At 37.0% G+C, this 67,500-nt stretch overlaps 3 protein-coding genes and 1 long non-coding RNA gene across 4 annotated transcripts in view; all 4 read left to right on the top strand.

Moving 5' to 3' along the window:
- Window positions 1-16,589: 16,589 nt before the first annotated feature.
- Window positions 16,590-19,725, top strand: LOC113681735 (uncharacterized). The gene is made up of 3 exons (XM_089214370.1): window positions 16,590-17,064; window positions 17,961-18,351; window positions 19,232-19,725. The coding sequence occupies exons 1-3, from the start codon at window positions 16,774-16,776 to the stop codon at window positions 19,594-19,596; spliced, it is 1,047 nt and encodes a 348-aa protein (XP_089070496.1). The 5' UTR covers window positions 16,590-16,773; the 3' UTR covers window positions 19,597-19,725.
- A 3,785-nt stretch (window positions 19,726-23,510) lies between these two features.
- LOC149041100 (uncharacterized) lies at window positions 23,511-47,832 on the top strand. The gene is made up of 20 exons (XM_089214355.1): window positions 23,511-23,643; window positions 30,908-31,185; window positions 31,874-32,000; window positions 32,945-33,010; window positions 33,644-33,701; window positions 34,928-35,019; window positions 36,496-36,589; window positions 37,882-37,935; window positions 38,375-38,428; window positions 39,146-39,199; window positions 40,534-40,587; window positions 40,962-40,999; window positions 41,171-41,303; window positions 41,657-41,878; window positions 42,423-42,540; window positions 42,822-42,913; window positions 43,201-43,362; window positions 44,075-44,233; window positions 44,776-45,429; window positions 45,986-47,832. Exons 2-20 carry the CDS (start codon window positions 30,911-30,913, stop codon window positions 46,258-46,260), a joined length of 2,781 nt encoding a protein of 926 aa, XP_089070481.1. The 5' UTR covers window positions 23,511-23,643; window positions 30,908-30,910; the 3' UTR covers window positions 46,261-47,832.
- A 12,187-nt stretch (window positions 47,833-60,019) lies between these two features.
- LOC149041099 (uncharacterized) lies at window positions 60,020-62,030 on the top strand. Its single transcript, XR_016189122.1, has 3 exons — window positions 60,020-60,081; window positions 61,235-61,297; window positions 61,968-62,030. It is a non-coding gene; the product is annotated as an uncharacterized LOC149041099 (long non-coding RNA).
- Window positions 62,031-63,415: 1,385 nt separating this feature from the next.
- The window catches only part of LOC149041098 (uncharacterized), a 5,022-nt gene continuing 937 nt past the window's right edge, over window positions 63,416-67,500 (top strand). The window contains exons 1-5 of the mRNA XM_089214363.1: window positions 63,416-63,570; window positions 64,460-64,498; window positions 65,242-65,784; window positions 66,113-66,506; window positions 67,274-67,500. The exon at window positions 67,274-67,500 is cut by the window's right edge and continues 937 nt beyond it. Coding sequence (XP_089070489.1) covers window positions 63,538-63,570; window positions 64,460-64,498; window positions 65,242-65,784; window positions 66,113-66,506; window positions 67,274-67,404 — 1,140 coding nt within the window. The 5' untranslated portion in view covers window positions 63,416-63,537 and the 3' untranslated portion in view covers window positions 67,405-67,500. The remainder of the gene's footprint in view (window positions 63,571-64,459; window positions 64,499-65,241; window positions 65,785-66,112; window positions 66,507-67,273) is intronic.

Here is a 67,500-nt window from a genome sequence, read left to right as displayed (position 1 = left end):
AAACAAAGTTTCTTTCCAACAGAAAGCCTGAGTGAACGCAGATATGCGTCTAGTTAATTAAAATGTGCAAGTGCGTAAATTGGACTAGGGTTTAGCTCAATAGGTAGGGAAGCTGAACCAGCGGAGTACACAAGGAGCATGAGGTAAAGAGTCTGCTTTGTGAACAAATGGCTTAAAAGATAATTTTTACGTCGTAGAATGATGCGTGCAAGCGAAAATCAAACAGCGGCACCAAAAACTATTAAGTGATTTTATTAAATTCTACAACATTCGTTGATCACAAAAATAACCGTTCAATAAAGACTTGTATTTGACGCAATTTTTGCGTTCATACGTGTGACGATTCTTTTAAATGTTCATAAAAAATTCATCCGTCTGCATCTTAGAGGTGAAACTGGGTATTTCCACGTAAAATACATAAGGCCTATTGAGATGTGAGAACAAGAGGAACTTATGACACTTGGGATTATCTTTTTTAATGGGGTCAGTGTTGTCAAGTGAACACCCTCGGGCTGATAGCTTTATCAATTCTCTTTAACCTTCTGCTGGACATTGTATTGGTTCTGTAGGGAGAAGTTACGCTCGTCATCACTGGAGTGAAAGCATTAATAATTCCTCTCTTACTTCCAGATTTAATCAGCGATGTCTGTAAAGTGGTTTGTTCTCACTTTCATGCTAGTGCTCTTTTGCTCGAAAACCAATCACGCCGGAGCAAAGAGCGGTCGAAAGCTGATGAAATTTGCTCGAAAAAAATCCCTTGAAACTCTCCAACATGCCTCCAATCTAAAGACAAGCTGGTGCATGGCTACAGATATCGAACAATCTATTCAAGAGGAGGGCTGCAAAACTAAAGTCATTCAGAACAAAGCATGTGTCGGCCAGTGTTTTTCATACTACTCACCTGGAACTTTCCCTATGAGGTCTGCAAGAAGAAGGACAAAGTACTGCTATTTCTGCAAACCTTTTTTAAAAAGCTGGACCAAAGTGATTCTGAAATGTCCTGGAAAGGAACACAATCAAGTGGACAAGCTGGTGGAAGTGATATACGCGTGCTCGTGCAGGAAATGCTCGAAAGGCCCAAAAAGCTCAGAAAACTCATCAAGATGAGATTTAGCAAGATTTTGATTAATCTGATAAGTATGAGTGAGAAATTTGATAGTTTTTTTTTATTTTTTTTATTTTTACCAGCATACCTTGTATTATAACACTTGTATTATAATTTGTAGTGATTAAAGGAATTAAATTACTATGAGTCCTAAAAATGATAAAGTGCAAAATGTGTCTATGGTTTCTCTTTTTTTTTTTTTTTTTTTTTTAATTGCAACACGAAGAACACTACTTTACAAAACAAGACGAACACTACTTACAATACCACCTACAAGACGTTACTTATTCTACTTACTATATAATACTTCCTTAGACTGCAATTCTTACCCTACTTTTTACAGTTTTTTTTTTATCGCTTACACACCTATGTATCTATTAATTATAATTCAAAATGGGTTTCCATTTAGCCTCTAGCATCTTCCTATCATTAAACTTAGCCGCAATGTGACATTCAGTTTCATATTTTCTTTTAACTAGTTCCTTATACGAAGGGAAAAAAGGAAGACTATTATTCCTACGGCAATTCCATAAATGTAGCTTACCTAAAACGATTAAGTAATTAAATAAAGAACAATTAGTATCTGTGACACCAATTAAAATAGTCTTTAACTCAAGTTTCCTTTGTTCTTTGGCTATAGCGATCCAATAAGATTCAAATTCTTCCCAAAATGCATGTGAGTAAACACAGTAAAAGAATAAGTGATCAGTTGTTTCCGCACTAGTATTGCAAAAAGTGCAAAGATCGCTTTGTATTAAACCTATCTTAGCTAAGCGGGAATTTGTGAATAAAATGTCATTTAGTATTTTAAATTGAAAGCATTGCACATATGTCTCGCAGATACAGGACCTTATTAATGAGAAGGCCTTTTTTGTTTCCACATCATCAATAGAAAATTTAGATTTCAACTTTGTGAAGCCTCTGGACTCTGTCGCCTTACTGGATATAAGCAAACCGTAGAAATCCCTAGACTTGCTAAGTGCTGGATCAAAGATTTTATCACCGATTTTAAATTGCAGTGATCTGACATGATCTTTCTTAATTTCATGGCATCGAATTCTTAGATGACTTGGTACTGCGCAACGAACACCAGTCCAGGTCAGAAAGTTGGAATCTTTTAAACCATTACGTTTTGCAAGGTTAAAGGACTCTGTGTTACTCAAATCAAATTTTAAGTCGCTTAGAAGAATAATATTTGCGCTATTATAATTATAATAGAATAAAGGTTTGCCGTTTACTCTAATGTTATGATTGTTCCAGATGATTGTTTCACGTAGACTTACAAGATCAAATCTAGAACGAAAATCTGACCACCAGTGTAACATCTCCTTATAAAATATTGGGGAAATGTTATAGTCATTAATATTATAATCACAATGAAGAAAAAATTCTCCACCAAAAGGTTTTAGTAAATGTAATAGATACGCTTTCCAGGGATAAAAGTTATCGCTTAGAAATCTTCCAATCCATGAAAGTCGGAGTGACATAATTGACGTTGTAAAATCAGTTACCTTTAGGCCACCAAATTCAACATCATTTATTACTGCTGTTCTGGCGATTTTATCAGGACCCTTCCAAAGAAAATTATATATAATTGATTGAAGGGCCTTTATGAACTCCAAAGGAGAAGGAAGAATTGACGAGATGTATAAAACTTTAGGAAGTAGTAAACTCTTAATAATTGTAACTTTACCAAATAGAGAGAGGCCTCTCCAACTCCACAAGCGTATCTGAGATTTAATTCCTTTGAGCTTATCGTAGAAATTCTTTTGCACTGATTCTTCGTTATTGTAACTAAAGTGAACCCCTAAAGCTTTTACAGTTTTACGCCATTTCAATGCTAGAGGTGTTTCGATGTTATTACGGGAAGAGCCAATCCACATTGCTTCGGTTTTTGTATAATTCACCTTTAGGCCAGAACATTTTTGGAATTGATCAAGTAACTTAAAAAGGTATTGAGCAGATCTGATATCCGACACAAAAGCTGTTAAATCATCTGCATACTGTACCATTTTGAATTCTTTTTCATCTATTTTGATTCCATCTATTTCTGAACATGAGCGAATAGCGACTGCTAGTAGTTCCATAGCAATGATAAACAAGTAAGGAGAAAGGGGGTCTCCCTGCCTTACACCTCGATTTATTTCAAAGCTAGCTGAGAGCGTTCCATTGTTGATAATACAACTTGTTATGTTACTGTAAAAGGTTTCTATCCATCTTGTAAGACTGGATCCAAATCCAAAGACTTCTAAGCATTTGAACATAAAATTCCACTTCAGACTATCAAAAGCTTTCTCAAAATCTATAAAAAGTAGCAATCCAGGGATTTCATAAGTTTTCGTGTATCCCATTATATCTAGAATTGATCTTGCGGCTTCCCCTATGTAGCGACCTGAAACGTACCCAGTTTGATTGCTATGAATGATTTCGGGTAAAACTTTGACAATACGGGTCGCTATAACTTTGGACGCAATTTTGGCGTCGACGTTAGTCAAGGATATTGGCCTCCAATTTTCTAAGTAAGTCCTATCCTTGTCCTGTTTCTCAATAAGAGTAATCACTGCCTGTCTCTGAGATGGGGACATTTCCTTCTTCATAAAAGCTTCATTAAATGAATTAATCAAAGTATCACTAAGTAATGGCCAAAAGGTGTTATAAAAGTCAATGGGTAACCCGTCGTTGCCTGGCGTTTTTGCAGTTGGAAAAGTTTTGAGAACGTTCTGGCATTCTTCCGCAGTTATTCTACCCTCACATATTATTCTTGAATCATGTGAAATACTGGGTAAATTTGGACTATCGAAAAAAATCCATGATTCTGCATTATCTAGATTAATATTTCTACTACGATATAAGTTCTTATAAAATTTGCGTTGTGAATCCATAATCATAAAGGGGTCAGTAGAAATTACACCGCTAATGTGCAGCTTTCTTACATGCTTTTTAACATGGTTGCGTTTCTCGAGATTTAAAAAAAAAAAAAAAAAATGCAATGTTGAATTCACGAGGATGTCATTTTCGTGAGTTTGGATTATCATTTTTAGTTTGCCTCAAAAGAGATATGGAAAAGCCTCATTAAGAACGTCATTGTGTTATGCCATTCATAGGGCTAACTATGATTGTTTTGCAAAGTATAGAACTCGCTGTAGGTTTTATTATCTTTACTGTGAATGCTATTTCACATCTGCTAAGCATATGGTGGTTGGATGCTACACCCTAAGTGGCTTGAATTGTGGATAATGTTGAATTCTGGATGAGGGTCACAGTGTTGTTTCATGTGCGCCGCCTCTACTCACCCAGTAGTATTTATACACGCAGTTTACTAGTTGGTGGACTGTTGTATAAGATGATATTCCTCACTTTTCTTCGTGAATGGAGTTTTGTCAAGGTTTCAATTGATGAACTGAATGGAGTTTTATTAACTGGTTTCGATTCGATTAACTGAAGAGAAGCCTTGCCTGAGGGTCCTCGCTCGTGTTGTTTCGTAAGGAGTACCTCTTTCCACTCAACAGCGTAAATGCAGACTAGCTGATGGACTTTTTTAAAATACAACTCTTAGAAATGTTTAGCTACAACCTTATAGAATAGAGTTGGCTGCAGCCGAGGTAGATTTCACATAGACTGTAGCCCTTAGAGAAAAATTGGTTGACCTTTAACTATCTCTGTCTCGTTCTGTTGTTATTTTGAGAATCATTACTTTCTAGCTGAAGTAGTAGCTGCTCAAATCCTCTCCCTCTCTGTTCAGAAACTGCCATTGCAAAACTACGTCAATTTTAGCTTCTTGAGTAAGACTGCTCAGTGAACTCATGAGTGTTTTTTAATTATTTTCCAGGCCATTGAAATCGAGCTGCTTGTAGAGATCCTGCGTGGAGAGTTCGAAGCTGATGCCAGGGTATGTTTGGTTGCTCTCCAGAAGAAGCTTAATTTTGTAGTAGAAATTCCGCATTGGTTAATTGACCATATTTACCCTCAATATTTGACATAAACAGTACGTCAAATGGTATATGTCAGGAGACGAGCTCCATGTTATGTGCATTTTGTAAATACTCCTGTATTAGCACGAACTTATTTAGCTGAACTTCGTTGATCTTCGTTGCATCTCAGATGTGATCAAGAGAATGTTTCCTCGCTTGCAGTCTCTTGGCTGAATTTAAAACGCTTCATGAATTTAAAAGTATTCATTATTGTGAAGCATGTCAAGTGGTGCATTCCTACCCGTGCTGTGTTCCAAATGATTTACTTTAGCAGGCTGAAAAGGGTGATATCCACAATTTGCATTTTTTATCATTTTTTCTTTAAGCATCTCAGCGGTCCGGAATCGTAAATCCTCGAACCTGATTGGCTAATTCCGCGCCCTCCAGCGGTCCTTATTTTTCCATCGAGACCCAGGCGCATTTTACACCTTTCAATCGATTTACGAGAGAGGCTTAATGATGTAAATGTTGTAACAAGTGATTCACATTTATGGATTCAGACAGCGAAGGCTATCAAGCGACAGCGAATTTTATCATCCCGAAAAGAAAAACCTACTTCAAGACAAAGAAAACTATCATGAAATACAAACTGCCGCAGAAATGTCAAACATATTTCGGGTTCCTTTGGCAAACATTTCGTCAAGTTTCAGGAAAAAAAACTGTTTTTCACCAGCCTAGGTCGGTCATTATTGGGAAAAGCTGTGCCGTCTGTCTTGAGTTCCACCCTCGAGCACAGTTTTTTTTTCCAATACGGTCCCTCCAGTTGATGAATAACGTTTATTTGTTTATCTGATGTGTCTTAAACATTTTTTGTCAGTGTTTATTTGCAGCTCTAAGCTTAGTCATAGTTCTGAGAGTGTAAAGCAACAACTTACATTCTAATAATAACAATGTGTAGCTTTTAGTGCATTGACTGATTGTTGTATCATTTGACCTACTTTCAGGATACTAAACTATCACTTGAAAGAGAGTTAGATGTACAGATATGTTTGGAAGTTCTAAAGGTATATTTCTAAAAAAAAATTTTTATTAATAATCTCAAAAATCAGTCGTATGAGCGGAGTGATGCGTCAGCCCTCACTCTGAATTCATCTACAGTTACACTTCTTGTAGGATGTGTGGTGATTGATTAAGTTAATGTCTGGCAGCTTGTACTTGTCAGAAAAAAGAAGACGAAGAAGAACAAAACAGAAAAACACTTTGAACTAGAAAACACTCAGCAAATACGTATTGTAAGGGTGACAAGTAATTGATAATAGAGTGGTCCATAACTTTTGAGCCTTGTAGTGAAAGAGGGAGAGTAGTTTTTTCGTCGTGAACGCGGAACATAGAAAAATAAACGAAAAATTCAGAAGTTCGATTCCCCGTGGGAACTTTTTTTCTACGCACGTGACAAAACGATAAACATCTCTCTCCAATTAAGGGTTAATGCTGAAGTTTCCTATGTTTTGTCATTTGCGTTTTTCACCTTTCCTATCTCTTATCTTTTTACATTACCCTACTTCCACCTCTTTTCCTTTCACCAAGGGCTACTGAGTGTTATCAACACAACTATGGCTAAGAAATGATAACATACTTTTACACTTCGCTTCCTGTTACATTGTGAACTTTTTTCTCTCCTCGTAGCTGAGAGGGAAGAAGACAGCAAGTTTGCCCAAAGGCCAGGAAAGAGGTTGAAAACCCAAACAGAGATGCCCAGTCTGAGAGACATCGTTGAAGAAGGCAAATATGGAAAAGACTCCATGACAGGTGTTGAGCTTGGCTTAAACTGTTTACGTATCAGCCCGAGATGTGAACAGTTTAAGCCTTGCATTATGGAAGAATCGCCCGGTGATTCTTCCATAATGCATGATGATTTTAAGCCTATCAACAAACATATGGACAGAGTGACATTAACAGATGTAGGCAATGCTAAACAAGGTCACTGCGGTGTTGTTGAAAAAGCAAAAACACACCCTAGAGGTGATACTATCATTATTTATGAAAGGAGGATCAATGAAGAAGGATCCGGCGTGGGTGAAGCTTTTCGACTGGCGACTAAGGATCTCAAAGGTACTTGGGAAGATGAGGAAGTGATGGCTGAAAATGTTCAAGTTGGTTCAGTTGTTAAATACGTTCAAGTAGGGGATGAATTCCTCTTTCAAGGAAACACGAAACGTCCACGATGGGTGAGCAGGCTTTTTTATTATTTTTTTACTTCGATTTGGAATAACTTGCTGTCTAGAAAAAAGTAATCCCTAGATAGTGCTTTTGAAACGTTCGAACTGTTCACACAATTAAGTACTTATAATTTCATCGTGTAGAATTAATCATAGAGTCATTTTTTTAAAATAACCGCATCATTTTCTGGGTGACAGGATTTAAACGATCCTGACCATGATCATATCTTTGGAGTACCTTTTGATTTGTTTGTTTGCTTAGTTTTTGTTGATGATACTGTTCTTATTGTTGTTGTTGTTACTGTTGCTGGTTTTTTTAATTATAATCTTATCTGGACTCTTAAAAGGTTTGTGCACTTCAAAGGTGGCAAGGTATTTATTAAACAATGCTTTTGGTTGCAGGATATGGATAAGATTTTCTTGGACCTCAGCTGTGCTGAAGGCGCTCACCGAGGCATAGGAGATTCTCTTCTTAACTCCAAAATTTTAACCGAAGATAGTTACCAAGACTGTACACCTAAGGCACCTAAGGAGACATCATACTTCTTTAGCTGGGCACCAAAACTGAGTCATGTGGGAGATAACAAAGATGTTGTGGATGGCGCTGTTGTGGAGATGGAAGAACCACTTCTGACTTCAGGAGTTGACGGTTTAAGTAAGCCGTCTTACCCAGTTCTCGGCGAGGGCCTCAACCTAAGTAACTACATTGAACTTCTTATATTGTGTAATGTTCAAACTAAATAATCACCCTACCTTTTACACCCTTCTGCAGAAGAATGTTTAAATCATAACAGTAATAGTTTTTAATTTTTCCCCCACGCACTTTCGTCACCAATCGATCTGAATAATTATTATGATCAGGTCGTTAATTCCAACGATATGTGTCGCCTAGGGAGGTTAACCTCCCAGAAGGGCGCAAGGCTTGGCAACCACCCACCCGCCAGAGTTTTGTTGCCTGTCAGAAAAAACCAGAACTGCGTCACTGAAACATTTTATTTTCTTTCCTTGATTAAATGTGAAGATTTTATCAAAGGTAACCAAGGGAAGGGAGTCGGGTTCATCTCAGATACTCAAGATCACAATTACAAAACAGTAGATAAAGAAAGACGAAAAAAAATTGTAAGCCCTAACCATAAAAATAAAACCATGAGCCTTGACTATAAGGCTTATGGGACCCTTATGAGGAAATTTTGGCTGTCAGGGGGGGCATGGAAGCAAAAAGTTTTGATTCGTTTGTATTGTGTAATATGTCTTCTTTAAACAATTTAAAAATATTGGATGGATAAGCAAGTGTTCCTGGTGGAATAGCAGTATTCCTTGAGGTTTCTCGCCAAGAAACCTGATATTAGCTTTTAGAGTTTTAAGACCAGCTTACGCCTGTAATGATATTGTAGATGCTCAACTTTTTTTATTTCTTTCTACTCAGGAGACGAGCTTAAAGAAACATCAGTCGAAGCGGAGAATCCTGAAGCTGATCCTGAGGAAAAAGACGATGAAGATGGGAATGCCTTTTGAGTCCAAGGAAATATCAAGTTTAATTATTTGACCGGATACATGAACTGCCATGTCCAAGAAATAGGAGAAAATGTCCACCTGAAATCGAGTTGTGGAAGTTAAAACTGACGCCAAAAGGCGATATTTGTTAATGGGGATTGAGAACACAGTTTTAAGATTAATGAAATAATCAGTGCTGTTTTTCAAGATGTATTATGTAGATATTTATACATTCTTAAAACATAATGTTATATTTCAGTCATTGCTGAAGTTCCTGAATTGAGCACAACGTTTCAGAAGCCTTCGTTGGCTTACATGTCTATTGTTTGCCTTTAGTCCTTTAGGTACGTTTTTGTTTTACTTCAGTGCTTTAGTTGAATATCAAAACTTGCTCTCCTAACGAAGCACAAAGTTAAAGTGAAGCCAGTCTCACCCTAGTCACATGTTTGTGACTTGAGGTTTCATTGGCTCTATGTGATATTTACCATTGTTCTGGTTTTTACAGAACTTAATGGCAAAGGACTCAACCACACCATAGTTAGTGGGTTTAACCAAACTATTGGGAATTTGTAAAAAAAAGATTTGTAAAGAGTCTCTATCATAAGGCAGTAGATGGTCCTCAGTTTTAAAGAATTCCATACTGATTTGGTTAAGTGCGGGAAAGAAGTACACTTTACGCCTGTTCTTGCAGTGAAGGGAAAGCTGCATAAAGCGCTAACTTAGTTTTACAGGGCCTGTAAGTTTCTGTTTTAAAATTTTAAAGGACATCAGCTCACAGATTTTTAATCTGTATTTTGACGTCATTAATATGAAAGTCCTAAAAAGGGAGTTTTCCCTTAGTCCAATACTAAGGTCAATATTGAAATGACCCAGAAGATACATAAGTAGTTCACAAGTTATATTTTGCCTTTTGTAAATAAAGCATTCGTTCGTTTGAAATTTCCCCCCAAAAATATTAAGCATGAAATGGAGAAGGAACGCTAGTAACTTCAAAGTTTGCAAAAATGCAAATGTTTGTAGTATGAGGTCAATTTTATTTCTAATAAGCGTTAGAAAAGTTTTCATTTATGATACCATGCCTAATTAAAGAATTGATTTTGGGTGATTAGGTAAAAAAGGGATAAGCATATTATCCAAAAATTAATCAATATGTAATGTTATGTATAGTAATAGAAGCGTATAGCTCTTATTAGATCAGGTTCAGGTTATGTGCATTTATAATTTAAATAGTTATTATCCGTATTATTACGCCTAGTTTCAGTATATATCTTCGTTTGCGACAATAAAGAGACATTAATTGAACTTATGGGCTTGTACGGAATGACTAAGAATCAATTGTTTTAGATAGCGTTTTTCTGTTGTTGCGGAAGAAGGGAAATTTTTTTGTTCACAAAGTCAAACCAGAGAACAGCGAAAAAATGAACATCCTACGCAGTAAACGCTGAGCTGTTTATATACATTTTTTCCCAAACGTTGTAAAAATATATGAAGGATGATAAACACAGTAGCCCACATTTGGCATGATAACATGCACTGCTCCATGCACTGCTTGAGAATGCGTTCGCGCACTATGCAAAACCTGTACTTTCATTGATAAGGTAGAGAAAATGTCGGGACCCAAGAGATCTATTAAGATCACTGTTCACTTTACATACACCTCCGCTAATGTCATATTTGCATAACCTGAACTTATTGGTGAAGCAGGAGAACGACTAGGTGACCGATTGCGATCGAGACTACTTACACGACGTCGAAAGAAATGACAAATGCAAACCCCTTGACTGCATCTCGGGTTTGAATAACTTTACTAGCCCCGAGTGCTAGATGAGGCTAAGCAAACATAAGGAAAACCCTATGTTTCATCCTTCCTCACCACTTTCGTCCGAATGAAAAATATTTTCCTTCTAATTCGACAGAAAACTAGATAAACAGAGACAATAAAAGAACAACAATAAATACAGGTTGGGTAGCTTGTTTCAGGTTGACAAAGCCTTGGAAATGACAAAGAAAGGGCTAACGAACGCGTTACTGTAAAAAAGCTGACGGTTGTCAGTAACATCAGCAAAAAAAGTCGTACCATCCCCCTGAGGTTTCTAATTGGAGCTTGGCATCTGCTTTCCCTTTCTGTAAGCTCGATCCTGAGCTCCCTTGATTCTCTTATGATTCCGCATAAGACTGGGGAGAGAACGCCGTTGTGGCGGGAATTTCTAAACAGTTAAGCAGTCATTACAAAACGCCGCTCATGATGTCTCTGAAAGAAGTTCGAAATCAACTTTCGATTAGCCACGATGATGGTGTGATAAACGATGAGGAATTTCTACCCTTGTACGATTTAAACATGTCCAATAACGTTGATCTTCCGTACAATTCTTATCCTGGTTTTGACTTCGATGATTTGGCAGACGACGAGTGCCTTTCAGAGTTTGCCTCTACAAGAACTACTTACCATCTCTGGCTAAAGTATTGGGGATTCCTGAGGTAGTGGAGTGTTATCAAAGAAGTATCTGTAATGGATTGGAGCCTCTTTGCATTTTTCTCAAGAGACATAGTTATCCTTGTCGATATGCAGGCATGATAGCTCGCTTTGGGAAGCCTGTTCCAGTGTTATGCGTGATAAACAACTACATGATCGACTACATCTACCAGGCACACAGTCACAGAATTTTGCAGTGGAATGATAGCATCCTACAAAACAAATTGAAAGAAAATATTATAGTTAGATGTTTGTCGACTGGTGCGACAAAATTCTTCAAAATTGTGCTGGCAGATAAAAAACCGAAACGACTACATGAGTTGTAGTGCTGTCTGCCCTTTTAAATCTGGAAAAAATATCTTCTTTGTCAAACTGTTTGACTTTTGAGTGATTCTCAGCGGCGAATGTTCGATTGGTATCAGTGTGAGCCAAGCCTATTTAGATTACATTTCTTACTGACACGTTCATCAAATGGTGTCGGTCTCGGTCAGCGTCTCGACGTTTCTGTTTAAAAACAAACCATCAAATTAAAGAATAATCTCACTTTATGAAAGAAAAAAGGGATGAAAGTTATTTTAAATTGTCTCCCGGGAATATCTAACATTTAGATAGTAGAGAAGGCGAAAAAGAATACTCACGTTTTCAGCCAGCGTCGTAGTGACTCGTTTCACGTCGGGGCCGAACGCAGAATGTCAAACTTTTTCCCCGCTAGTCATGCGCAGATGATTATTTGGATTTTCCCTGAGAGCCTACGGTCCCCGTCGCCGTCTCCGTTCTCGTTGCTTAAAGTCCCTATTTACCAACGTACGTGACACGGTTCGTTATGGCTATGGGCCATGGCTAATACGTACAAAAATGTAGAACTAAGCATTGCTACGTTAAAACAAAAGCTCAAACAATTTAGAACCATTTTTATCCAAGAAATATCGCCATAAGTATTTATTCTTAGAAAAATTTTCAGGTCTTTTAAAGGGTGCCATACTGTCTTCAATATGTCGCTGAGCTAAAACCTGGCGATTCTCTAACTGCGCTTAATACTGAAGAACTTGTGTATTGCAGGGGTTCATTATTACGTAAGGGTTATGATGTTATACAGGACTGTGTAATTATTCATAAAGGTATATAGTGCTATTTAGGGTTGCATAGTCCAATAAGGCGGATTTCTAGTCTAATACTTCATAGTTTATAGGTTCAGAAAGTTGCTAAGTGTATTTGGGTGCATAGTTCTATAAGAGAACGGTGTATGTTGCTACATAGAATATGTACTTCCTTATGGGGTATAAGTAAGGCGTATAGCGCAATATAGCAATGCATATATAGAACCCTATAAAGTGTAGAGCGCTATTGGTGGTTTCACTGTCACGCAATCGAAATATAGAATCAAAACTAATGAGTGCCTGACGCCAAGAGAATGAGTGATTGTAGAATATTGATAAATAAACAATTTTCCAAACTTTTAGGTCTGTGTGGCTTTCCGCCGATGAGTTACTCGCCAAAATGTCTGACATAAAGTTATGGAGCTTTGTATGGGGACGCCATTTTAGTGTCCATCCAAAGGGCACCAACATGACGGTGAATAGTTACTCACTGCGAAATTGAGAGCATTTATCTTCACATGTCTTCTAATGTAACTAATGCTTCGGGAACAAGATGTAACTATTTCAATGTAAAGCGACGAAAAATTGCGAAATTAGAAATGGCTCTATTTTGAAAACAAAGATTTTAGAACGTCAAATATCTTTTGGAGGTAGAACTGTAATTGCCCGTGTTGTTTTGGATTTTGAACTTGTCTGACATCACGTGATAACCAATTTGCAGAATTTGCAGAGTGCATCAACAACAAAGAAATCAAGTTCCTGTTCTTGTTGACTGTTTCTTTTGATGGCCGCCTGATCGTATGCGACTTAGGTGACAATTCCGTCAAGGTCCTCTCTCCTGACGGAACAGAATTGTTGCAGTCCTTTAGAGTACCAGACTGCGATACTCACGACTCAACGTAGTCATGTTTTCGAATACTCCTATTCTTTTTGCCTTTTTTTGCCTTTTTTTGCCTTTTTTTTGCCTTTTTTTGCCTTATCCCGCTCTCTCATTACACCAGAGGTGACTCAGGAATAAGATATCATTCCAACAACTAAAAAACACTGATTTCTGCGGAAATATGCGAGGCTTTGGATGGTGCTGTGGCCAGAAACGTCGCTCATCAACCCGAACTTTCTCATTCCAACATGGCGGCGGACATTAACTCAAGTGGTGATCAAGGTGATAAGAGCTTGTGCCCCGACGCTTTTGTACTGCAATTCGGTCTGCACATTTTATCCTGTCCTTCTGCTTATCCACGACCTTGAACTGAACCCTGGGCCTCCTAGTTCTTTGGGGAAAAAACCAAAGAGCAGAAAGGTCAACGTTACTATCGCTCATCTTAATGTCCGCTCCATATTCACGCGAAAAGTTCTACCGGGTCGAGCAAACGATTGTTCATGATAATTATGATATATCTGTCATCTCTGAATCCTGGCTAGACCCCCCCCACGGCGAATAACGACATCCAAATTCCTGGCTATGTCATTTTCAGGCAAGATAGAGGCTCGCATAAATCTGGGGGCGAGATCGTTGTTTACATCAGAAACTCGTTTAAAGCATCGGTCATTGATAACTTGTCAACAACTACGGATGCTAATTCCCAACAACTTTGGCTTAAAATCCAGTGCAGGAAATCAAAATGTCTTCGACTATGTGCTGCGTACAGGCCAGACTCAGTGTCTATGTCTAGATTCTTGGACGATTTTACTGCCTCTTTTATGGACTCGCTTCTTCTAGGAATGGAAGTTATGGTTACTGGCGACCTAAATGCAGACGGTTTGCTGGGTTCTCCTTGCCCTAAGGGCCGATCGAGCTTTGATGCATCTCTGTGATTCACTTAATCTTTCAGCTTGTTACACAATCAACAAGGACCACTGATACATCTGTGACGCTAATCGACGTGGCGCTAACAACAAACAAGAACTTTATTTATAGCTGCGTTGTAAATACTTCGGCCGTTGCATTGATGGTGGCGGTCACACTGAGCCTCAAAGCTCCAAAGCCTCGGCCTACTTATATTTTCACCAGAAGCTACAAAAACTACAACTCTGAGTTATTCCTAAGCGATTTGATGTATGTCCCTTTTCACATTGTTAATATTTTTGACGACTTCGACGATCAAGTTGATGTATTCAATAAGTTATTTCTCGAAACGCTGAGTGAACAAGCACCAATTAAACACATCAAGATCAGGTCACGCCCGAATCCGTTTATCACACCTGAGATCAAACAATTGATGAAAATCCGCGACAGCTGGCAGAAGAAGGCGCGTAAAACAAACGACAAACTCCACTGGAACGCTTTCCGATTTTTTAAGGCAAGAAGTTAAACGAGAGATAAGAATCGCTGAAAAGGAATATGTTCGCTCCGAACTACTGAAGTGCAACGGAAACACAAACACTGGAAAGTTATAAATCACTGCCTTCCCAACAGAGATCCACCACTGACTACTGTCGAAGATCCAGTGGTCCAAGCGAACAGATTTAATGATTTCTACGTTTCAGTAGGGGTGGCTGCAGCCACTAAAACCAAGACCCTATGCGATCACAGTGGCCTCTCGGATGAGTCAGTCGAGCTCGTGGTACAAAATGCGAATAAATTTGAGTTTCATGCTGTGACGGAACAGGACATTGAAAAGATTGTCAAACATATCCCATCAAACAAAACGCCCGGTCTAGATAGAGTGTCCGCTAGAGTACTTAAAGACAGTTTACCGGCCACCCTTCCCGTCATTACCAATCTGACTAATACTTCATTCGCATCGAATTGCTTTGCGCAGGCATGGAAGTCCGCAGTAGTCATCCCAAACCTTAAATCCGGCGATTCTGACGACCCTGAAAACATCCGTCCTGTATCCCTCCTACCGATAATATCAAAGGTATGTGAGAGGGCCGCTCACACGCAGTTTATGGACTTCTTGGACAAAAATAGCAAGATATCCGGCCTACAGAGTGGAAACAGAAAGTTCCACTCCACTGAAACCGCACTACTACACTACACGGACCAGCTCCTTAAGAATATGGATGAAAAACGAATATCTGTTGTTGTACTACTCGACATTTCTAAAGCTTTCGACAGCATCCAACACGACAGCTTACTATCGAAGCTGCACCTACTGGATGTGTCTGACCCCTCTTTAGCCTGGTTTAAAGAGTTAACTATCATCACGCAAGCAAGTTGTCAGGATCGGTAGTGCCCTATCTGACCCCCTCCCTCTGACAGTAGGTGTGGCTCAAGGGTTCATTCTCGGTCCAGCTTTGTTCACGTTGTACGTCAACGACCTCCTCTCTGTTCCGAAGAAGTGCGAAGCCATGGGCTATGTAGACGACACCAAGCTGCTTTTGGCTCTTCTCCCGTCAGACGTCAGTGTTGCCATTCCTGACCTCAATAGTGATCCCTGCGAGATCGCAAAGTGGTGCTCACTAAACTCTCTGTTAATCAACCCAAACAAAACTAAGCTCCTTGTAGTTGGCGTACCACAACTAACGCGAAACTTATCTCTACCTCATGTAGTTCTATTGGGGAAGAATATTAAGCTCTCTCCTGTTGTAAAAGACTTTGGGGTCTGGATCGACTCTGCCGTAACCTTTGATGACCACGTATCTAAACTGTCCTCAAGCTGCCTCTATAATTTACGTGGTATCAATAGAATCAAACATCTTTTGGACAACAAAAATCTTACTTTAATTATTAATCCTCTTGTTTTCAGCAAGCTTTTCTATTGTTCTACTGTTTGGGGTAATACCTCCGGCAAAATATTTCTAAGCTCCAACTCATTCAGAACTTCGCTTGCAGAATAATCCTAGGTATAAAAAAATTTGATCATGTCTCTGCTGCGCGCAAATTCCCGGCTTGGTTGGTTAAGCGTCCGCCAAAAACTTCAATTAAATACCGTTACCATGGTCCATAAGTGTAGAACAAAGCAAGCACCACCTTATCTTTGTAGTTTATTTCATGACAGATTTAAAGTGTCGGGACGCAACACTAGAAATATGTCACAGTTAAACCTACCTAAAAGCAGATTATCAACTGGTCAACGCTCTTTCGCCTTTCGCGGGGCAAAAGAATACAACCTCCTTCCAGGAAACATTCGAAGCACAAACGATATTTTAAGATTTAAAAGGAAGGTGGCCCACTTTATCATCATCATTATTATTATTATTATTTATTTTTTGTCTTTTTTCTTCGCAACAGATGTAAATATTCTTTTACCCATTGTAATTTATTATATAAATATTTTTGTATTTGGACAGAATAGCCTCATATAGGGGAGCCTTAATATTGTGCAGTGGGGTATGACGTATCTTTACCAGTCGAGTAACTATTTGTGTCTGCGTACACGAGTTAACTGCCACACCAGATAGTAACCACGTGATCCATTTTTACCAATCTACAAGATTTTATGCAGTGAGCGGTATTTTCAACTTTTTTTTTTCGGAAAGGAAAAGCGGCTATAGAGGCGTATGTAAAGTAAGTTTTCTTGTTTCAAAAATGATGGTTAGGGCGGCTACCGTTTCTTTAGAAAACACTGAAGAAGGTTTGTGCGTCGTTATATGTATTGCCAAGGCCCAAAGTAGAGGTAACACATCCATTTTTGCCAGAGAGATCGATGAAGATGGCTGCGGCGTGGGTGAACCTTTTCGTTTAGCCAAGAGCGCTTTTAAATACCTCTGGAAGAACGAAGAAGTCGAAGAAGAAAAAATTAGTTTCGGTTCAATGGTCAGATATATGCAAGTCGGAGATTTTTATCTCTTTCGAAAGAACACAAAGCGTCGACGACAGGTAAAGAGTTGGCTGAGCAGACTGGCGTTGTGGTATTCAGAGCGGTACTCATAATTACAATTTGGAGGGGGTTTCTCGTATACACTCTGTGATTAATAGCTCAAACGTGGAAGTTTTATCCAAGATTATAGGGATATTGGGAAAATTTCAGCGTGATTAGTTCTGAAATCAGCAGAAGATAATCATTATAAGCACACTGTAAGGCTAGAAAGACTCAAATGAACATTTTGGATGCTTTCCCAATGAGTAAAAATTGCAACAATAAAATGGATAAAAATTGCAACAATAAAATGGAGACGCTGAACCTTGATTTTACTCAATTGATTGTACACCTTGTTTACACAAAAACATCTTACATGAGAAAACCAATACTCACTCACAGTCTAACTATTTGAAAGAAATTCAATGGGAATATGGAAAAGAAAGCGTCTAACCCCATGCTAAGCTTAAACAAAGCCTTAGTCCTAAAGGTAATTTTATCAAAAAAATTTATTCATAATGGAGTGCAGGGTTTCATGGAAATCTTGCTGGTATTTATAGCCACTAAAGAAAAAAGTAAAAAACAAACTCCAATTTCTTTTCCTAAGCAAACCTGTGTGAAATATGAATAATTAGTTTGAATTCCAATAGTAAGATTGAAGCAGTAATTCCATCAAAATTAGAGATTCATTCTTACAATCTATATTCTAACTCATGTCCAAATATTACCATTATTTTTATCTTTATCATTTTTCCCATAAGTAATTAGGTAGTTTAAGTGATTTGTGGAAAAAACTACATGTAGGATGAGTCTGTGCATAACTTAAGATCTGATTTTTGTACTCATACAATTTTTGTGAATATGTATGCTTATGGACAACTAAGGCATTCATTGAGCTATTTTGTTTTCTTTACAGGATACAGATAAGATCCTCATGGACCTAAGCTTTGATGATGGTGCTCATAGAGGCATAAAAGATGCATTTTCTGAGGCAAATATAGCACCTAAGGGTTCAAAAGGGATCTACCAAAATTGCAAACCTAGGCAATCCTTGTGCCTCATCAGCTTGAAATATGGTACCATTGCAAATGAGAGAATAATATTTAGAACAAAACTTGGCGAGCATGTGAACCTAAGACTAAATTGTAGAGAAAATCTTGTGCTCACCACTGCACCTGTCAGACTGCAACTCAGTGTGAGTAATGATGATGATGATGTTGGAGAGGTGGCTCTTGTGAATATGAGGGAACCTGAAAGTGAAGTGAGGAGCCCTACTTATCAGGCTGTTTGCGAGGGCCTTATTCTTAGTAAGTGTTGTGTTTATTGTAAATAGTATTAACATATAATATGTAATACTTAAATGTAATCCATCAATGAACCCATGAAAACTTTTAGGAAAGTTATTGATTAATTACCGTGTGCCAGCTTGCCTAACCACTAGTTTCCTTGTGAATTGTTAGCTTTCTTTAGCTACCTATTTGCTGCTATTGATTGAATTTTATGTTGCTCAAGGTACTCTAGAAGCATATATTTTCCTTGAGAGGGCAGCTACTACACCTAAAAAGTGTTTTAAAATGGCTCCTTCATACCATGTTTTAGAAAAGTAATTGTTTGTGGCTAAAGCACTAAAGGTCATATTATATGATGAATCAAACTTTTCCTTTTTTTCCAAATGTAGAATGTAAATGTTGATATACATGTAACATTGTTTCTAATGATGTATGAAATAATTTTTACAGAGGGCCTAGTTCTAGGAAATTATTCCATCAAGAAGGTTGTTCATACTCCTTTCTCCCATTATCCATTTAAAGTGATATGGGCAGATCAAGTTTTGTTGATCTAAACTTTATACATTTCATGATTGCTAAGGTATCATCCTTTTCAGGCTTATCTTTGTTGATGTCTGTCCTTGGCTTTCTGGGTGGAGTCTTTAGGAGACCCTGACAAACTTAGAGCTGTTGAAGTCATCATCTTTTTTTATTGAAGAGTCAGTCACTTTTTATGTTTAAATAAAAGAAGATGATCACTTACTGAGTGCTAATGAGAGCACTTCTCACCCTATGCCTATTCGGTGATTGAAAAGGTTTCTCTAGTTTTTCCCTACCTTGATATGGCTGGGTAACCTATCTACATGACTTTGTTTTGTTAAAGTACAAAGTGTATATTCTTTTATTGTTTCTCTTTTAGGGCTGAAGCCCAAGGAGATCTCAATTGACGAGGAACCCGTTAAAATTGAGGACAAGGCTGGATATCTCTCTTGGGTCCCAGGAAATGTCACATTTGATACTGGAAATACAGTAGGGACTGCCATTTCCAATAAACTGGTAGATAGTTTGGATCTGAAACTTGATGACACGAAGAAGAAGAAGGTCACAATACCAGGAGGTACAATTCTGCCGTGTTGCACAGTACCAATTAAAATTATTATAAGAGGGCAGAAATTTAATGTTAATGCCTTAGTTGGTGCTGTTGCTCCACCCACTGATCTGCTGATTGGGATGGATGTTATGGAAAAATTGGGTGATAAAGGTTATTCTCTCAAATTAACATAACTTGTTAAATACATGAACATGGAGTTTTCTTGTAGTGTTTAAGAGTGTGCATTTAGCACATACATTTACTATAAAACAATGCCTACTTCTTTACTAGTACCACTAGTTTTGTTTTAGTATCAGGAAAAGTGTGTTCATCTTTTTTTATATGTTAAGGTACCTCTAGTCTTATAAATAAAGTTGAAGTTGTCAATGTACTTTTTTCAAAAAAGATGAAAGTCCAGATGATGAGTCAACAATTCAAAATCCTGACATTTGGAGCCTCTTATGTTGGCTTTTAGCGGTAATTCAGCCATAATCTTTTTTCTGTTATTTCTAAAATATTAAAAGTGCCATGATGGTAGATTGTCATTGAGATAAGGTCCTTTGCTTTTATATTTGTCAAGGTTTTAAATGTTTCTATTGTTGGAACACCATCAGAAGTCTACCAATCATAATTAAGATTTTCAATGAATTTTAGTTGGTTGTAGTGCAATACCATAAAAACACTTTTTTCTGGAAAAAAAGTCCTTAATTTTACTCAAGTCCAGTAGTATTATAAAAATTGACATTTACTAAGACAATTTAATGACCACTTTGAGCAAGGGGCTTCTAGTCCTCATCCCCCTGCCCTTCAGCCACTAAGTTGTGCAAAAATTTTTAGTGCTTGACATTTATTTGGAGTAGCAATAGTAAAAAATTATTAATAAGGAAAAAGACATTTTTTTGTAGTAGGTTTAGTTAGTAAGAGCTTGTGACCCAACATTATTAATTTACTGGTGCACAGTTGGCCATGAAATGGTCTGGAATTAAATACATCGCATGAAATGTTTAACATCCCCCTTTGATGTCTTTAAAGAGATGCCATGATTCTTATGCTGAATAGTGCTGCATATTGTTTACAAATCTATGTTCACATAGCAAATGAATATGGAGATGGAGCATCTGCTAAGCAATATTCAGTGGCTTGTTAATGTATAGTTTCAATTCATTTTAACAAATTGAATTTGTTTTTAAGTGAAAATGAAGTGCCTCTAATTAGTACTGAAAAAGTAATAAAAGATAAAAATGTTACATTTTGTTCCTGGCTAATGTTTTGCCGTTTTAACACAAAATCTCAAAAATTGGTTCCTAGAGGATACTTTGGTCCTCCCAAACCACCAGAAGCCATTTCCTACAAAACAATCACCAATCCGCATCACTGAACTCCAAAAAAAGTCTCATTTTACATGATAATTATAGAATATTGTCTGTGGAACAACGAGGATGTAATTATGGTGTTTATTTTGTGAAGATGACTTTTGCTCAGCAAGTTAACTACCCAAAGTCAAATGAAAATGGTAAGATCCTGAATTAAAAACGATTGATTGTAATCTTCTTAAAGGCAAGTGATTTGCTTAAATTGAATAAATAGAAACTTGATATTTATTTGTTTTCCTTTTGAGGTGTGCATCAAAATTTTGAAGAGATGGCATGCTTGAACTACATGTCTAGGAAATCTGCATGTGCATGTCTTCAATATTAAAACCGAGATTATGACAACTTCGCATGACTTTACTACATGTCACACAGGTACAGGCAGGTGTTGTAAAAAAGTTTGCTTGGCTTTTTAATCAGTACACATTTCTTATTCAAAGAATCATGTCTCTTTGGCCTATGCTGAATTCCATTTTTCAACCAAATTTTATATTACTTTGAATATTCTTAGATCTCCTAGTATCAGGTAATATTCATGTAATTAAAATATTTACTTGAAATCTTGGACATTAGTATGTATGGCACATTAGTTCTTTCCTCTGACTCCATTAACATTTTATTAAGTGAAGAGAGTTGGTATTGGCTTTGAAAGTCAAGTCAACTTAAAGTTTTGTGCACAGCCTATGCATCAAATTTTTGAAATAAAATTTTGTATCCTGCTTAAAACTAGTTTATCAGAATAAGAATGAGTTACCAGGCACAAGTGTGGCTTTTCACGATGATACTTTCCGGCTTTGAAAAAAAGTCACTGTGCCAGTTAAATCCTCACTTCCTTTGCCATGACAGCCCAGCTTCATCAAAACATTGGCAACAGGAGCAATTAGAAAATTAATGATACAGACAAGTGAGCCAATTCCCACCTACACACTCTTTAATCCTGTTAGCTTATTATGGACATAGCATTTCAAACATGGTGTATATGCTACAAATTTTCCGTTTCCCCAACTAGTTATTTCGTGATGGTGTTTACAAGTTGTGGAAAATGGCCAGGTTGAAATTTAATAGAAAAACTTGCCAGTAGATGGCCAAATGAAAACTTTTTACATATCAATTAAAATTTATTGTTGTGTTTCATGTTAACATTTTACGACAACTCCACCTTTCAGTAAATTAAACTGTTCGCATGAGAGAAACCATTTAAAACTTTTCAACCTCTATAATATATCTAGTTTACAAGTCATCAACTCAACTTTTAAACTAAAGAGAAAGCTTGATTGATGTTTGGAATTGATTTATGTGATGTACGAATGAAATCCAGGTATTAACCCACCTTTTCTACAAATATTTCCATGGTCGAATCCTAAGTCTCTCTTCGTCATTAAGTTTTCATAATGATATTCTAATTCCGGCTTGTCTTCCTTTTAATCAAACTTTCGCATCGCAAGATCCCTTTACTCATTTCTCCAAAACGAAATTATCAGTCACGCTCAATAGATTATAATCATTAGTCCTGGAGCGTCGAAGCGCTTCGCCTTTAAAGAAGCCCGTCTTAGCTCCTGGTGGGTGACACGTTGTGAAGAATGAGTACCAGAATGTCTCTATTGGTTTGAAGTTCGTTCTGACTCCCAGTTGGATCTTTCGTCATGTAATGGTGTCTAAGAAACTAGCTTCTGAAACATGTTTCAGCTGTAAATTTGATTGTTGGGTGGTGTTTGGTTGCTTGTTCAATGAACTGGTTGACGATGTATTTGTTGGGGTGCAGTAGAGAAATTATATCTCTGATGTAACGTTTCCAAACGAGCGGTTTGTAAGCGCCTCTTTCTGGGATTTGCATTCCAATTTTAGCCATCAAGACGCTCGCGAAAGCCCCTGCTATTTTTTTTTTTGGGGGGGGGGGGGGTTGGGGTATATTTGTGTGTAACCGCGTAATGTCCGTTGAAACGATTATCACTTCTTTTGGAAGCTTTTTTTGCTTTGAGGTTTATAAAGTCTGTTGTATCTTTGAGATATGACTTATGTTGTTGCGCAGTCAGCTGAGGAATTTTATCTTTGTAACTGGATAGCTTTTCTGTTGTTTCTTCCGTAGTTGGAGTTTTGTGTCTCACAAACAGCGTTAAAGACACCAAGGAACAACCGTTTTTTGAGCAGATATATTGCGATCTCGAATAAGTGAAGATACATAGAACAAGAGAAAAGGATAATATTTCAAAGGGGGCTCCTTGATTGGTTGTTGCTTTGCCCTCTTTGAGTGAAATACATGGAATTAATGATAAAATCCTCTTTAAAATTTCCAATTCGCAAATATGTTAAAATCAAGCATGTAGCTGTGCTTCTTGCAAACGCCTGTCTTTTATGTCGCGGCATCAATGAAAGTGACGCGAATATAGTTTGGAGCTGAGCTGCGACAGGAGAGAGAAACATAGGTTTGTGGATTGCTTTTAAACAATTACGAAATATGATAACTTTAATATTCTGCCTACAGAGTGGCTTTACTCCGAAATTCCTCTTCATTTTCATGAGAGCGGAAGTGAATTAAGTGTTCGTAACTATAAATCGTCTGACCAGTAATCTCGCGGAAGCCGAATGTAGGATTATATCCTTCTTTAAGATTTGTTCATTCGCAATTATGTTTAAAACAAGCATAAACATGTTTTTCATGCAAAAGTCTGTGGTGCGTGATCTTTTATGTCACGGCGTTGATAAATGTCACGCGAATATGATATGCGTTCTAATTGGGCCAAAGCTTGAACACGTGTACGTCGTTTGATGAACTTTTGGTGAGAGCCTGCCCTCAATATTTACGAAGGAGCTTTCAGATGACTCGGGCTGATCATAATCGGAGCTGAGCTGCGACTGGAGAGAAAAATCAAGGTTTGTGGTTTGCTTTTAAACAATTACTGAACATGATAACTTTTATAGTCTGCTTAGAGAGTGGCTTTACTTCGAAATTCCTTTTCATTTTCACGAGAGCGGAAGTAAGTGCGGTGCTCGTTGTAAACATGACTGGAGATCTTATGTTTCAGATTATGTTAAACATCTGATACGTTTGCTAGACTATCCTCGTATAGTCGTAAGCTAAGCAAGGGAAATGGACGAATGTATTTTGTGCGGCATACACGAAATCTGTAATGTTTTCCGGTTATGAATTGAGGGTTAGCGCCATGAAATGGAATCTCCAAAATATCGGACAAATGCAGCCTATTTGCTGATCGCCTTTTTATATCCCTGTTTCAATCTCATGTCGTTGGTGTAGTGATCGGTTTACTGTTCAAGACTTGTTTTTGCAGGCACGTGGGATAAAGCCGATTTTAGAATGTTTACAGTCCATATGTGTTCTCTAAGATCAACTTTGTTTCAATCTCATGTCGTTGGCGTAGTGTCCTTTGTTTTTATTCCATAAAGTAACCAGCGACAAGATACTAAGAGCGAGATATGAATTTGTTAAGGAAAGTGAATACCAAGGTTTTATAATTATATATATAATATATCTGAGTGACATGATCATCCGACTTCCGCCGAGCTTGACTCTCGCTTTTATTCATTGGAAATGTCTTAGGGGATCGTTTGTTTACTTGTAAACCGTTGAAGTAAATGAAAAACTTTGACACTTAAGTTCCTTGGATTCATTTTTGGTCGCTGAAACTGCAGGCTCCGCAGAAATTTCAAAATAAGCTTTTTTGAATGATGAATGAAGCATCATACGACTTGTTACTTGCGTGGGATTCATGAACATTGTGACACTGACACTCTAGTTGAAGATTTTGATTTGTGCCTTAAGCAAGTTATAATCTAAATTGTCCTTTTACATTGCAATTCTTGCTCGACATAACTATAAATCGTCTGAGCAGTGATCTCGCCGAAGTCGAATGTATGATCAAATCCTTCATTAAGATTTGCTCATTCCGAATTGTGTTCAAAACAAGCATAAAGTTGTTTTTCATGGCAACGTCTGTGGTGCGTGAAGTATCTTTTATGTCACGGCATCCATAAAAGTCACGCGAATATGAAATGCGTTCTAATTGGGTAAAATCTTGATCACGTGTACGTCGTTTGATAAACTTTTAGTAAGAGCTAGCGCTCAATATTTACGAAGGAGCTTCACATGACTCGGGCCGATCATAGTCGGAGCTGAGCAGCGACTGGAGATAAAAATCAAGGTTTGTGGTTTGCTTTTAAACAATTACTGAACATGATAACTTTTATAGTCTGCTTAGAGAGTGGCTTTACTTCGAAATTCCTCTTCATTTTCACGAGAGCGGAAGTAAGTGCAGTGCTCGTTGTAAACATATCTGGAGATCTTATGTTTCAGATTATGTTAAATATCTGATACGTTTGCTAGACTATCCTCGTATAGTCGTAAGCTAAGCAAGGGAAATGGACGAATGTATTTTGTGCGGCATACACGAAATCTGTAATGTTTTCCGGTTATGAATTAAGGGTTAGCGCCATGAAATGGAACCTCCAAAATATCGGACAAATGCAGCCTATTTGCTGATCGCCTTTTTATATCCCTGTTTCAATCTCATGTCGTTGGTGTAGTGATCGGTTTACTGTTCAAGACTTGTTTTTGCAGGCACGTGGGATAAAGCCGATTTTAGAATGTTTACAGTCCATATGTGTTCTCTTAGATCAGCTTTGTTTCAATCTCATGTCGTTGGCGTAGTGTCCTTTGTTTTTATTCCATAAAGTAACCAGCGACAAGATACTAAGAGCGAGATATGAATTTGTTAAGGAAAGTGAATACCAAGGTTTTATAATTATATATATAATATATCTGAGTGACATGATCATCCGACTTCCGCCGAGCTTGACTCTCGCTTTTATTCATTGGAAAATGTCTTAGGGGATCGTTTGTTTACTTGTAAACCGTTGAAGTAAATGAAAAACTTTGACACTTAAGTCCCTTGGATTCATTTTTGGTCGCTGAAACTGCAGGCTCCGCAGAAATTTCAAAATAAGCTTTTTTGAATGATGAATGAAGCATCATACGACTTGTTACTTGCGTGGGATTCATGAACATTGTGACACTGACACTCTAGTTGAAGATTTTGATTTGTGCCTTAAGCAAGTTATAATCTAAATTGTCCTTTTACATTGCAATTCTTGCTCGACATAACTATAAATCGTCTGAGCAGTGATCTCGCCGAAATCGAATGTATGATCAAATCCCTCATTAAGATTTGCTCATTCCGAATTGTGTTCAAAACAAGCATAAAGTTGTTTTTCATGGCAACGTCTGTGGTGCGTGAAGTATCTTTTATGTCACGGCATCGATAAAAGTCACGCGAATGCAAAATGCGTTCTAATTGGGCGAAAGCTTGACCACGTGTACGTCATTTGATGAACTATTAGCAAGAGCTTGCTCTCAATATTTACATATTTTTTCATGAGAGCGGAAGTGAATTCAATGTTCGTAACTATAAATCGTCTAACCAGTAATTTCGCTGAAGCCGAATGTATGATTATATCCTTCTTTGAGATTTGTTCATTTGCAATCATGTTTAAAACTAGCATAAAGTTGTTTTCATGCAACGTCTGTGGTGCGTGAAGTATCTTTTTATGTCACGGCATCGATTAAAGTCACCCGAATATGATTTGCGTTCTAATTGGGCAAAAGCTGGACCACGTGTACGTCGTGTGATGAACTATTAGTAAGAGCTTGCATACAATTTACGAAGGAGTTTCCAGATGACTCGAGCCGATCATAGTCGGAGCTGAGCTGCGAAAGAATAGAAAAAATATGGTTTGTGGTTTGCTGTTAAACAATTACTGAATATGATAACTTTTGCAGTCTGCTTTGAGAGTGATTTTACTTCGAAATTCCTCTTCTTTTTCATGAGAGCGGAAGTGAGTTCAGAGTTGGTTGTAAACAGATCTGGAGACCTTTCGTTTCAGATCGTGTAAAATATCAGATACGTTTGCCAGACTTTTCTCGTGTAGTCGTAAGCTAAGCAGGGAAAATGAACAAATATATTTTGTGCGGTTTAAACGAAATCTGTAACGTTTTCCGGCCGTGAATTAAGGGTTAGCACCGTGAAATGGGACTTCCAAAATATCGGATACATGTTGCTTATTTGCTGATCGCCTTTTTAGATCCCTGTTTTAATCTCATGTCGTTGGTGTAGTGATCGGTTTAGTGTTCTTGACTTGTTTTTGCAGGCACGTGGGATAAAGCCGATTTTAGTCTGTTTACAGACCATATGTGTTCTCTTAGATCAACTTTGTTTCAATCTCATGTCGTTGGCGTGGTGTCCTTTGTTTTTATTCTATAAAGTAACCAGCGACGAGATACTGGGAGCGAGATATGAATTTGTTAAGGAAAGTGAATTTCAATGTTGTATATTGATATATAATACATCTGAGTGAGATGATCATCTGATTTCCGCTGAGCTTGACTCTCGCTCTCATTTAATGGAAAATGTTTTAGGGGATCGTTTTGTCTTCTTGGAAAACTTCATAGTTAAATGAGAAACTTTGGCACCTAAGTTCCTTGGATTCATTTTTGATCGCAGAAACTATAGGCTCCACAGAAATTTCAAAGTAAGGTTTTTGAAGAATGAATGAAGCATCATGGAACTTGTTACTTGCGTGGGACACGCGCAATGAAGATAGTGACACTGACAATGTTAGGTAGAAGATTTCGATTTGTGCCTGAAGGAAGTTGTAATCTAAATTGTCTTTCTAAATTGCAGTTCTTGCTCGTGATAACTATAAATCGTCGAATGTATCACCAAATCCTTCTTTAAGATTTGTTCATTCGCAATTATGTTTATAACAAGCATGAAGTTGTTTTTCATGCAAACTTCTGTGGTGCGTGAAGTACGGCATCCATAAAAGTCACGCGAATATGAAATGTGTTCTAATTGGGTAAAGTCTTGATCACGTGTACGTCGTTTGATGAACTACTAGTAACTGCTAGTGCTCAATATTTACGAAGGAGTTTTCAGATGACTCGAGCCGATCATAGTTGGAGTTGAGCTGCGACAAGAGAAAAATTAAGGTTTGTGGTTTGTTTCACACAAGGTCTGAATGGTTGAGTAATAAGATTTTTTTTCAGGTGTGCGCTAAAAGAGAACCTACAGTTCGAAATTCCTTTTCGTGTTCATGAGCGTGGAATTGAGCATCGGTATTCGTAGTAAACATGACTGAAGATCTAAAACTTCACGTCAATTAAAACGAGTGAAGTTAGCTAAGCAAGGGGAATGAACGAATAAATTTTGTGCGGTTTAAACGAAATCTATTGCATTTTGCTGCTGTGAAATAAGCGCTGGTGCTGTGAGATAGAACTTCCAAAATATTGTAGAAATACAGCTTTATTGCTGATCCATTTTTACATCCCTGTTTCGATCTCATGTCGTTAGTGTAGTGATCGGTTTACTGTTCAAGACTTATTTTGCAGGCAGAGCCGATTTTAGTCTTTTTACAATCCATACCTGTTCCCTTACATCAACTTTCCTTCAATCTCTTATCGTTGGCGTAGTGCCTTTTGTTTTTATTCCATAAAGTAACCAATGACAAGATACTAGGAGCGCGATATCAATTTGTGAAGGAAAGTGAATCCCAATGTTTTATAATTATATGATATATATCTGAGTGAGATGATCATCCGACTTCCGCTGAGCTTGACTCTCGATCTCATTTAATGGAATGTGTTTTAGGGGATCGTTTTGTCTACTTGTAAACCTTTGAAGTAGTAGGAAAACTTTGACGCCTAAGTCCCTTGGATTCATTTTGATCGCAGAAACTATAGGCTTCCCAGAAATTTCAAAGTAAGTTTTGTGAAGATTGAATGAAGCATTATGCGACTTATTACTTCCGTGGGACACGCGCAATGAATGAATGAAGCATTATGGGACTTGTTACTTTCGTAGTGACACTGAGCAAGTTGCAATCTAAATTGTCTTTTTACATCGCTATTCTTGCTCGAGAACAATAACTCGTCTAACCAGTAATCTTGTCGAAGTTGAGTGTATGATCAAATCCTTCTTTAATATTTGTTCATTCGCAATTATGTTTAAAACCAGCATATAGTTGTTTTTCATGCAAACGTCTGTGATGCGTGAAGTATCTTTTATGTCACGGCATCGAAAAAAGTCGCGCGAATATGAAATGTGTTCTAATTGGATAAAAGCTTGACCACGTGTACGTCGTTTGATGAACTATTAGTAAGAGCTTGTGCTCAACTCACGAAGGAGTTTTCAAATGACTCGAGCCGACCATAGTCCGAGCTGAGCTGCGACAGGAGAGAAAAATTAAGGTTTGTGGTTTGCTTTTAAACAATTACGGAGTATGATAACTTTTATAGGCCGCTTAGAGAGTGGCTTTACTTCCAAAATTCCTCTTCATCTTCATGAGAGCGGAAGTAGATTCAGTGCTCGTTGTAAACATATCTGGAGACTTAGTGTTTCAGATCATGTGGAATATGAGATACATTTGCCAGACTTTTTTCGTATAGTCATAAGCTAAGCGAGGGAAATGAACGAATATATTTTGTGCGGTGTAAACGAAATCTGTACGTTTTCCGGTTGTGAAATAAGGGTTAGAATCTGTTTTGGGACTTTAGGAGTTTATTATTTATGTAGCACTCTGAATTGTCTTCATTCAAAAAGAAGTTTTATTTTCAAATTTTCTTTAAACCTACTCTGAAAATTGCAATGCAATAGAAAACTTTTCAAGAAAACAGTTGTGGAAATATGCAATTTTTGCGTACATTTCGAGCCTGAAATGGGTTACAAGAAATTTGTAGGGGTATAATGTAGGTTTTTCAATATTGAAAGTTTGTGACAATGTCTATATCGTGAACATGAAGCTCAGTTGCTTGCCATGTTTGTTTGGGCCTTTCGACAAAGCTTTGCTCTTGGTTAATAGTTCCAGTCTCATCACATGATACAAGAGAAATTGTTCAGATTATCAGTGAAAACCTTACTGGAAAAATCACCTTTGTTTCTCTACACTAACAGTCATTTTTGCGTACATTATTATTATTTTCACAAATGTCAAAACATGTGTTTTGGAACCACTTTAATGTTTTCACAAGTGTTCTAAAAAAAGTAGGAATGTTTTCCCTTCTACAAGTTGTACATTTAACAAAATCCAGCATCTCTATTTCACAAAGTCGAAGTTTACAACCATGGAAGAGAAGTAATGCCTCAGAATTTGTCCCATCCCCACCTTTGCACATAATTGATAACCTGTGCAAACCTTTCATATCCACTGCCGTACCAAGAGCGCTAGTCGTAGTGACTAAAACACTGTTATAGGGATCTTAACCTATAACCGCATGGCCTGTGCGTCAAAATAACTACTTGGGATTGGCAAAGGTTCAGTCACAGCATATTATATGAGAAATGTAGGAAGAAATAAGCCTACATCTCGTCCAATGTTTTAAGCAACATTTTAATGCCTGCAACCATTGTCTTTTACACGATCCTTGCGAACTTTTAAATGTGCTACTCTTCTGGTTCTGAAAGTGTCTAGTATAATTTCCAGTAAGGTTTTAATGGATAATCTGAACAATTTTTCTTGCATCTTTTGTTGAGACTGGAACTTTTCACCTTGTGCAAAGTGTTGTCAAAAGGCCCAAACAAACAGGTCTTTCTAGCATTATACTGGGAATGTACCATCTTGAAGGACTAATTCTCGTCTTTTTGGTGTAATGAGGGTGTTATTATACATTCAACTTACTATCTCTTTTCTGATTGGCCAAAAGCGTACTGTGAATTTTCAAAAACAGCATCTGGGAGGTCATGGCTAATCAAGTCATAAACAATGGTGGTGCATGATTCCTAACGGTAATCATGTCAAGGTTGTGCACTTTATGTTGCTTGCTGTCAGTGAAGAAGCAAAAACATGACTTCTAGGTCTGCTTCGTTGACCAACCAAAATTGTTGAATTTTGTGTTTTACAATTGTAATGTTTTCTTCAGTTAAACTTATATATTGCTATTTACTTTCCCAACCAGCTTTTATTTAATTTTTCACATATTTTCTTATGCTTAGATTTTTTTTTACTCAAATTATGTGCTGCTGATTTGTATTATTTTACACATTTAGAGAAAGATTTACAAGTGCTTATTTACACCAAACTGCACTTTCAGTCATGTTGTTACCTATACTATTTTTTTTTTAATATTCAGGAAATGACTACCGATCTTGTTAATCCCTCAAGAAGAAAAAGAAGGAAGGCTCCTAATAATGAAGAAGTACCCAGACTGGTGACAAAGAACATTGTAGTTCTGCGTAGGGGTCAAGTGGATGAAATGGGTGACACAGTGATGATGCCACACACCACCATTGACATGTCAGATATAAAAAGAAAGGGACAGTCTAAAAGAATAAATTTTGAAGGAAGCGAAAGATCAGAGGATATAGGCAAGAAATTAGTGCAAACTTTTGATTTTCTTGCTGGCAAAAGGTAATTTTTTTGTTTTAACTATAAACTTTAAAAAGCTCAATCAGCAATGCATGTCTAAGGGGACCCAAGAGACATGATTTTTTCCACCTGGATTCCTGAGTTTCCATTGAGAAACGTCAAAGCAGGGAATGATTCCTTATGTAAGGGAAAAATGTTAATGTCAGAAAAATTTAGACGATGAATTCTCCAACTGCCAACACTAACTTAAGACCCTGTATTTTACTGGGAAGGAATGTGTGAAGGAACAGTAAGATCCATGAACTATGAAATACCAGGGGGTACTAAGTCCAAATTTAAATACTAAGCATACACACAGACATCATTTCTCTTATTTATATAGTTTATAATGAGATAGTCTGACATCAAGGCTGGAAATTGAAAATCATCAAATGAAGAGGTCCCCTTCTCCAAATAATTGTTGCTCCTTGACTGAGGTGATCAAGAAACTAAAAGGGAACTTAATAATACATAGTGAACAATGTTACCTGAGTGAAAACAAATAAGAATTGCCAGGAAAAAAATATCCGTAAAAGTTATTCAGCACTATTATTATTATTACATAATTATTATACTTCTTAGTGATAAATACTTTTTATCAAGTATTAGGTTTGTCTTGAGCTATGATATTTCTTGGGACAACATCTGTGGCATTTTTTAGTAATTTTTTTTTTTAAATTTTGATCTCTAGATTCTATTGTGCAAAAGCGGCAAAGGGAAGATCACATCTGGACTTTGATGGTAATCGTCGTATTTGGAGTTTAGAGGAAATCTGTGACAATCTTAAAGGAAACTCAGCACTTTATGTTTTTTGTGAGGTTTGTAAATATTGAGGCAATGTGCATTTGTTTGTGAATATTGATTACAATCTGACCATACTTTTTTTCAAGTGGTTGTTTAATTGATAAAGCCTTAGCTGCAAGGCTGCATCAGCATAAAATTTCATGAAGAAATTATTTTTTAGCTTTAGCGACATTCGATGTGAATCACTCTCTGACTATCGAGTTATTAACTGTTTTTGCTGTACGTATTACCAGTATGCCTAATTTTCATTACATAATGAAGATATAAGAAGCAAGTTTTCAATAGCTTTATTTGAAAATCTTACAGATCGATAAAACATGCTATTTGAAGGCGATCGAACAAGGAGGGAAGACTGGTGACGATTACTTTCGAAATCAATATGGTGTCCTTAGCGTGGGTCGTCATGTTTGCATGTTAACTTTGTAGTGGATGATACTGTCAAAACTAAAAGGTTTTTCGTTCGACAAAGAAAACGTGGCTAAACTTCAGAATACCCCGCAACTCTGGTCCGCGTCACTTACATGTGTCGGGAGGCTTTGAAGATCGAGGCATAACACAATAGACGCCATTCTTATTCAATGACATGTAAATGAGTTGCGGGGTATTCTGAAGTTGCGCCGAAAACGTTACAGAAGTAGTCTCTCGAATAGGGAGTTCTTTACATTTTCATGGAGAGAGAGATTTGTACCTTTCCTTTCTTCAAGAAAGAATAGTGATCGTGTTCACGAGCATTTTGATCTAGTTGAAGTTATTACGTAAATAAATGTCTCCGTTCTCGCCGTCACTCATGATTATTATGCGAAATGACCACTAAGAATTATGCGAACGGTCCAAAACTTGTGCTAAAAGACTTGCGCGAAAAGTCTTTTGTGCGAAATGACCGGTTACCGATGATTACATTTAGAGTTTTTTTTTGGAAAATCACAGTTGCATTGAATTGTGAGCTATTACTTTACAGGAAGAAAACAGTGATCAACATCCTTCACTTATAGACCAAGTGGAAAACATGCAGATCTCAAGATATGTGAGTAATGCTTTTCCTTGTCTATTCACAGGAAGAAAGCATGCTGAAAAAAGCTCTGTTTAACTTTGAAAATGTAGTTGTCTTGAGTTACTCAGCTAAAAGTAAATGTTTCACTGGAGTCAGAGTTATATGCTCTTGCTGTTGTGTATTATTGGAGCAAGCAGTGTTCAAAAATTAAAGAGCAATGCAAATTGAAAAGTTTTTACCTTCACCTTACAATTTCCTGTTTTTTTCCATAAGTTGTTGAAGCAATTTTGTGAACCCTTTCTTTCCAAATACTTTAAAAACTCCAAAATGAAGTGAATTGTTCCATATTTCTGGGTGGCTTCAAGTAACTAAATAAAGTTTTGGGGAATTTTTTCAGTCTCCTCGTGGAAAAAGCTATTTTTGTGCTTTCCTTCCTTCAATTCATTTTAGACTGTAAAGTATGCATGATATCCACATTTATTTCATCTTTATCTTAACCTATTTTTTACCTTTAGCATCTAGCACATACTAAGCCAGCAATAGGGACTTTGTGTGAAGTTTATATGAAATAATTCATATTTCATATATTCATCATATATTCATATCATATTCATAGGGACTTTACTTCATACTATGCTGAATATGTTGAATTTGTTCTTTACCAAGGAATCTTCATCAGAAGACCATACTGACTCAGGTTTTGAAACATTGGATATTCCTGAAGGTGATGATAGCTTTTTTTTTTTAGAATTTTCGATTAAATTTAATTCAGAAAATGAGTTCATTTTCTGAGTTTTGGTAGGACTTTTAATGTCACTCTTTTGTTTGCTCCTTCCATCACCTCCTGTTAATTTAAGTGAATCCACTGACCAGTGCATGAAGGTTTTGTAGTCTTTGTGTACTCTCAGTGGTCAGCTAGTTCAATGGAAATAGAATAAGAGAGATTTGAGCTTGGTAAAGAAATGGAGAAAGATGTTTTCTGTCTTGTCACAAGGAAGGAACTTCATAATAGAACTCTTTGTAATATACCTCACTCACCGTAGAGTCTCTGTGGCTCAGTGATTAAGAGCATAAGAGTGCAGAATCCAAAGTTCTGAGGTTCAATTTCTCAAGGGGTCTCAGAATTTTTACTTAATGTCCCATGCTCTTGGTAGGACAAAAACATCTTTCTCCAGTTCAATGGGAATTTTAAAAAGAGGGCAGCTGCTTGCAGCACTTCACAGGTTGGAAAATTCTTCAACTATAGATGGTGCCATCCAAATCTTTCTTTATCTTCCTGTGTCACATTTTGACTCACAGTTGTTCTATAATATTTGCACTGTAAGGTGATGATTGTATGTTTACAGGGTCCTCTCTCTCATACATCTGATAACATGATAACAAATTCCTATCAGTTTTCTGCCTTGGAACAAAAAGAAAACAGTTTATGCGAACACAAGTGTTTTTGACTGATTACATATTAAGAAATGATGCAGTGAATTGAATGAGTTTTCTTTTATCTCCGAGGAGCACTCGATTATTTTTGTGTGCAAAAGTGGTACTGACCAATCTAGCCACAGATGTTTACATAAGATAACTGAATTTAATAAATCAGCCAAAAACTTTAACTGTTCCCACAGTTCTTTTTTCAAATCAGATCATAAACAATTGAAGCAATTCACAATGTTGGGTTTGTGCCAGAACTCCCTATTTTGCACTACAGGTCCAGAAAGAGCTCAAAAACTAACTCCCCAGCACTGCATGAACCCAGTGACCAATTCAATCAGTTGCCCTCTTCATCACTCTTTCACAATACATTTTCTGAGTTAAGTGGCTCACAGACACACTGATCTTGGAAGTAGTTGCATTTCTTGTAATGTCTCAAATGATCCTAAATGTTGAAAGCTTCACTTGCCTACAAACGTGTGTTCATGCATTGTTGGAAATGCTTATTTACCTTTTCTTTCTAAGACCCTTCAAGACATAGAGATCCACTCCTCAGTAGTAGTATTGAACCCAGTTCTCCAGAACCTGATAAATACAGACCAAATAGAGATGTTGAGGTATGTTAAAAACTTATTACCACATCTAGTTGTGTTATTTTGCATCAAATTATAGAAAGTTCACAGTGAGTACTGCATTCTTTCTATATAAATATATATATTTATTATACATATATTTATACACCCAATTTTCAAAAGTGGTGCAATTTGAAAATATATACAAAATCAGGAGCCCATGCATGACATGTATCTGCCTCAGATTAATGAAAATGAAGGGAGTTGTTTCTCTAAAGCACAGGGGCAGGCTGGGTAGGTTTTGAACTAGTTTGCCTGTAAGTTGAAAGAGGCTTCTTAGCTTACTTTGACAGTGTGCTGTTTTGCCTGACTGATTGTCAGGTTTATGCCCTGTTGCTGCTCAGTTAGTGGGCTTAGGCTATGTAGCTGGAGGTGGTCGAGTGTCAAAAGCATCAGAGTTGGAAGGGGGTTCTATTGACATTGCAAACACTTGCCTACCAGATTTTCTGATTTAATGCAGGCATTACCTGCCTTCAAGTCAGCGCGGCCAATTAAAGTGTAGGGGAGGCCTTAATTTGAAGGCTAGTACCTGCACTTGCAGCCCAGCCATTGGCCTATTCAAGGATGGGTGTCTACAGCTCGTTTGCAGGAGGGTTAGGTTTCTGGAACCCTCCTCAACTGGAATTACTCTGAGGTTGGAAGGGGTTTGTCTGACTCATTTTGGTGGTGGTTTTGTAGGATTAGTATTCAGCCTTGTGTCTTTTCATACCTCAGCCATTGGGCTAAAACTCCATAGCTGGAAGGTGGTTAAGTGTCAAAAGCATGGATCTCAGTGGAAAGAGGGCTCAATTGACATTACAAACACCTGATGGCTGGGTTTTTACACATGAAGAGAGGCATCACATGCCTTCAAGCCAGGTAGCAGACTGGCAGCTCAGCTTATGGTGGGGGGGGGGGGGAGGGGGGGAGGGGGGAGGGAAGGAGGTGGAGATAGATTTTGTGCTTATCTGTCACAGTCAGGCTCATGCCCTGCCACAGTTCCACCTGTGGGCTAGATCACTGTGGTTGTGGGGTGAGGGATTTGTAGTTTCTAATATAGGGGGGCTTGGGGAGTGACTTTGCAGTGATCTTGGGTATGTTTTGAAGAAACAATTTAAGTCCTTGCAATAAAAACAATGGCCAAAGACAAAGTGCTTGACACACGGTTGCATGACACAGAAGCCACTAGCATGAATGCAAATATTTACATTCTAAGCAGAACTCAAACTCAAATAAAGCTGCTCTTTAGCTTTTCTGATACTAAAATAAAATTTGATCTGGTGATTTGTGGAACTGAGTTGTAGAGTTCCATAAAATTGTATTCCTTCCTCCTCTTAGAGTGACCCTATGAAATGAAAGAGGATAATCTACAGCTGTAATTCTTGGGGAATAGTTTTATTGTTAGCATAGTCAATCTCTTCTTTTCTTTGGACACCAAATTTACCACCATGACTTTAGATTGTATGTTTTACATGGTTTCAGTGGTCTTACTCTATCAGTGAAGAACTTGAAAAGAATTTCAGTGATTATCCAGAGACTGACATTGAGGCTATTCATGCTTTTGAGCTTCCACCCAGTAAGTATAATTAACAGAACAGAAATTAACACGAGTTATGTTATACATATGGATCGATAACTCTCAAGTTTAGTTCAAAATTTTGTAATCCGTTGTGTTTTGAGTTGGAAACATTTGTTTTGCTATTAGTTTGAAAAAAGGAAAAGAATTTGGGAACCACAAATAAAAATTGGACTACAACTTGGGTAATTGTGAAGAAGAGCTCCCCAAAAAACCTGTCGGCCGACAGTTGGTCGTCTGTCGGCCGACTGTCGACCGTCTGTCGGCCGACAGTTGGCCGACAGACGGCTGACAGGTTTTGCCTGAAATATAGGCTACCTGTCGGCTGACAGTGGACCGACAGTCGGCCGACTGTTGGTAATGTGTCGGTAACCTGTCGGTAGCTTGTCGGTAGCTTGTCCGTGAAACGTTAACACAAACCTTAATGTTTTCTCTCGGTTTTCGCTTGATACAACATCCAACATGTGTAATACGTTGACAATTGACTTTCAAGATTTGGTGGCTCCTAAAGGAGCCGTTTTGTGAGTGGTGAAATATACAAGATACTTCACGCGTAGAATCGTGATTTTAGCGGCGCGCGCCTAAATCAATTATTGCATCATGCAATTAAGTCTAATTATTGAATTGTTGCGTATAGTAATATATTACTTAACATAACGAGTAAAAAGGGCGATTTGAACGAAAGTGTTTGTATTGATACGTAGCTTATGGTTATCAGAGTTTTTGGCCGAGTTTTTCGATTAAATTATCTTACAATGCGATTCTTAGATTGTCTGGTGTGTTGTAAATTACGCAAGTGATATATCCTATACGCATCTGATAACAACATTTTGGAAGAAACGTTTCTTTAGATACTTTCAACTTTGCCGTCGGTCGGTAAGTAGGTGAAGTCTGTCGAGTCATACATCACCATTACGGATTGTTATGTCACGTTAACTGTTCGTTTTTAACACAATTTTTCTTTTTTCTTAACCTGTCGGTAACCTGTTGGTTAGCTGTCGGTAGACTGTCGGTAACCTGTCGGCCGACAGTTGACCGACAGTCGGCCGACAGGTTTTTTGGGGAGCTCTTCTTCACAATTACCACAACTTGTATGTTTCCTCAGTATGGTTATTTGAATAACCTTCGTTTATATAATAATTGGTATTACCATAGGACTTGACAAAAAACTTGAAATTATCAAAAGTTTACCCTCAAATCTGAATTTACTGAACTAATACTGGAGAATATCCTAAAATCTTTAAATTCATAAGCTGTCATGCTGATAATGTGTTTCACTTTAATTTCATCAGATGACCATGGTTCAGAGAGTGAAGAAACTATGCAAGACACTCTTTCAAGAAATTGTAAGCTATAATCAATAATAATTAGTAGTTTTACAGTATTAGTTTGAATCCAGGAGTAATATTTGATTGTTTTCTCTGATCATCCGGGTAAGAGTAGACCTTTGATGGACTGCTGTTAGTGATAGGCTTAAGTAAATTATGCCAGCATAATTTTGGGCATGATGCTGTACTCCAAGCATTGAGCATAACTTTGGCGTAACGACTAAAACATTTTTGAGCATAAATGCAATAAACTGCATTTCTAGTACTCTTATCATTACGTTTTCAAGGTTGTTTTCAGCATATACATCTGAAATTCCATTTCCAGAGCTATTTACAGATTGTTTATTTATCTATGGTAATTCTTCCATTTTTCTATGAAAAAATGAGATATTAATAGCCTTTATCATGTATATGCTTTCATGTTGCTAGCCATAATGATATATGCCCATTTTTGCAGCTCAAAACAATGCAGGAGTTGAAGAGACAAACCAAGATGTTGCGCAAGAAATTTGTAAGCCACAGTGTAATTTTAGCCCTTAAACTCCCAAGATTAGATTATTAATTCTCCCCTCTAGCTGATAAACATTTCATCGTAGATTGATATGAGAAGTTGGTGTTAGGTCAAGATATTAATTTCTACCTGATACTGTGATTTTGAGTATCCTCGTTACCTTTTTGCTGAATGATGTTTGGATTTTATAGGGAGAAGTTACAAGTTAATCTCATGTGGGAGTTAAAGGGTTGATGAACTCATTGGAAGGGATAATCTATTTTTATCAATAGTTCCTTAAAATCTAGCCATTTTCCTGATATTTGCAAATGAAAATGATACATGTCTCAATATCATTTTGAAAAAAAGGGAAATTGAACCCTATGTTCATAATTGTTCATTTAAAATTATTTTTATTTCTTAGCCTCTTAAGAATTTTTTCGAAGGGCATGGGGAATTTTCTCAAAACTGTGCCAGGAATTCGAGTTTTATTAGCCAGGAGTGGACTAAAAAATGGTCTGATGACATATCCCATTTTGTCATAAAACTCCCTGTAACACTTTTCTTGCACATTTATTCCCTAGTCAGCTCTGTTCATGCATGTTTTCTCTTTAGTGGGTTTACTTAGTACCTTTGTGGGTGCACCAATGGTACTAATGAAATTTCACATGCCATGAAGCTTAAATTAAATTTTGCTTTCATGTCCTTCACCAGTCTAATTGTTTATAAAATTTATAGCTCATCCCCAGGTGGAAGGTGATGAACCCAACCACATTGTTGAACAAGAACAGTGTAAGTTTGCATTTTCAATGATAGCTATTCCATTAAGAAAACTAAAATTTCATTGGAATTATGAAATTCATTCTTTACTCTGCTGTTGATCAAAGAGATACAACCACTATGCATTACCTATATATTAAAAGTAATAAATCAACTACATTCATTGTTACAGTTGGCACACAAATGAAGCTGTTCATTACATTAAATTTAATATTGAACTGAAAATGCGACTGATGAGAACTGATTTAGAGAAAAAAGAGATTTTAGTTGGAGTAAAATAATATAAGTTCAACGGCTATAAGACAGGATTTTTCACAGTTCTTTCAAACAATCAAGTTTTAGATCAGTATTATTGAGTCTATGTTCGAGAGTTAAATTTTAAAAAATCTGAGAAAATTAAGCAAACAAGCAAACCAAAAATAAAAATGGATGACTTGAATGAAGTACAAGATCAACAGCTGTATAAGGTAGGATTTTTCACCGTTTTACAAAACAATTTACAGCTTCACAAGAATGAAGAACATCTCATCCAAGAGTCAAATTTAAAACTTTAAAAATTGAGCACACAAGCAACCCCCCCACACCAAAAAAACAAACAAAACAAAACAAAACTGAATGACTTGAACTTAGTATATGTAGGTTTCCAAAGCAAAGGATCATTTATCAAGGGAAGAAAATCTGGTGTTGATTTCATTGTCATGAAGTACTTCATTCTTCAACTATGCTAAAATGTGTTTCCCATAAGTGTACTAGTACAGAGTTGTCACATGGAGCCAAATCCTATCCATCAGCAGCTTGATGCAGTTCTGAGGCCGAGGCAGTTTTGCCATATCAATCATTTTCTAACATAGTATGAAAACTGATCCTTCATGATGGTGTAATTTGTCTGGAAGGAACAACCTATTTTGATTGATATTTACTTTAAATCTATAGCCATTTTCCTGATATTTGCAAATGAAAATTGTACCAGTGTCCTTTCAGAAAAACGATGAATTTGACCCCATGTTCATAGTTTTTATTTAACATAATTGTATTTCTTAGCACTTCTAAGAACTTTAGTAAAGGGCATGGTTATTTTATTGAAACTTTGCAGCTCAATTGGTTCTAACTACAAGTGGACTAAAAAAACCTCTGATGAAATCCTAATTTTTCAAAACTTCCCTTAAACATTTTTCTTGCATATTTATTCCACTGGTCAGCTCTGTTCACGCATGTTTTCTCCTTAGTGGGTTATAAGAACCTTTAAAGGCACACCAATGGTATCAATGAAATATCACATGCCATGAGACATGAATTGAATTTTGCATTCATGTCCCTTACCAGTCTCATTGTTGCAAAATTTACAGCTCATCCCCAGATGGATGTTGAGGAACCTAACCAGAATGTTGAACAAGAACAGTGTAAGTTTGCATTTTAAGTTCCTCTATTTTTTTTTCTGCTAAGAATAAAGCATCTATCCAGGGTATTAACAATGTTATGTAATTGCTATATCACAGTTTCCATGCAGTCTAGAAGTTTTGTAATGAATGAAGTTAAACATACATTTAAGGCTCAGAATAAAGAATATAGATTTGATTTTGATTATATCTAAACCGGTTATTCATGGAACTTCCCAAGGGTGCATGTTTACAGGCATGGTTGACTGTAAACTAATTCTTCTTGAAACATTTAACCCTTATGATTTATGTAATGGTTGATAGTTATCATTTAATGTCATAGTATTATTCTTTTGACATTGAAAATGATGTTTTGTAATGGTTCCTACTTTTTCTAGTGGTTCATAAGATCTGTCCTTCATCAGGTCCTTTAGAGGTTAGTTTTGATTGTTTTATCTCCCTCTTGTTTTTATGGAATTAAAAAGTAATCTGAGCTTTACAGAATGCACTCTGGGAGCTGGAAAGGATTGTTTGTGGTACATTGGCATCATGCAATGAATTTTGAAACAGCTCTCTGATGCTATGTAACATAATATTTCGTGTGCAGGGTGGAGGGGATTTCCAGATATCTTTGAAAGAAGAACTTCCAGAGCACATTCGGTATGGATATGCCTATTTTGGAAATGAGCAGGTAGCTTTAACAAAGTTGAACAAGTTAACCTTGGAAGGGACAATTCCAGGTAACCATCTGTAATGTTTTGTTATGAATATGACAAATTATTTATTTGCACATCACATTTTGACCTTGACTTCCACTGCTCTTGTATCGATCCAAATAAAATGAGTGTTAGTTTGTGAAAGAGGAAATCATTCCTTTTTCTTTGAGAAGAAGGTTTGTAATCTTTCAGATAAATTATGAATACATGTACCAAATTCAGATCAGATGATCTATGGTTTACAGGGTGGGTGATCAACTGATCCTCGCATATTTTATGTGAATTATCACCAAAGGATCAGTCAAAAGTGGAGCCTGGAAAATATTTATGAGCTGCCGTAACTACTGTAACAGTTGTCTTCTATCTGTTAAATTCAGCTGCCCAAGAACCAGGTGTGGTTAAAGTACGTGTGTTTTCAGACACTGATGAGTTTTTGGGTGAAACCGATTTTGAGTATGAAGACATATTGAACACAGTTGTCTTCCAAGCAGTGCAGCTTGGCCCAGATGGTTTGTCTAAGCTGTTTGCTCTGATGGGAAAACATATGTGGAATCAAAGGTCATCTGCAACTCAGAGCTCATCTGCCAAGCAAAATTCAGGTGAATCTGACTAAATTATGTTACACACATTATTAATATAGGCACTTTGAAGGCTATGATTTCCACAGGGAAGAAACAACCTCTTCATTTTGATTTGTTTACTGATCTAAAGCAATGAAGGAGTCCTACAAACAATACATGGATACAATTATTCTAGCTGTAATGGACTAAATTAGCAGGTGAAGCCTGAGCAATGTCCTGATAGCAGCGTACTTACACAAACACTTTTTCCTACGATGTCAAGAGCATGTTCATATCAACAAAACAACACAAATAGCTCCTTTCTGAGCCTATCAGCTGTACTAAAGTACAGCATTAAACTCTTCGCATAGCAATTGAGTTAATATAGCCATGTTGACTAAAATGTGGCTGATAATGTAGCTTGGCCTATAAATTCACTCTGGCTTTTCAACAGTCATCTCATGTACATACAGATTAAGTGATTGCTAAAGTTATGATTATTCAGGATCAGAATAAAGAGGAAAGGTCATATACATTGTGGTAGTGTGCCTCAATGTTCTGTACTTTTGATATGAATTGATAGGGCAAGCAACAGGTGCTCTGAATGATAGTTGTCAAGACAGATCTTCACCAGTGGAGAATACAGTCATGGATGACGAGTATGAAGACCTGGTGCAACACTTCCAAGATTTTGTGAAGTGGTAAATCCATTAAATTGTATGCAGAGATTAGTGTTTCAGAGTCAACATTATTTTGGTCACGATAGAAAAGCATGGTTTTAGTATTTTAGTCCTTTGCTCATTGATGAAAGTTCTGCTTTTAAAAAGAAAGCTAGACATACAGACAAACAGTAACTGTGAGGATACATAACTTAAACTAACTCTGGTTTTCTCTAATCAGCTCTACATTCCACTCCAGTGCCGTGCAAGCTGCATGTTTCATTACAAACATTGTATATTTGCTAATATTGAGTTATTTACAGGTTATCAGAGCAAAGCTTCCACCCAATTCATTCCAATACAGATACGTGGTTGAAACTTTCAAATGCTGTTGATGGGTTGTGCAGAAAACTGGGTTAGTCTAAATGATATTAAATGAACAGGTGATGCTCTTTTTGCAGTCCAAAAACTCTACCTATTTACAATCTTTTGTGGTTACTCCATGTCTGCCCTTCCTTGGATTTAACACTATTTCTTAGTTATAGATAATTATGAAGTTGATTTTATCTAACTTTTTCTACACCCTAATATTCCTGTTTTCTCTTTATGATGATTTCAAAAGGAGTAACACTTTTGCTGTTTTGTACAAGTTAAGGTCTCACAAAGCCCACTCATTAAGGTGTGATTTGTTCTTTATTGCAGCTTGCTCTGAAGATGAAGAGAATTTTAAGGGCAATCAACAGACTTGTTCTCAAGAAAGGGAAGAAAACTATTTTGCTGATGCTGAGAATTCTTCATGTATGTCATCTGAAGATGACAGCGCTTCACTGTCTGATCCAGATAACTGGAGTGAAACTTTCAATGGTTGGTGATTTTGGTTTTCATTTGATTGATTTCCCTGTTTGATAATCGACCCAGTTGTCATAAAAATAAGTGCTTTTGAGATTCAGAAAAAATTACTTACATGGGAAAAGGTAATTAAGTGTTATGTGTCACTATGGGGGTTTATATAAACACTTTGTATATATGTATTCAGTAAACTGTTTCACACATATACATTTCATGTCGGCTGGGGTGATCAGAGACAATTATTCTTGGTTAAAAGTCATATACTGCCTCTTTTAGGATTGTTGATTTCCATAATTCCAGCCTATTGGTTGAAATAATGTGTTCCCTGCTGGTTTATTTAGAAGCAGATCTGCTTTTTTATAACCATAACAACATAACATTGGCAAAAGCACATAATAGCATTTTATATGATGGTAATAGGAACGAGTGGAGTCCAATTTGGTCTGTAATCATGAGTGATTAACAAAATTGGGTGACTGCAAAGCAGGAGTCTGATTTGTTTATCATGACATAAATTCCTGTTACCAACTAATCAAAGCATATATTGTTGACTTCCCTTCATTTTCTTTGCTATTTACTTGCTACCTATGGTTAAATTTTGAAATGGTTATGTAAAGCAAAAGGATGAAGTACATTCGTCATGAGCTTTTGGCATTTTTCGGTAAATTGTTGCGCTAGCTAAGTTAAGTCACACTTAAATGTTCATGTGAAGTGTTCCTTCTCACAGCATGTACTGAAGCTGAGGAGGATTTGGAAGGTGATCAACTGACATGCACTCAGAAAAGAGATGAAAACTATTTTCCTAACACTGAGGATTACTCAAGTGTTTCATCTGAAACTGATAGTGCTTTGTCAGATTCAGAAAGCTGGGATGAATCTATAAGTGGTAAGTTATTTGTATTCAACCATGTTATTAAATTTCAATAAATTTGCTTTCCTTGAGAATACAATGATAATGAGTATGTGTCCATGAACGTACAAAATGAGCTATAATTCAAACTATCAGTAGATAGGGCACAAATGACTTAATGATGTCTCTTATTCACAGAAAGGATAATGAATATTGATTGTTGTTATCATATAAGCTAAACATGTAAGGAGAGGATAAAAATCTAGTTTTAGGATACCCTCTGGGCTTTGTTATTGTTTTGAAATGTGTTGACCTCAGAAACCTTTAGAGAGCAAAACAGGTTTTCAGTGTTAGGTGCACCTCTAACAAAACGTTTTGCTTTTCAATACATAATTTTCTGCTGAGTTCTAGAGCTCCAGTTCACCAGTGGTGTCTTTTCTCAAAATTTCTGAGAATTTTTTGTAGGCACTGTGATTAGTAAATTAAAGTCATTCATGATTATAAATCTTGTTTTGATGACACTGTCTCTTTGTTTAATGATATATGGAGTGACTTTTATTTTTATCTTCTTTATCCAGATTCTTCACTTTCATTCTCCTGGGTGAATTCTAGATCAAACAAATCTCTAGAAGCCATCCCTGAAACAGAATCAACTCAAAATTCATACAAAGCTGTTAACAGTAAACTTAATCTGAGCCATGAAATCCTAGAACTAATGACAGAGGGCTTCACCAGTGAGGATAGCATTGGTAACAATAATTATGTTGGAAGTGTTGTTTGTCACAAGTGGAACACATCTTTACCAGAGTCGAAAAAGACTGAAGAAAATTGTGAGAAAGATGACCACAATAAAATGCAGGATTCAAGTCAGGAATGGGCTTTCTTTTCTGATGGAAGAACCTCACATATTCAGTTAGCATCACATGGTGATACACCAGTGCTTTCTCTTGATGCCCTTAATCTTATTGTGGAGAATGAAGAAAGCCAGTACCAAGATAATGAACTTTTTGAGGCACCTCACACAGAAAATGCTAAACCAAAAGATTCAGAATCAATTCTTTCTGTAACTTCAAACCAGCAATCAGCAACACATGCTGGACCAACTACTCAATCTCAGGCAGCTCAATCTCCTGTAAGCAACCCTTTATGGAATGGAGACAGCAAATTAAACATGGCCCCTCCACAGTGTAGTGATGAGGAAATACACTCAGGTCAGGAATGGGAAGAATCAGGTAAATGTTCTGATGCAAATGATGAAAGAATCATTTGTATCCAGATAAAAATAATTATTCAGTGTTAGCAAATTCCTGTTATAGGCCTTAAACTGAATTTTTCATATTTATTTCAAGAATTAGTTACACAGAAATGGCAGAGTGTTATGGATCTACAGGTTATGGCTAGGAATTATGTGTTCATAGTCAATTTTACATTTATGCCTTATTGATTCCACTCTGGGGTTATATTGATGGAGATTCGGTTTCAAATTCTGTTTTAATAAATACCGGTAGTGAGAACTGTGGCATTAAATCAAAGAAGTAAAATAATTGAGACAAGTGGTTAATTTTTGATTAGCTCACTTTCAAACCCGGTCAATGCTGCTTCCATGTCCTCCAAATACAACCCCATCCATTCATAAGCCATCCCTTAACTTCCCAGAGAGTTGGTTCTAAGACTAAGATTATTCTAAAGCAGGACAATCTTTAGAACCTGTTCCGACTCAGTATCTGCATAATGTCATTAATAAGGAAACTTACGTGAACCATGATATTTTGCCTGCAATTATTGAAGGGGAAGGTCTCGCCAGTTGGTTTGATCTTTGTGAGAATGAAGATGCTGGAAAGAATGACCATTCAAGATGGGAAATGTCATCTATGGAACCAAATAAGACTGATGGAGGTGTGGAGAAAGATGTCTTTGATTCAGAGGAAGAATTAAGCCAAGAACAGGGGCTCTTTTCTGAACAAGGGAACTCGCATGTTCACCTATCATTACCAGATGATACCTCTGTTCAGAGTCGTCGTTCATTAGCAGAACGTTTCACAATGTTTCACAAGGTGAGGTGAATGCATGTATAAACCAGCTGACGACTGTGTACACGTAATTTTTAATCAGTTATGAAGGATTTCAAACTGTGAACTTTAATCTTTGCAAAAGCTCAGTCTTCTTTCATTATTGTACTATTAGCTTCTAAGCGGAAACATGTTTCCTTTCTTTTGAGAATTTTTACCTTTGGTTAATATAACTTGTATGGTCATAAATCCTTGGTACTAATTTATTTCAAAACATTTTAGCTGATGTTTTCATGCAAGATGGCAATCTTGAAAACAGTGCCTGAACACGAATAGCAACAAAGTTCATCAAAATGGCAGCCACATTCACATTGCAAGTTTTAATCTTAATTGTCAAATAAAAGAAAAATCGAGCCCAAAACGTAACATCTTTCTCAATCTATTTACACACAAACACTACGTTGCTGATCTAAGCAGTTTTCATTGACACACATGTGACCTTAGTTTATACAGGATAAGTTCACCAATGCGTTCTCTGTAGTAGAGTGGCAGAGAGTCAGTTGACCACAATACCGCAAGGCCTGAGGTTTCATTCCTCATGGGGAACACACGATTTTAGATTTTGTCTGACTGCAAGCAGTCCCAACTTTTTGCCGAAGTCCGTCTCACGAGTTAAAAAAAAATCTGAACTGTGAATGAACACTTAGATTTAGCATTGCAAAAACTACTTTAAGTTCAGTTTTTATTTTTCAGCTCTAGTTACTATCACCTTTATAATTTGGGAATGGAAGTATCGTCAACTCTAAAGCTAATTTGGTCGCTTAAAAGTAATATGTTTGTTTTTATCCGAATCGAGTATTACTTGGATTATTTAGTTTTTATGTAAATATTTTAAGCGCCAAATAGTGTACTTCAATTGGACAGGAAATAAAAACTTGCGGCCTAACTGGATGTGATGGATTAAAAGAAAGTCAAACCTGGTCAGAAAATATTTGGAGACCAAAGCTTTATTCAGAGAAGGGCTAAATTTGTTGAGAAGTGCACAACTTGTGAATTCCTTGATATTTAGATGCGTGCAACAAATTTACCACGATTAAATCGTCGTTTACTGGACTTGACTGCCAGATAATTGCGTGGTGATGTGTTAAAAAATTTGTTGAAAGAGAAGGATTTTTTAACAAATTCTTGTATTCAACAATACTTTCAGGAAAAGAACACTTATATTTCGAATGATATTTACCGTTGAAAATTGCTCCCAGTTCAGGTTTCATTTTCCAGCCATTATTCTTATCACGTTTAATAATCAAACTATCGTTGATTTCAAAACTAATTTTGTCGCTCGAAAAGTTAGATGCGTATTATTTCCGAAACGAGTATTATTTAAGTTATATGGTTTTCCTTTAAATTTAAAACCTCTAACAACGTCTCTCGATCGGACCGTAACTGAAAACTGTCTTAAAAGGTTTGAAACTCGTGGTTAAGCAGGAAGGGACAGAAGCCATGTCTGTGGTGAGGGGGGGGGGGGGGGGGGCTCATTGTGTTGTTCCATTCTTAGTGCCCCTTCTTACCATTAAATTGAATTATTATCATATGCTTAACTGTTGTACAAGGTAATACTACTTCGGACCTTCTGCTTAAAACACATTTGAAGAGTATAGTCGTCCGAAAAGCAGACTCAACCATTTACTACAGAACGAATTTAAGAGATCCTCGCAGCTTAGAACACTACTGAACTAGTAGTTGAAAATAGGACCTGAAAAAAATTCAGGTCCGTACGGGATTTGAACCCATGACCTCTGCGATACCGGTGCAGCAAAGAGTTGGTAGAGCGCTGCACCGTTATTTACTACAGTACTTTCTCATTGTTTTTCTTTTCTATATTTTGAAGGACACTCCATTTCTTACGGTTGCAAGAAATGGTCAGACTAATATTGTAAGATTCCTCAAACAGAACGGAACTGATGTCAACAAAGGAGAAGGGGTACGTTAGAAGGATAAATTGTATATGTTATAAAGAGTAAAGTCAGAGTCTGAGAGTAAGATTTTAAATTTCATTTAAATTTGTAGCAGAATGTAGCCGTCTTTAAAGCAGATTTGTATAAATAAAGATTTAAATTTGTAGCAGAATGTAGTCGTGTTTAAAGCAGATTCAACCATATATCCCTAGGGTGGTCATTAAAGAAGAGAAAATGCGGCTTATATATTACGATACTTTCTCACTGTTTTTCTTTTCTAGATTTTGAAGGACACTCCACTCTGTGAGGCTGCAAGAAATGGTCACAGTGATACTGCAAGGTTGCTCATAGAGAACGGAGCTGATGTCAGCAAAAGAGGATTGGTACGTTAGAAGGATAAATTGTATATGTTATAAAGAGTAAAGTCAGAGTCTGAGAGTAAGAGTTTAAATTTCATTAAATTTGTAGCAGAAAGTAGTAGTCTTAAAAGCAGATTTAAGCATGTATCCTTAGGGTGGTCATTATAGAAGAGAAAATGCGGTTTATGTATTACTATACTTTCTCATATTTTTCTTTTCTATATTTAGGACACTCCACTCTGTGAGGCTGCAAGTAATGGTCACACTGATATTGTAAGGTTGCTCATAGAGAGCGGAGCTGATGTCAACGAAGGAAGAGGGGTACGTTAGAAGGATAAATTGTATATGTTATATAGAGTTAAGTCAGAGTCTGAGAGTAAGAGTTTAAATTTCATTTAAATTTGTAGCAGAATGTAGTCGTGTTTAAAGCAGATTCAACCATATATCCTTAGGGTGGTCATTAAAAAAGAGAAAATGCGGTTTATATATTACTATACTTTCTCATTGTTTTTCTTTTCTATATTTTGAAGTACACTCCACTCGGTAAGGCTGCAAGTAATGGTCGCACTGATATTGTAAGGTTGCTCATAGAGAACGGAGCTGATGTCAATAAGGGAGAACGGGTACGTTAGAAGGATAAATTGTACATGTTATAAAGAGTAAAGTCAGAGTCTGAGAGTAAGAGTTTAAATTTCATTTAAATTTGTAGCAGAATGTAGCCGTCTTTAGAGCAGATTCAACCATATATCCTTAGGGTGGTCATTATAGAAAAGAAAATGCGGTTTATGTATTACTATACTTTCTCATATTTTTCTTTTCTATATTTAGGACACTCCACTCTGTGAGGCTGCAAGTAATGGTCACACTGATATTGTAAGGTTGCTCATAGAGAGTGGAGCTGATGTCAACGAAGGAAGAGGGGTACGTTAGAAGGATAAATTGTATATGTTATATAGAGTTAAGTCAGAGTCTGAGAGTAAGAGTTTAAATTTCATTTAAATTTGTAGCAGAATGTAGTCGTGTTTAAAGCAGATTCAACCATATATCCTTAGGGTGGTCATTAAAAAAGAGAAAATGCGGTTTATATATTACTATACTTTCTCATTGTTTTTCTTTTCTATATTTTGAAGTACACTCCACTCGGTAAGGCTGCAAGTAATGGTCGCACTGATATTGTAAGGTTGCTCATAGAGAACGGAGCTGATGTCAACGAAGGAAGAGGGGTACGTTAGAAGGATAAATGGTATATGTTATATAGAGTTAAGTCAGAGTCTGAGAGTAAGAGTTTAAATTTCATTTAAATTTGTAGCAGAATGTAGCCGTCTTTAGAGCAGATTCAACCATATATCCTTAGGGTGGTCATTAAAGAAGAGAAAATGCGGTTTATATATTACTATACTTTCTCATTGTTTTTCTTTTGTATGTTTTGAAGGACACTCCACTCTCTCAGGCTGCAACAAATGGTCACACTGATATTGTAAGGTTGCTCATAGAGAACGGAGCTGATGTCAACAAGGAAGGATGCGTACGTTATAAGGATAAATTGTATATGTTATAAAGAGTAAAGTCAGAGTCTGAGAGTAAGAGTTTAAATTTCATTAAATTTGTAGCAGAAAGTAGTAGTCTTAAAAGCAGATTTAAGCATGTATCCTTAGGGTGGTCATTATAGAAGAGAAAATGCGGTGTATATATTACTGTACTCTACATTTGCAGAGCTTTTTTCAACGAGGAAAGATGGGTAAGTTAGAAGTATAAATGGGATATGTTATGAGGAGTTTAGTCAGAGTTTGAAAGTCGAATATTTTATGGCTGTTCATATTTTTTTCCTGTTAAGCAAAACGTTGCAAGAAATTGCAAGCTCTTTGAATTTGTTTCTGGTTTTTTTCTTTGGTAACGTTACAGTACCATCCCGGTCATAAAATGATATGCTTGCGAGCTATTAGGAAGCTTGGGTAGAAAGCAGGGCAAACCTGGCCAGAAAATATTTTGAGACCATGCTTCATTCAGAAAAGGGCTGAATTTCTTTAGGGGTTGAAAACATTAATGTTATGCGTTTATGAGAAGCGCGCACTAGATTCACTATGCTTGAATCGTTGTGTACTAGACTGCGGCCAGAAAACTGCGTGGCGATTTCTTGACATTCTTTTAAAAGGTGAAGGATTTCGTAACAAATTTCTCTTCTTAACAATAGCTTTAGGAAATGAGCACATATTTAGCATTGCAAACCTACTCTAAGTTAAGTTTTCATTCTTCAGCCCTAATTCGTTTCACGTTTAAAATTTGGGAATCAAACTATCTTTAACTCTAAAGCTAATTTTGTCGCTTGAAAAGTAACTTGTCTGTTTTTTTTTCTCAATCGAGTATCACTAAGATTATTTAATTTTCATTTAAATATTTTGTACGCTAAATAGTGTGCGCATATTAGACCGGAAATAAAAATGTCGAGGTTTATCTGGACTGAAAAGGTTCATCGGCAGAAGCCATGAATCAAAAGAAAGGCAAACATGGTCAGAAAATCTTTGAAGAGCATTGTCTTATTCAAGGGAGGGCTAAATTTGTTAAGATGTGGAAAACATGTGAATTCCGTGATTTTTCAGTCGTGTGCGTAAAACAGATACATCATGATTAAATCGTTGTTTACTGGTCTTTACGGCCAGATAATTGCGTGGTAATGTGTTGAAAATTTATGAAAGGGGAAGGATTTTGAAACGAACTCTTCTACTCCACAAAACTTTTAGGAAACGAAGACTTGTGATTAAAATGATATCTAATTTTGAAAAGCTGCTCCAAGTTCAGTTATCATTTTTCTGCCATCTTGAATTCTTATCACGTTTAATAATCAAACTATCGTGAATATGAAAGCTATCTTTACAGTAATGAACACTACGTGAACAGTAGTGAAAATAAGGCTTCGAAAGAATTCAGGCTTCTGCGGGATTTGAACCCATGACCTACTATCGTTGATTCCGAGGCTAATTTTGTCGCTTGAAAAGTTTGATGCCCATAATATCCGAAACGAGTATTTTTTAGTTTACATAGTTTTAATTTTGGATAGAAAGGAAGGCAAACCTGGCCAGAAAATCTTTCGAGACGGAAGCCTTATTCAAGAAAGGGCTTGATTACTTTAGAAGCTTAAAAGTTATGAATGTCTTGCGTTTATGAGTGCTGCGTAACAGATTCACCATATTTGAATTGTTATTTTACTAGAATTTACGTCCAGAAAATTGCGTGGCGAAGTATTGAAGAAGGAGGGTCTTTTAGCAAATATCTCTATTTAACAGTACTTTAAGGAAATAAACACTTGTATTTATCGTTGCAAAAACTACTTTAAGCTAAGTTTTCATTTTCTAGCCGTAGGTTGCATTCCGTTTAAAATTTGGGAATCGAAGTATCGTTAACTCCAAAGCCAATTTTGTTGCTCAAAAAGTAAGATGTCCATTTTTTTTTCCGAATCGAGCATTACTTAGTACATTAAGTTTTCACTTAAATGTTTTAAGCACCAAATAGTGTACTCTAATCGGACCGGAAATGAAAAAGTCGCGCTTAAACTGGAAGGGAACTTTGCATCGACAGAGGCCATGGATAAAAAGCAAGGCAAACCTGGTCAGAAAATCTTTCAATGCTACATAGTTTTATTCGAAAAAGGGGTAAATTTGTTAAGAAGTGCAAAACTTGTAAACGCCTTGATTTTTGCGGATGCGTGGGAGAGACTCACCCTTATTACATCGTTGTTTACTAGACTTTACTGCCAGATAATTGAGTGGTGATGTGTTGAACATTTTTAAAAGGAGAAGGATTTTAAAACAATTCCTCTATTTAACAGTGCTCTTGAGAAGGAAACACTTCTATTTAAAATTATATTTACTGTTTAAATGCTGCTCCAGGTTCACTTTTTATTTTCCAGCCATAATTTAAATCAGGGTTTCCGAATCGAGTATAATTTAATTTCTGTACTTTTCATATAAATTTGCAACCTCCTAAAAGTGTATTTCCATCGAATATAAGCTGAAAAGCGATCTTGAAAGGTTCTTTATGGCCATTCAAAGTTTTGATTTGCTATTGAGTAAAACGTTGCAAGAAATTGCGAGCTCTGTCCATTTCCTTCTCAATGTTTCTCTCGTAACGTTATAGTGCCACCCCAGTCATAAGATGATATGTTTGCGAGCTACTAGGAGACTGGGATGGAAAGCAAGGCAAACCTGGCTAGAAAATATTTCAAGACGGAAGCTTTATTCAAGATAGGGCTTAATTTGTTTAAAATCGCAAAACGGAGGAACGTCTTGCGTTTATTAGACGCACGTTTACAGATTCACCATGCTTGAATCGTAATTTACTAGACTTAACAACCAGAAAATTGCGTAGTGACATACCAAGATTTTTTTACACGTAGGAGGCGTTTTTTAACAAATTTTTTTATTTAACAATAATTTTAGGACACGAACAGTTACTTCTACCACAGCAAAAAGTAACCTACATTCAGGTGTCATTTTCCAACCATGATTCGTATCATGTTTAAAATTTGGGAATCGACCTATCGTTAACTCTAAAGCTAATTTTGTGAATGAAAGTGATCCTCGCAGTAATGTGCACTACTTAGGCAGTAGTGAAAATAAGGCCTGAAAAAAATTCAGACCTGTACGGGATTTAAACCCATGACCTCTGCGATACCGGTGTAGCGCTCTACCAACTGAGTTAACAAGCCAATTGGGAGCTGGTCATGAAGTTGGTTCTAAATAAACCCGTGAAGTGATGAATAAATGGTATGATAAATATAATATATATAAATGATAATAGATATAAATGAGAAGACTTTCATATATTCTTAACCATTTAAAGCAAATTTTGTTGCTCAAAAAGTAGGAAGTTCGTTTTGTTCGGAATCGAGTATTACTTAGTTTATTTAGTTTTTATTTAAATATCTTAACCGCCAAATAGTGTACTCCAATCGAACCGGGAAAAAAAAAACTGGCGATAATTCGATTCCCAAATTTGAACAATACTTTTAGGAAGGAAACATTTATATTTAAAATGATATTTACTGTTGAAAAGCTGCTCCAGGTTCACTTTTTATTGTCCAGCCATGATTTAAATCGGGTTTCTCGAATCCAGTATAATTTAATTTATTTAGTTTTCATTTAAATTTGCTACCTTCAAAAAGTGAAAAAACGGGAACTAAAAAACCATCTATAAAAGTTTAAAACTTACGGCTCAGGTAAACTGGACAGAAGTCGTGTCAATGGTGAGGGGGTTCATCGTGTTGCTCCATTCTTTGTGCCCCTTCTAACCATTATTATAAATTCATATGATTCGGTGAACTGTTGCACAAGGTAATACTCCTTCCAACCTTATTCTAAAAAAACCTGCAGGATGTAATCATCTCTAAAACAGATTAGACCACATATGGTTACGTTAGTCATTCCAGAAGAGAAAGTGGGCTTTATGTATTACTGTACCTTCTCATTGTGTTTTTTTCCTTTCCTAGAATTGGATGGGCACTCCACTTATTGAAGCTGTAAGTAATGGTCACACTGATATTGCCAGGTTGCTCATACAGTACGGAGCTGATGTCAACAAAGGAAGGGTACGTTGGAAGCATAAATCGTATATGTTCAGTCAGACTATCTCGATTGAACCGGAACTGAAGAACTATCTATAAAAGTTTAAAAGTTACGGCTCGGGTAAACTGGACAGAAGTCGTGTCAATGGTGAGGGGGTTCATCGTGTTGCTCCATTCTTTGTGCCCCTTCTAACCATTATTATAAATTCATATGATGTGGTGAACTGTTGCACAAGGTAATACTCCTTCCGACCTTATTCTAAAAAAACCTGCAGGATGTAATCATCTCTAAAACAGATTAGACCACATATGGTTACGTTAGTCATTCCAGAAGAGAAAGTGGGCTTTATGTATTACTGTACCTTCTCATTGTGTTTTTTTCCTTTCCTAGAATTGGATGAGCACTCCACTTATTGAAGCTGTAAGTAATGGTCACACTGATATTGCCAGGTTGCTCATACAGTACGGAGCTGATGTCAACAAAGGAAGGGTACGTTGGAAGCATAAATCGTATATGTTCAGTCAGACTATCTCTATTGAACCGGAACTGAAGAACGATCTATAAAGGTTTAAAACTTGCAGCTCGGGTAAGCCGGATAGAAGTCGTGTCAATGGTGAGGGGGTTCATCGTGTTGCTCCAGAAGAGAAAGTGGGCTCTATGTATTACTGTACCTTCTTATTGTGTTTTTTTTTCTTAGTCTGGCAACCACACTCCCCTTACTGAAGCTGTAAGGAATGGTCACACTGATATTGTCAGGTTGCTTATGCAGAACGGAGCTGATGTCAACAAAAGAGGGGTACGTTGGAAGCATAAATCGTATATGTTAAGTCAGAGTATTCTCGATTGAACCGGAACTGAAGAACCATCTATAAAAGTTTAAAATCTTACGGCTCGGGTAAGCTGGACAGAAGTCTTGTCAATGGTGAGGGGGTTCATCGTGTTGCTCCATTCTTTGTGCCCCTTCCAACCATTATTATAAATTCATATGATTTGGTGAACTGTTGCACAAGGTAATACTCCTTCCGACCTTATTCTAAAAAAACCTGCAGGATGTAATCATCTCTAAAACAGATTAGACCACATATGGTTACGTTAGTCATTACAGAAGAGAAAGTGGGCTTTATGTATTACTGTACCTTCTTATTGTATTTTTTCCTTTCCTAGATTTTCGGGCACACTCCACTTACTAAAGCTGCAAGCAAGGGTCACACTGATATTGCCAGATTGCTCATACAGTACGGAGCTAAAGTCAACAAAGGAAGGGTACGTTGGAAGCATAAATCGTATATGTTCAGTCAGACTATCTCGATTGAACCGGAACTGAAGAACGATCTATAAAGGTTTAAAACTTGCAGCTCGGGTAAGCCGGACAGAAGTTGTGTCAATGGTGAGGGGGTTCATCGTGTTGCTCCATTCTTTGTGCCCCTTCCAAACATTATTATAAATTCATATGATTTGGTGAACTGTTGCACAAGGTAATATTCCTTCCGAACTTATTCTAAAAAAACCTGTAGGATGTAATCATCTCTAAAACAGAGTAGACCACACATGGTTACGTTAGTCATTACAGAAGAGAAAGTGGGCTTTATGTATTACTGTACCTTCTTATTGTGTTTTTTTCTTTCCTAGATTTCCAGGTGCACTCCACTTATTGAAGCTGTAAGTAATGGTCACACTGATATTGTCAGGTTACTTATACAGAACGGAGCTGATGTCAACAAAAGAGGGGTACGTTGGAAGCATAAATCGTATATGTTAAGTCAGAGTATTCTCGATTGAATCGGAACTGAAGAACCATCTATAAAGGTTTAAAAACTTACGGCTCGGGTAAGCTGGACAGAAGTTGTGTCAATGGTGAGGGGGTTCATCGTGTCGCTCCATACTTTGTGCCCCTTCTAACCATTATTATAGATTCATATGATTTGGTGAACTGTTGCACAAGGTAATACTCCTTCCGACCTTATTCTAAAAAAAACCTGTAGGATGTAATCATCTCTAAAACAGATTAGTCCGCATATCGTTGCGTTAGTCATTACAGAAGAGAAAGTGGGCTTTATGTATTACTGTACCTTCTTATTGTGTTTTTTTCTTTCTTAGAGTTCCGGGTGCACTCCACTTACTGAAGCTCTAACTAATGGTCACACTGATATTGCCAGATTGCTCATACAGTACGGAGCTGATGTCAACAAAGGAAGGGTACGTTGGAAGCATAAATCGTATATGTTAAGTCAGACTATCTCGATTGAACCGGAACTGAAGAACGATCTATAAAGGTTTAAAACTTGCGGCTCGGGTAAGCCGAACAGAAGTCGTGTCAATGGTGAGGGGGTTCATCGTGTTGCTCCATTCTTTGTGCCCCTTCTAACCATTATTATAAATTCATATGATTTGGTGAACTGTTGCACAAGGTAATACTCCTTCTGACCTTATTCTAAAAAAAACCTGTAGGATGTAATCATCTCTAAAGCAGATTAGACCACATGTCGTTACGTTAGTCATTACAGAAGAGAAAGTGGGCTTTATGTATTACTGTACCTTCTCATTGTGTTTTTTTCCTTTCCTAGATTTGGAAGGACACTCCACTTCTTGAAGCTGTAAGGAATGGTCACACTGATATTGCCAGGTTGCTCTTACAGAACGGAGCTGATGTCAACAAAGAAGGGGTACGTTGGAAGCATAAATCGTATATGTTAAGTCAGAGTATCTCGATTGAACCGGAACTGAAGAACTATCTATAAAAGTTTAAAAGTTACGGCTCGGGTAAACTGGACAGAAGTCGTGTCAATGGTGAGGGGGTTCATCGTGTTGCTCCATTCTTTGTGCCCCTTCTAACCATTATTATAAATTCATATGATTTGGTGAACTGTTGCACAAGGTAATACTCCTTCCGACCTTATTCTAAAAAAACCTGCAGGATGTAATCATCTCTAAAACAGATTAGACCACATATGGTTACGTTAGTCATTACAGAAGAGAAAGTGGGCTTTATGTATTACTGTACCTTCTTATTGTGTTTTTTTCTTTCCTAGATTTCCGGGTGCACTCCACTTACTGAAGCTGCAAGCAAGGGTCACACTGATATTGCCAGATTGCTCATACAGTACGGAGCTGATGTCAACAACAGAAGGGTACGCTGGAAGCATAAATCGTATATGTTAAGTCAGACTATCTCGATTGAACCGGAACTGAAGAACGATCTATAAAGGTTTAAAACTTGCAGCTCGGGTAAGCCGGACAGAAGTTGTGTCAATGGTGAGGGGGTTCATCGTGTTGCTCCATTCTTTGTGCCCCTTCTAACCATTATTATAAATTCATATGATTTGGTGAACTGTTGCACAAGATAATATTCCTTCCGACCTTATTCTAAAAAAACCTGTAGGATGTAATCATCTCTAAAACAGATTAGACCACATATCGTTACGTTAGTCATTCTAGAAGAGAAAGTGGGCTTTATGTATTACTGTACCTTCTTATTGTATTTTTTCCTTTCCTAGATTTTCGGGCACACTCCACTTACTGAAGCTGCAAGGAAGGGTCACACTAATATTGTCAGGTTGCTCATACAGAACGGAGCTATTGTCATCATAGGAGAATGGATACGATGGAAGCATGAATGGTATAGGGTAAGTCAGAGTTTGAAAGTCAAATAATTTTTTTTCTGTTGAGTAGAACGTTGCAAGAAGTTGCGAGCTCTTTCTATTTCTTTCTCGTATTCCTTTCGACGCGTTTTAGTGCCACCCCAGTCATTAGATGATATGCTTGTGAGCTACTAGGAAACCTGAATAGAAAGCTTTGGAAACCTGGCCAGAAAAAAAGTGCGAGACGGGAAAGGTCTTAATTTCTTTAGAAGCTTAAAAGTTATGAATTTCTTGCGTTTATGAGTGGTGAGTAACAGATTCACCATATATGAATCGTAATTTTCTAAAATTTACGTTCAGAAAATTGCGTGGCGATGTATTGAAATTTTTAAAAGGAGGAGGGTTTTTTAGCAAATATCTCTATTTAAGAATACTTTGAGGAAATGAACGCTCGTATTTATCATTGTGAAATCAACTTTAAGGTAAGCTTTCATTTTCCAGCTGAAGTTGGTATTACGTATAAAATTTGGGAATCGAACTATCGTTAACTCTAAAGCTAATTTAGTTGCTCCAAAAGAAAGATGTCCATTTTTTTCCGAATTGAGTATTACTTAGTTTATTTAGTTTTCATTTAAATGTTTTAAGCACCAAATAGTGTACTCCAATCGGACCGGAAATGAAAAAGAGACTTTACTGCCACTGTGATAATTGCATGGTAATGGAAAAAAAATTCATCTAAAATGATATTTATTGTTTCAATGCTGCTCCAGGTTCACTTTTTATTTTCCAGCCATAATTTAAATTAGTTTTTCCGAATTGAGTATAATTTAATTTCTGTACTTTTCATATAAATTTGCAACCTCCTAAAAGTGTATCTCCATCGAACATAAGCTGAAGAACGATCTTGAAAGGTTTTTTATGGCCATTCAAAGTTTTGATTTGCTATTGAGTAAAACGTTGCAAGAAATTGCGAGCTCTGTCCATTTCCTTCTCGATGTTTCTCTCGTAACGTTATAGTGCCACCCCAGTCATAAGATGATATGCTTGCGAGCTACTAGGAGACTGGGATGGAAAGCAAGGCAAACCTGGCTAGAAAATATTTCAAGACGGAAGCTTTATTCAAGAAAGGGCTTAATTTGTTTAAAAGCGCAAAACGGAGGAACGTCTTGTGTCTTAGGAAAACGTCTTAGGAAACGAACTCTTACATTTACCATAGCAAAAAGTAGTCTACATTTCCAGCCATAATTGGTATCATGTTTAAAATTTGGGAATCACCTATCGTTGACTTTAAAACTGATTTGTCGCTTAAAAGGTGGGTCCGTTTTGTTTGGAATCGAGTATTACTTAGTTTATTTAGTTTTTATTTAAGAATTTTAACCGCCAAATAGTGTACTCTAAACGGACCGGAAATGAAAAACTGGCGATAGTTGGATTCCCAAATTTTAATTCTAATTGTGCTATCTCTCTTCAAGATAAATAATAGTTCAGTTGCTGTTCAGATGAATGCAATGTTTAATTCACGAAGATGTCATTCTCATGAGTTCAGATTATCATTTGTAGTTGGCCTCAAAAGAGATATGTAAAAGCCTCATCAATAAGGTCTTTGTGTTATGCCATCCATGGGTCTAATTATAATTGTTTTGCCAAGTATAGAACTCGTTGTAGATTTTATCATCTTTACTGTGAATGCTATTTCACTTCTGCTAAGCATATGTTAATTGGATGCTACACACTAAGTGTCTTGAATTCTGGATAATGTTGCTTAGACAGCAGCCGTGTCATGAGGGTCACAGCGTTGTTTCATATGCGGCGCTTCTACCCACGCAGTAGTATTTATACACGCAGTGTACTAGTTGGTGGACTGTTGTATGTGGCGAAACTCCTCACTTGTCTTCGTGAGTGGAGTTTTGTCAAGGTTTCGATTGCTTAACTGAGTGGGGTTTTATTAACTGGTTTCGATTCGATTAACTGAAGAGAAGCCTTGGCTGAGGGTCCTCGCTCGTTTTGTTTCGTAAGGAGTACCTCTTTCCACTCAGCAGCGTAAATGCAGACTAGCGGGTGACTTTTTTTAAAATACAACTCTGAGAGATGTCTGGCTACAAACCTTATAGAATAGAGTTGGCTGAAGCCGGGGCAGATTTCATATAGATTGTAGCCCTTAGAGGAAAATGGTTGACCTTCAATTATCTCTGTCTCGTTCTGTTGTTATTTTGAGAATCACTACTTTCTAGCTGAAGAAGTAAGTGCTCAAATCCTCTCCCTCTCCCTCTCTCTTCAGAAATTGCCATTTTTATGCTACACTAATTTAGCTTCTTGAGTGCGACTTTTCAGTGAACTCATGAATACTTTTTAATTATTTTAGTTGGGCGTTCTAAAGGAGCTGTCTCAAGAGATGCTGCATACAAATTTCGAAGCTGATGCCAGGGTATGTGTGGTTGCTCTTAAGAAAAAGTTTAATTTGTTATAGAAATTGCTAATTGGTTAATTGACCATATTTACTCTCACTATCTAGCATAAAAAGGTAGGTCAAATGGTATATTTCAGGAAACCAACTTCATGTTACGTGCATTTTGTGAACTCTACTGTACTAGTATGAACTTATTCAGCTGAACTTCCTTGATCTTTTTTTGTTATATCTCAGATGTGATCATAAGAATGTTTCCTCGTCTTCAGTCTTTTAGCTGAATTTAAAACGCTTTATGAATTTAAAAGCATTCGTTCTTGTGAAGCATGTCAAGTGGTGCATTCCTACCCGTGCTGTGTTCCAAAAGATTTACTTTAGCAAGCTGAAAAACGGTGATAGCCCCAGTTTGCATTTGTGTATATTCTTTTTTTCATTAAGCATCTCAGCGGTTCGGAATCCTAAATCCTCGAATCTGATATGCTAATTCCGCGCCCTCCAGTGGTCCTTATTTTCCCATTCGGACCCAGGTGCATTTTGCACCTTGTAATCGATTTACGAGAGAGGCTTAAAGATGTAGATATGGTAACAAGTGACTCACAGTTATGGATTCAGACAACGAAGGTTATCAAGGATAGCAAATTTTATCATTCCGAAAAGAAAAACCCACTTCAAAACAAAGAAAACTATCATGAAACACAAACTGCCAAAGAAATGTTCAACATGTTTCGGGTTCTTTTTGCAAGCATTTTGTTAAGTTTCAGAAAAGAAAAAAATATTGTTATTCACCAGCCTAGAAGCCTTGGCTGAGGGTCCTCGCTCGTTTTGTTTCGTAAGGAGTACCTCTTTACACTCAGCAGCGTAAATGCAGACTAGCGGGTGACTTTTCTTAAAATACAACTCTGAGAGATGTTTGGCTACAAACCTTATAGAATAGAGTTGGCTGAAGCCGGGGCAGATTTCATATAGATTGTAGCCCTTAGAGGAAAATGGTTGACCTTCAATTATCTCTGTCTCGTTCTGTTGTTATTTTGAGAATCACTACTTTCTAGCTGAAGAAGTAAGTGCTCAAATCCTCTTCCTCTCTCCTCAGAAATTGCCATTTTAATGCTACACTAATTTAGCTTCTTGAGTGCGACTTTTCAGTGAACTCATGGATACTTTTTAATTATTTTAGTTGGGCGTTCTAAAGGAGCTGTCTCTAGAGATGCTGCATACAAATTTCGAAGCTGATGCCAGGGTATGTGTGGTTGCTCTTTAGAAAAAGTTTAATTTGTTATAGAAATTGCTAATTGGTTAATCGACCATATTTACTCTCACTATCTGGCATAAAAAGGTAGGTCAAATGGTATATTTCAGGAAACCAACCTCATGTTACTTGCATTTTGTGAACACTACTGTACTAGTATGAACTTATTCAGCTGAACTTCCCTGATCTTCTTTGTTATATCTCAGATGTGGTCATAAGAATGTTTCCTCGCTTGCAGTCTCTTAGCTGAATTTAAAACGTTTTATGAATTTAAAAGCATTCGTTCTTGTGAAGCATGTCAATTGGTGCATTCCTACCCGTGCTGTGTTCCAAAAGATTTACTTTAGCAAGCTGAAAAACGGTGATAGCCCCAGTTTGCATTTGTGTATATTACACAGGCTACAAATCTTATAGAATAGAGTTGGCTGAAGCCGGGCAGATTTCATATAGATTGTAGCCCTTAGAGGAAAATGGTTGACCTTTAATTATCTCTGTCTCGTTCTGTTGTTATTTTGAGAATCACTACTTTCTAGCTGAAGTAGTAAGTGCTCAAATCCTCTCCCTCTCTCTTCAGAAACTGCTATTTTAATGCTACACTAATTTAGCTTCTTGAGTGAGACTTTTCAGTGAACTCATGAATGCTTTTTAATTATTTTCCTAGTTTTACATTATATATGAGCTGTCTGTAGAGATGCTGCGTAGAAATTTCGAAGCTGGTGCCAGGGTATGTTTGGTTACTCTTTAGAAGAAGTTTAATTTTGTTGTAGAAATGACTCATTGGTTAATTGACCATATTTACTCTCACTATCTAGCATAAAAAGGTAGGTCAAGCGGTATATTTCAGGAAGCCAACTTTATGTTACGTGCATTTTGTGAACACTACTGTACTAATATGAACTTATTCAGCTGAACTTCTCTGATCCTCTTTGTTATATCTCAGATGTGATCATAAGAATGTTTCCTCGCTTGCAGTCTTTTTATTTTTTTCACTAAGCATCTCAGCGGTTCGGAATCATAAATCCTCGAATCTGACTGGCTAATTCCGCGCCCTCCAGCGGTCCTTATTTTCCCATTCGGACCCAGGTGCATTTTGCACCTTGCAATCGATTTACGAGAGAGGCTTAAAGATGTAGATATGATAACAAGTGACTCACAGTTAAGGATTCAGACAACGAAGGTTATCAAGGATAGCGAATTTTATCATTCCGAAAAGAAAAACTCACTTCAAAACAAAGAAAACTATCATGAAACACAAACTGTCCAAGAAATGTTCAACATATTTCGGGTTCTTTTTGCAAGCATTTTGTTAAGTTTCAGAAAAAAATATAAAGTTGTTATTCACCAGCCTTTATCGGTCTGTATTTGGAAAAAACTGTGCCCTCTGTCTTGTGTACCGCCCTCTGGGACGGTTTTTACCAATACGGACTCTCCGATCGATGAATAACATTTATTTGTTTATCTGGTGTGTGTTAAACAGTTGGTGTCAGTGTTTATTCGCTATTCTGAGCTTGGTCATGGTACTGAGAGGGTAAAGCAACAACTTACACTTTGATGACAATCAAGTTTAGCTTTCAGTGCATTGACTGATTGTTGTATTATTTGACGTAGTTGCAGGATACTAAACTATCACTTGAAAGAGAGTTAGATATACAGGTATGTTTGGGAGTTATAAAGGTATATTTCTGAAAACATTTTCATTAATTATTTCAAAAATCAGTCGTAGGAGCGGAGTGATGTGTCAGTCCTCACCCTGAATTTATCTACAGTTACACTTCTTGTAGGATGTGTAATGATTGAATGATAAATATGTTGATGACGTGTTTGAAATACTTGCTGTGCAACAAAACAATCAGTGATGTACCTGCAGCCCAACTTTCAGCAGCGTAAATGCAGACTAGCGGGTGGCTTTTTTTAAAATACAACTCTTAGAGATGTTTGGCTACAAATCTTACAGAATAGAGTTGGCTGAAGCCGGGCAGATTTCATATAGATTGTAGCCCTTAGAGGAAAATGGTTGACCTTTAATTATCTCTGTCTCGTTCTGTTGTTATTTTGAGAATCACTACTTTCTAGCTGAAGTAGTAAGTGCTCAAATCCTCTCCCTCTCTCTTCAGAAACTGCTATTTTAATGCTACACTAATTTAGCTTCTTGAGTGAGACTTTTCAGTGAACTCATGAATGCTTTTTAATTATTTTCCTAGTTTTACATTATATATGAGCTGTCTGTAGAGATGCTGCGTAGAAATTTCGAAGCTGGTGCCAGGGTATGTTTGGTTACTCTTTAGAAGAAGTTTAATTTTGTTGTAGAAATGACTCATTGGTTAATTGACCATATTTACTCTCACTATCTAGCATAAAAAGGTAGGTCAAGCGGTATATTTCAGGAAGCCAACTTTATGTTACGTGCATTTTGTGAACACTACTGTACTAATATGAACTTATTCAGCTGAACTTCTCTGATCCTCTTTGTTATATCTCAGATGTGATCATAAGAATGTTTCCTCGCTTGCAGTCTTTTTATTTTTTTCACTAAGCATCTCAGCGGTTCGGAATCCTAAATCCTCGAATCTGACTGGCTGATTCCGCGCCCGCCAGCGGTCCTTATTTTCCCATTCGGACCCAGGTGCATTTTGCACCTTGCAATCGATTTACGAGAGAGGCTTAAAGATGTAGATATGATAACAAGTGACTCACAGTTAAGGATTCAGACAACGAAGGTTATCAAGGATAGCGAATTTTATCATTTCGAAAAGAAAAACCCACTTCAAAACAAAGACAACTATTATGAAACACAAACTGCCAAAGAAATGTTCAACATATTTCGGGTTCTTTTTGCAAGCATTTTGTTAAGTTTCAGAAAAAAATATAAAGTTGTTATTCACCAGCCTTTATCGGTCTGTATTTGGAAAAAACTGTGCCCTCTGTCTTGCGTACCGCACTCGGGGACGGTTTTTACCATTACGGCCCTCCGATTAATGAATAACATTTATTTGTTTATCTGGTGTGTGTTAAACATTTGGTGTCAGTGTTTATTCGCTATTCTGAGCTTGGTCATAGTACTGAGAGGGTAAAGCAATAACTTAAACTCTAATGATAATAAAGTGTAGCTTTCAGTGCACTAACTGATTGTTGTATTATTTGACGTAATTTCAGGATACTAAACTATCACTTGAAAGAGAGTTAGATATACAGGTATGTTTGGAAGTTATAAAGGTATATTTCTGAAAACATTTTCATTAATTATTTCAAAAATCAGTCGTAGGAGCGGAGTGATGTGTCAACCCTCACCCTGAATTTATCTACAGTTATACTTCTTGTAGGATGTGTAATGATTGAATGATAAATATATTGATGACGTGTTAGAAATACTTGCTGTGCAACAAAACAATCAGTGATGTACCTGCAGCCCAACTTTGACTGAGAGACGATATCACAAGTTAAGTTCATGTCTGGCAGCTTGTACTCGACTGAAAAAAGAAGACGAAGAAGAACAAAACAGAAAAACACTTTGAACTAGAAAACATTCAGCAAATACGTATTGTGAGGATGACAAGTAATTGATTATAGAAGGGTCCATAAATTTTGAGCTCGGTAGTGAAAGAGGGAGAGTATTTTTCGTGAACGCGGAACATAGAAAAATAAACGAAAAATTCATAAGTTCTATTCCTCATGGGAACTTTATTTTTTCTACACACGTGACAAAACGATAAACATCTCTCTCCTATTAAAGGTTAATTCTGAAGTTTCCTACATTTTGTCATTTGCGTTTTCCACCTTTCCTATCGCTTATCCTTTTTACATTACCCTACTTCAACCTCTTTTCCTTTCAGCAAAGGCTACTGAGTCTTATCAGTACAACAATGGCTAAAAAAAGAAAACATACTTTTACACTTCGCTTCTTGTTTACATTGTGTACCTTTTTTTGTCTCCTTTAGCTGAGAGGGAAGAAGACAGCAAGTTTGCCTAAAAGGCTAGGAAATAAGTTGAAAACACAAACACAGATGACCAGTCCGAGAGACATCGTTGAAGAAGGCAAATGTGGAAAAGACAGGATGACAGATGTTGAGCTTGGCTTAAACTGTTTACATCTCAGCCCGAGATGTGTACAGTTTAAGCCTTGCACTATGGAAGAATCGCCTGGTGATTCTTCTATAATGCATCATGATTTTAAAACTATAAACAAACGTATGGACAGAGTGGCATTAACAGATGTAGGCAATGCTAAACAAGATTATTGCGTTGTAGTTGAAAAAGCAAAAACTCACCCTAGTGGTGATACTGTCATAATTTATGGAAGGAAGATCAATGAAGAAGGATCCGGCGTGGGTGAAGCTTTTCGACTGGCGACTAAGGATCTTAAACATACTTGGGACGATGAAGAGGTGATAGCTGAAAATGTTCAAATTGGTTCAGTTGTCAAATACGTTCAAGTAGGAGATGAATTCCTCTTTCAAGGGAACACGAAACGTCCGCGATGGGTGAGCAGGCGTTTTTTGTTTATGTTTTACTTCAATTTGGAATACCTTGCTATCTAGAAACTTATAATCCCAAGATAGAGTTTTTGAACAGCTGGAGTCAATTTTTTAAAATAACTGCATCATTTTCTGGATGACGGGATTTGAACGATCCTGAATATTACACATTACAATATCTTTAGAGTACCATTTGATCTGTTTGTTTGCTCAGTTGTTGTTTTTGTTGATTATGTTGTTGATATTGTTCTTGTTCTTGTTTGCTGTTGTTGTTAAAATCTCATTTCACTTCAAAGGTTTCAACGTATATACTAAATAATGCCTGTGATTGCAGGATATGGATAAGCTTTTCCTGGACCTCAGCTGTGCTGATGGCGCTCACAGAGGCTTTGGAGATGCTTTTCTTAACTCCAAAATTTTAGCCGAAGATAGTTACCAAGACTGTACACCTAAGGAGACATCATGCTTCATTAGCCTGAAATGTGGCGTGGTTGAAAATGACAGAATTTCAGTCATCACTGAGCTTGGAGAACTCTTCAATCTTAAGCTGAATTGCAGAGATGCTATCCTACCTTTATCTCCTTCTACACTGGAACTGAGTCACGAGGAAGATAACAAAGATGCTGTGGATAGCGCTGTTGTGGAGATGGAAGAGCCACTTCTGATTTCAGGAGTTGACGGTTTAAGTAAGCCGTCCTACCCAGTTCTCGGCGAGGGCCTCAACCTAAGTAAGTACATTGAACTTCTTCATTATGTGATGTTCAAACTAAATAATCACCCTACATTCTACACCCTTCTGCAGAATAATGTTTAAACCATGACAATAATAGTTTTTAAACTTTCCTCAATGCACTTTCGTCACCATTGGTCTCGCCGAGTTTAGTTTTTCGATATGAATTGTTCCTCTAAAAGTTGGAAGATGATTATGATCAGGTCGTTAATTCCAATGGTGTGTGTCACCTACGGAGGTTAACCTCCCTGAAGAGCGGAAGGCTTGGCAACCACCCACCCGCCAGAGTTTCGTTGCCTGTCAGAAAAACCTGAGCTGCATCATTGAAACAGTTTATTTCCTGTCCTCGATTAAATGTGAAGATTTTGTCAAAGGTAACCAAGGGAAGGGAGGCGGTTCATCTCAGATACCCAAGATCACAATTATAAAACGGTAGACAAAGAAAGGAAGAGAAAATTTGTAAGCCCTAACCATAAAAATAAAACCATAAGTCTTCACTGTAAGACTTATGGGCCCTTTATGAGGAAATGTTGGCTGTCGCGGGGGTATGGAAGCAAAAGTTTTGATTCGTTTGTATTGTGTGATGTGTCTTCTTTAAATACAAAAACATTTGGATGGATAAGCAGGCAATCCAGGCGTTATAGCAGTATTCCTTGTTGTTTCTTGCCAAGAAACCTGGTACTAGTTTTTAGAGTTTTCACACCAGCTTACGCCTGTAATGATATTGTAGATGCTCAACCTTTTTTTTTATTTCTTTCTACTCAGGAGACGAGCCTAAAGAAACATCAGTCGAAGTGGATAATCCTGAAGCTGATCCTGTGGAAAAAGACGATGAAAATGGAAATGCCTTTAAGTCCCGGGAAATATCAAGTTTAATTATTTTACCGGATACGTGAACCGCCATGTCTAAGAAATAAGAGAAAATTTCGACATGGAATCGAGTAGTAGAAGTTAAAACTGACGCCAAAAAGCGATATTTTTTCAACGGATTG

This window comes from Pocillopora damicornis, chromosome 8, assembly GCF_964200805.1.
Source record: "Pocillopora damicornis chromosome 8, jaPocDami1.2, whole genome shotgun sequence".
NCBI lineage: Eukaryota > Metazoa > Cnidaria > Anthozoa > Scleractinia > Pocilloporidae > Pocillopora > Pocillopora damicornis.
This window is presented reverse-complemented; position numbering and strand designations above follow the sequence as displayed.

Excerpts from the sequence above, each read along its gene's own strand:
- LOC113681735 (XM_089214370.1), top strand. The coding sequence starts at position 16,774 with ATGATGGTTAGGGCGGCTACCGTTTCTTTAGAAAACACTGAAGAAGGT. Across the intron at positions 17,065-17,960 it reads ACACAAAGCGTCGACGACAG|GATACAGATAAGATCCTCAT; the intron begins GTAAAGAGTTGG and ends TTTTCTTTACAG. Across the intron at positions 18,352-19,231 it reads TTGCGAGGGCCTTATTCTTA|GGCTGAAGCCCAAGGAGATC; the intron begins GTAAGTGTTGTG and ends TTTCTCTTTTAG.
- LOC149041100 (XM_089214355.1), top strand. The coding sequence starts at position 30,911 with ATGACTACCGATCTTGTTAATCCCTCAAGAAGAAAAAGAAGGAAGGCT. Across the intron at positions 33,702-34,927 it reads AACATTGGATATTCCTGAAG|ACCCTTCAAGACATAGAGAT; the intron begins GTGATGATAGCT and ends TTTCTTTCTAAG. Across the intron at positions 42,914-43,200 it reads TGGGTTGTGCAGAAAACTGG|CTTGCTCTGAAGATGAAGAG; the intron begins GTTAGTCTAAAT and ends TCTTTATTGCAG.